Consider the following 72,089-nt stretch of genomic DNA (forward strand, 5'->3'; position numbering starts at 1 on the left):
ACTAGCATAAATCACAGTGGCAACACTGCTCCGAACCAGCCTCTATAACATAGCACCTCACTTTATATACTCTACACTGGTTACGTCCAGACTATTTAATTAATTTAAGGGGAGACCTTGAGTAGAGGCAACACGAAAGCTTAACCAATTGAGACTCCGTTTTTGTCCATAGCCTGGCCAGAACGTGATTCCCAAAAATGTCGACATTATAACAATAGATGTAAATATTGGCGTTGAAGTCGTTCTCTACGAGATTCTGAGAACGAAAGAATGATTTTGTCGTTTTCTATGAGAAATGGAATTCCAAACACTCAAATAAGGTAAATATTAATTATCATTACGTTTGTTGCTATCATTACTAAGGTTTTACATTCAAAAAGCTTCAACATTGCATTTAAGTTTGTTGTCATATAATTTCTATATTGACGTATTGACTGTTACATTTAATTTTTCAATTCCTAAAATTAAGAAGTTAATTTATGAAGTCACAATTTAATATAAAAAAGAAAACGAAAAATCAGTAATAACTTTGAACTTCTTGGTTTCTATATATTTATATACGTATTTACTTATTTATATATTCATCTACTTTTCAACTTATTCATCAATCTATTTAGTTATTTGTTCTTTTATTCATACATTTCTTTATATGTCTATTTATTCACTTACCTATTTATTCATTCTTGTCAAATCTGACCGAAAACCTATACAACTAAATTGCATAAATGAAAACACTATAGCAACGAGTAAACACATGCTACCATCTATCACAATATTACACAAATATGTCGCCGAACTTTTTAATCTGAGGGAACCTGGCAGCCGACAATACTAATGCATAAACAAGGTTCGTAATGCTGGTTGATGTGTGCTCCATGTACATTCTAGACGACTTTTGTCTGATGCATATTTCACGACATAAGCATCCGCTTAATTATACTGTACATGATAATCTAAATGAATTATCACCTTCCTCTCCTCATTTTGAGAGAGAGAGAGAGAGAGAGAGAGATAACTTGATCTGAATATAATCGTCTGTCGTCTGACTAAAATCCTGTGTTCAACTCATTACTAAGATGAATAGAAATCGACAATTCTTTTGTTACAAATTGCATCAAAATAGAAAAAAATGTGCTAACTTCTTTGTTTACTCAAACATTTATTCATTTATCTGCTCAATTTATTAATTTCTCTACATCCTACCTCGGTACTATACGAAAGCGCTCCTCTCACCATTCTTTGTCACTGGAATCAAATGCAGCGCATTGCAATTGAATATCTTAATCATACTGTATTCCAGGAAAGGCGAATATCAAGAATACACATCAAATTCGGTAAATGGTAGACCAATTTCCTTAAAAACTTCTTGATCGTAATTCATTGAAAAATAATGGACTACACTGACGCCGACAAATCATCAACATGGCTTAATAAGCTTAACTTGCATGACTTATTGATGACCTTGCTACATTCGACAAAGGAGTAACCAATTCGATATATACTGGATTTCAGTAAGGCCTTTGATAATGTTCCCCTTTGATTAGGAAACTCGAGTAAGCAGAAATAAAGGATGGCCCGGACCTCAAGCTTCCTCGGGCCGGAAAGAGGCGGTGTCCACGTTATGAGACTATTGGGAGTAATGGTACCCGTAGATCAAGGAGGGCACCCCTCGACCCTCGGCAGCGCCACGGGTAGGGTGTGCATTAAGGAACCTGAAGGTTGCTTCGTAACGGAGTATGTTGAGGTGCAGCACTGCCTCTTCCACGATAAGAGGCAGAATGAGGCTGTGGGCGAAGAATAGCAGTAGATCTGTACTCTAACAGGCAGTGGTGGAGTGGCTATTGTGCCGCAATCCCACAAAACAGCAGTACTCGTGGATGTCTCCCCTTGCATTTAATACTTGCTGCCCACAACGATATCCAATGCGGATCCTGTGGAAGATAGATTCCACCCTTCTACCAAGAGGCAGGTGGATGGCCTCGTACCTAGTGACGAGGTAGTTCCACCGTAGTGGGGCTGAAGTAGGAATAAAGCCATCAATCTGGCCTTCTTGGTGGCGACGCCTTTGATCTGTGTAATCGTGGGCGCCAGGGGTAATGTGGTCTTTCTGAACCTCGTCGCTGCTTTGGTAGCATCTTCCTGGAACAACTTTCCCTGGAACACCAACATGACTATGGATCCATTGAAACCTTGCAGACCTGTCATGGTGGAAGGGATTCAACGAGTGTTGGACTGACGTTGTTAAGTAGACGCCATCCGTTGTTTTTCCCGACCGGATGAGGTCAGTAGCACCTTGTGTCTATGTGGATTACGACTGCCCCCTGCCCAGCGGTTAAGGCGCGATCCAGGGCCTAAGAAATGGCAGCAAGCTCCGTCTGTAGAATGGAACTGCCATCGCTCACTCTCCAAAGCGCGGTCATTCCATCGGCGGTTACAAAAACCGCGTCATATACTCCCGTGAGGCGGTCCACAGAGCCGTCAGTGAAGTACGACGAGTTCGCAAGGGGAGGTGTGTGTGTGTGGGGGGGGGGGGTGCTGTTTTTTTAGGGGGTGGGGAGAAATGTCACTCCCACGGGCTTTGTTTGAGCCAGTGCGGTGGTGTTTATGGAAGACCCACCTTGTAGAGAGGAAGTGGGGTGGTGGACCACCCCTATTGACCACCAGCGCGAGATCATCCACTTCGCAGAGGCGAACATCTCCCCCGAGTTCGAGGAGAACCAGGTTCTCCGCAAGTTAAAGGGAGTAGGACCAAGAACGTCCCCCTACGGGATCACATTCTCCATCCTGTGGTATGAGGAGAGGTGTCCCAAGAAGCGCACTCACGCCATCCTCTCCGTGAGGATGTCTGCAATCTAGGGCAGGAGTCTGTCTTGCCCCCCCCCCCCACCCCCACCCCACCCCGGTAGTCAAAGATGGAATGCCAAAATAATTCACTAACTCGAATGCTTTTTCTAAATACAGAAACACCACAATGGCAGGTTGACTACCAACCAGGCCAAGAACGTTTGCCACACATTTAGTTGCTCCTCTAAAAGAATGGGCGAAAACAAGCTTCCTGCACTCACCCACCCTACCTTGGAATCTGAGTAATGATCTTCCAACACACGTCAACCAAATGTGCAACAAACTTCTCAATACACTGGGCCTTCTCTATGCATACAGTAATCTCTTGTCAGATTCAATTTGGAATAATGTGAAATCGTGGAGTCCCCACATTAATACTCGTACTAACAAGATTACACTGGAAAATGTGGAAAGTCGAGCACCCCGCTTCGTTTGTAACGACTATGGACAGAAATCAAATGTGGAAGATATGATGTCCAATTCTAAACAAGACGTCTTAGAGCTTCCATAGATCCGTTTGGGAATGTTTATCATCTACAAGGAATTTCAAGGAACCATGAAACTTATCACCAATCCAGGACATCAATAGACATACAATACAAGACACTGTCCTTCACATAATAACAACCTTGAGCTTCCATAAACATACTAGGCAACATTCGTTCTGCTCCGGATATAATCTTTCAAACAGGGCGTAGAGAAACTTGAACTTAATAATTTTATCAAACGCTTTAAATTCTAAAAATTTCACTGTCACAACGATTTTTGCGATATATCAACTTAGGTGTTTGCGCAGTGCTACTAGAAAACCAGAACCACAAAGTAAAGTGTTCGAAGAAATTTCGTTTTCTTTCATATGAGAACACTATAGAAAACGTATATCAAGACTATGACTTGAGCACTAACTTTATTTGATTGCAAACCTTATTAACTTTCGCTAAACCATATATTTATTAATCTAATTTTAATAAATTGGAAATATTTGTGGTGTTAAGTCTTAAGGTATTTTAAAATTGCTATTTAAAATAGTTCCGTTATGCTGATTTTTGAAGTTCGGTGTACACACACTTCCGCTAATCCATTACTCATCCACTACTAATGCGGAAACCTGTACACATCCGTTTTCTTTCGAAGTTCATATTTATTCCACTTTGTTTGACTTCTTGGCTATTAAATGTCGTCTACTGTGCTTAAGAATTTTCCTCGTTCTATACACGCTAATCCTGTTTTCCTGACCTAATTGTTTGAAGGTGACCAGAACAAGATCCCTGTGGAGCAATGTAGGCTTAATCCAGTTCATAGCGACAGGCTTAATTGCTATTCCCTGGAGTTCGATTTCACCTGAAAGCATCGTCTAACGTTAACCAGAATAAATATATGAAGTGCAATATCAATACCACGATCATTTTCTTGATTATCCTTTGTAATGGACCACTTCCAACTTTCATTTGTCCTTTTTCTTGGATTCTACAATCCTGCACTACATAAACCCACTTAAATCCGTGTTGCATTTTAGTAATTCTATCCCAACATAGAATTATTTGAATAAGATTATTTTTCAATTTTATTTTTCTGTAAACCTGTTTGTGCTTATTCTGCATTTTCGTAACAGTCAAGACTTGGTCGGAGGTAGCGTGTTAGTCTTTCAGTACGCTTAGGTCTTATACATAAGAGTGTACTTGAATTTATGGAACACTGTTCAACTATTCACACGAAAGACATAAATCCATCTCACAACCGTTACTCTAGATTTGAATTGATCAGACAACGTATCGACAAACAACACCACAAACCTTGTTTCTCCATCTTTAGTCAACATATTCGAATCCAGTTCTCACGTTGGATCATCAAGCATAACCTAGTCTTATTCAACCACACGCGTCACATCCGGATACGACCATATGACAAACACATGAAGACTCGATGTCTTCACTTGCTTTAGTCATCGTTTCCTTTCAAATTTTTTACGTATCCGGGCCAGTTTTGGGGGATTTCATTTCAGATGGCGCTTGACTATTTTACACTAGCAATGCACCGCGGTCAGGGACAAAGGCTCTGGCATCTCCCAGGGGATAGGCCAACGGTCCTGCATCGAACAGTGAAGCCTAAATTCACGTCGGATGATTTCATTCAGCTAAAGAGAAATTACGTTCACAATGTGTGTGTGTGTGTGTATTTACCTCGGATCTGCTGCAGTATCTGTCGAGACAGCCAGACACCACCCTACGGCAGTGAGCTCAGAGCTCATTAATTGCCGATCTCTGGGTAGGTCTGAGACCACTCACACACCACACACCGGGACAGCAAGGTCACAACTCCTTGACTAACGTCCCGTACCTACTCACTGCTAGGTGAACAGGGGTTACACGTGAAAGGAGACAAACCCAACTTATCTCCGCCCGGCCGGGGAATCGAACCCCGGTTCTCTGGCTTGTGAGGCCAGTGCTTTACCAATCCGCCTGTGTGTGTGTGTGTGTGTGTGTGTGTGTGTGTGTTTGATGATTCGGTTTAACGTCAGGAACAGGAGGCTAGAACGGTGCCCCTTACAGAGGACTTTGTAACATAGAATTCAATTAACCATGCCCTTGGTTCAACTCGCTGTTGCCAGGGTTCGAAATGTCGTCACCTCGACCTCCGCCGTAGTAGCGACGCTCTAAAAATGTAAACACAAGACTTGACGTGTGAAGTATATTACCCAGTGTTTCGACCATAGTATTAGGACTGTCCTCAGGGGTTTAGGATTAGCAAGAAGAGGAAGAAAAGTCTATAAGAAAATTAAATGAGAGATTGTTTGAAGATGGGCTACTGTCAATGAGCACGTTTGAAAGAATTTTATATTTATTAATCGCAGTGCAGGAAGCAAGGGAAGGAGGGGAGGCTCAAGTCAATGGGTACTAATTAAGTTGTGGGAAAGAGTCGAGGACATATAGAGAAATGTAGAAAGGTGGATTTCTTTTTATTTTAGTAATACACTGAAATGAAAAGACGCAGTCGGTCTGAAAGTTTGAATAATGATTTTAGTAGAAGTAAAAGCATGTGTGTGTATTTCCTACGAGAAAGGAATTGATTCCACATCTCGCGTGCACCAGTGAATATTACAGTGAATGGTGCAAAAGACGATGATGTGGCGTCTTTGTGCTGTTTCGAATTAGCTAATTGTGTTTGGCGTGGACTCTTTCAGGATGTCTGGGGTGTAGTTTATGTTTGTTTTGGTTGAGTGTATTATGGGTTGCAGTGAACACAATTTACATTTACGTTTCCCATAGATTTATGAACAAATTAATGATACTTGCTACAGAAACAATGCAGCCTGTCAGCTGATCGCTGGCCCCTCTGATGTAAACAGTGACAGCTAACGTGCAATTACCGATGACCTTGTAATACACGTACTCATTGTTCCTGTCCAGCAACAGTATTTGCATAAATTACCAAAAATCTCTTTTGTACTCGGCTGAAACCAAGGCAACATAAATTTTGGTTTTGCTCTGCTTGGCGCGGGAGAAGTGGGTGAAGATGGCGTTTTTGGGATCAGGTGATTTCGGCCCAGCGAAAATAACCTTTTAAGCTTGAAGGCTTGGTGCCCTGTATAATTTCAATTTAGATAATTTGTTTCATAAATTTCATTTCGTTTTCACACAGTATGTGCAAAAAATATTGTTACTTGAAATGATATACAAGTAAATTTTTAAATTCTTTTAATAATATATTTTCTTTCAATAATAAGTAAATAATGATAGCAACATTTGGAGAACTGGCCAAAACGTCCTACCCTGCAGAGTTCTGGCCGAAACGTCAGTGGCCGAAACATCCTACATACGATGATCCCTTCCTGCATGCTCACTAATGATATTGAACTTCTGGGCTGGGTTGTTCAAAATAAAAGTTTGCACTATCTTGGCGTTAAATATATCTTGACATTAAACATCATGGTAACACAGAGCGTTACCATGACATTTAACATCAAGATAAACTAACGCCAGAATTAGTTTTTGAACAACCCAACCCTAGACTCCTTGTTATATGTTATCAATGTTAGGCAACTTTTTGTGCAACAATAACACCATTTACCTTAGTTCACACATGAAAGTTGATAATTTCAATTTAGATAATTAGTTTCATAAATTTCATTTCATTTTCACACAGTATGTGCAAAAAATATTGTTACTTGAAATTCTTAATAATATATTTTCTTTCAATGATAAATAAATAATGATAGCAACATTTGGAGGACTGCTATTATCATTTATTTGTTATTGAAAGAAAATATATTATTAAAAGAATAATATATCACCGGCGATTTCGGCCCAGAAAACCCCTGGGCCGAAATCATCTAGGGCCGAAATCACCATTTCTCTTACTTTACCAAAGCAAAGTAAATCGTCACCAATTCCTTGTTTATTGAAACTGGATAAATTTAAATTTTGCAATGTTTTACTTAGAGGGGGTAAAGGAGCAAGTTGTGTTGCAGAATGGGATTACTGCGCATGCGTACTACGAGCGTGCATTAGCTGCACGTCTGATATGAACATAGGTATCTTTGTTATATGCAATTGAAATATAAATTACATTTATATTTGCAATACGTAATGTTTAATTGCAGTCGATTTAAATCACCCCTGACCGAGTTTTATTTCGAATCTGATTGATCTAATCTCCCTATTCCTGACAATTAAAAACAGTGCTCAGAGGTGTTAGCAGTCTATGCAACGTTTTTACTGATCTTGGGTGCAATATGCTTTCTGACTGTAACACACACGAAGAATAAATCTAAGTGTAATGATCACGTCAAACCCATGAGGCAGAGACTTGAATACATTAATCAATCAATCTCTTATCGGCTGAAAGAAACCTGCACAGCGAAGCTATAGCGATAATCCCATACCACACTCCTGGTCATATGGCCATTTCCCGAAGGTTGAGTGTGGTTTGAATTTTCCGCCAAAATCATCGGAAATTTAAAATTCCCGGCTCTGTGCAGGCATGCGCATTGTCGACCCCACCTCCCCCTCCCTATTCCCTCCCTTCTTACCCGGCTAGCTCGAGCCGGACGTCGCGTCACTTAGCATCGCGGAACCAGACGAGTCGGTCACTCCACAACCCACCTTCTTTTCATGCCGGTAAGTCTGGTTCCTGCTCGTGCTCGTGTGTTCTCGTAGGGAGCCCTACCTGTTCTCCTGCAGTTTTTCCCCTTCGGTGTTGTGTCCAGACACCTTTGGGACACCCCTTCTATGATTATCATTATTCTATTTTCAGACCAAACGCTTGTGTGTGGAATCCGGCTGCACAGCCAGGATCTCGTCAGACGGCCACCACGACCTCTGCTCCCGCCATGCCCCTTGTTTCTCACAAGCTGGCTTTAACCCCCTAGCCTGCGTTGTGTGCAAAGCGCGGGTTGAGGAGATTCGTGCTGCTCCTCCCAAAACCCGTTCCAAGCTAGCCGCCCTCGAACTTCTTCGGGAGGCATGGCGCAGAGCTCGGAAATTGAAATCCGCTGACGACCCCCCCCCCCCTGGTGTGGGCGGATCCGGCGTTAGGCGTGGAATTGGGCCTCGTTCGCCCTCGCCATCCGTCTCCCTATGTCTCCGAGACTTCCGTTGGTGGACAACCTGGGCCTCTCGGAGTACAAGGGGACGAGTCTGATGTTACGGAGTATGGTGTCCCCGAGCGTCCTCAGGCCTCTCGGCAGCCCCTTACATCCGACCATCAAGGGTCCTTAAAACCCTTACGGCTTGCTTTGTCAAGCACCCCCACGAACTCGTCTTCCTCCCTAGTTCACTCACGTGAACCCGGCAGGAAATCTCGCTCGAAAAAGAGGTCTGCCTCACCGAGGTCCAGGACGCTCAGCTTGTCCCCACCCTCCACAGCCTCTCCCCCCAACTCACCCTCCCTTCCTCGCTCTCCTTTTCCTCGCCGTAAATCCCACAAGGGCAGGGAGCCGGGGGACGAAACGAGGGGAGAGGGAACTCTGGCTGCCCAAGTGGCTGCCCTCCTTCCGTCCCTGATAGGCCCCGTCCTTGAATCGGCCCTATCACATTATCCGGCCTTTCAGACCGCGCAAATCATAACGCACCCCTCTCCAGAGCAACCTCCTATTGAACCTACGGCTCTAGCCCCCCCTCCCACTCTCCCTCCTGGTCCTTCCCTCCGCCCCTCCGTGCCGGCGACAGGTATAGGACTAGAAGGCCCCTCTCAGGAGGAACCCCCCAATCAGACGTCCGTCGGGTTGGACGGGGTGGAGGACCACTACAGTTCTTCTTTACCTTATCCTCCTACCATGACGGACTCTTGAGTTCACCCCTTCTCATGGTGTGACCTTCCCCGGTCCTGGGAGTACTCGTTTGGAGAAGATCACAAGCTAGTGGCCTGGTCTCCCGACTACTCGCTACTGGAGGGCTGGAGGAGGAGAGATGACGTTATCCTAAAGTGGGCCAACGACGCGGAGGGGGCTAAGGTTCTATATAAGATTCGACCCCTCTCCGCCCCGGCCTCCACGCCCTCCAGGATTTCCACCTCTAACACTCTGGACGCATTAGGTGCTCTCCTGGAGAACCCTCGTTTAAACCCTGATGGGCATATGTTTGTCGACAGGTCGGGGGACTCACCGGCGGTAGCACTCTCCCCAAACGCCTGGTTCCCGCAGGAGAAAGGGGAGAAAGCCTTAGACATCCCTGCTCTCGAGCGGGCCCAAGACCAACCCAAGACGGTTCCTCCTCGACGGCATATCCCTTCATCATTCCCCGTCGTCCTGCCACCACCCTTCGCGCCGGAGGGCCTGCGCGATTGCTTGTGGCACTCGGGCAGGGACCCCGCCCTCCCCCAGCAACTTAGTGAACCGGAGGCTAAGTTGCTGACGACGGAGGCCTCGACCAGACAAGACCTTGCCTCTACCATCTCGACCGTCACGGCAATGGCGATGATGAGGAACTGGCTGACGACGCTCGCCACGAGCTTTGAGGACTTCCCGCGGGAAGAATTGAGGTGAGTGGGATATTTCAATCTATAGAGGGTCCAGACCTGTCCTGGCGAGAGACGCTCGGGTAGCGTCTTCACCCAGGACGGAGCCTCTTGACTAGCGCCCGAGGACGAGGTCGTTCGGAAACGACCTCGGCTTCGCATATGTTATACGTTCTACAATTGAGCGATGTGACTTTATTACACCCTCCGGGGATCGGGATCCTTCTCGCCCTACTAATTTGATTCGCGTGTTTTCTGTATGCAGAGACACCCTGGCGGCACTCTCTACCGTGGCAGAGGGTACAGCCAACATGGCGTCATCAGCCCTACCCCCAGCAGCGAGGGCCTTCACCGCAGCTCGTCAGTCTGCAGCGCGGTCGGCCCCGGAGATAGCTCGCCGGGGCGTGGTGAGAGCAGCTCCCCTTTCCCGTGGTCTGTTCGACCAGGAAGCGACAGACCGCGTCTTCGCTACGGTCCCGACCGTCATCCAGATCCAACAACCCTCCCAACCGGAGATTCCAGGACTTCCTTCGGAGACACGCGATAGTGACCATCTCCGCTAGCACAGTTCTGGACTTCCTGTCTTGGCTAGCTGACACCACCAACAGGGCACCGGAAGGCCGACCCGGGCCATGCCCCCCACGCCCACAACATCAGAGGCCTCGCGGCATCGCTGGCGTTTCTCCGCACCCACTCTGTGGAACGGGTGCAGGACCTCGGGGGCTGGGCATCAGCAACTTCCTTCAGGACACGGTATCTCTACCACTCGATCACCCCTGTCCCATGTGTCGCCATGGGAACGGCTCCACCCCTCTTCGCAAAAGAAGGGGGGGCAAAGGGCGACCGAGGGGTAGGGGAAGGCCCAGGAACCGCTGAGCAAGATACAATATTCTACATAGAATTTATGCACTATGTGAATTGTACAATATTATTTTTATAAAAAATAAATAAATAAATGAATATATATATATATTGATATTGATATCGATATAAGTAAAAAAAAAAAAAAAACAGGTCGAAATGGACATGACTTCTCCTATTCAACTTAAGCTAATCTATAGTCATGATGGTCAAGAACTTTACCATGTTGAAATTAATTTCAACGCTCACTGTGACTCAGGTCGAAATGACCATGACTTTTCCTATTCAACTTGAGCTAATCTACAGTCATGATGGTCGAGAATTTTACCATGTTGAAATTAATTTCGACGCTCACCGTGACTCAGGTGGAAATGGACATGACTTTTCCTATTCAACTTGAGCTAATCTACAGTCATGATGGTCGAGAATTTTACCATGTTAAAATTGATTTCGACGCTCACTGTGACTTAGGTCGAAATGACCATGACTTTTCCTATTCAACTTAAGCTAATCTGTAGTCATGATGGTCAAGAATTTTACCATGTTAAACTAATTCAACGCCCACTGTGACTCAGGTCGACATGAACATGACTTTTCCTATTCAACTTAATTTAATCTACAGTCATGATGGTCGAGAATTTTACCATGTTAAAATTAATTTCGACGCTCACTGTGACTTAGGTCGAAATGACCATGACTTTTCCTATTCAACTTAAGCTAATCTGTAGTCATGATGGTCAAGAATTTTACCATGTTAAACTAATTCAACGCCCACTGTGACTCAGGTCGACATGAACATGACTTTTCCTATTCAACTTAATTTAATCTACAGTCATGATGGTCGAGAATTTTACCATGTTAAAATTAATTTCGACGCTCACTGTGACTTAGGTCGAAATGACCATGACTTTTCCTATTCAACTTAAGCTAATCTGTAGTCATGGTCAAGAATTTTACCATGTTAAACTAATTCAACGCCCACTGTGACTCAGGTCGACATGAACATGACTTTTTCTATTCAACTTAATTTAATCTACAGTCATGATGGTCGAGAATTTTACCATGTTAAAATTAATTTCGACGCTCACTGTGACTTAGGTCGAAATGACCATGACTTTTCCCATTCAACTTAAGCTAATCTGTAGTCATGGTCAAGAATGTTACCATGTTAAACTAATTCAACGCCCACTGTGACTCAGGTCAACATGAACATGACTTTTCCTATTCAACTTAATTTAATCTACAGTCATGATGGTCGAGAATTTTACCATGTTAAAATTAATTTCGACGCTCACTGTGACTTAGGTCGAAATGAACATGACTTTTCCTATTCAACTTAATTTAATCTACAGTCATGATGGTCCAGAATTTTACCATGTCAAAATTTATTTCAACGCTCACTGTGACTCAGTGATGTCACGGTATGATGACGTCATTGTGATAAATTGACGTCACCATGTAGTCCTATGACGTCAATTTGTGTCCCTGTGACGTCACGAGACGATCCTATGGCGCCATGATCAATCCGGTGACGTCACAGTACAATCACATGATGTCACTAGGTATTAAACATATAGAAGTCCGCTTGTGGGTGACGAGACGTCACAAATTGCCATAGCACACTATTGGATGAAGACGCTCGCCACGGGCTTCGAGAACTTCCCGCGGGAAGACTTGGGGTGAGTTGGATACATACCGAGGGTCCAGGCCCGTCTTCGTGGGAGACGCTCAGGGAACGTCTTCACCCAGGACGAAGCCTCTTGACTAACGCCCACGGACGAGGTCGCTCGGAAACGAACTTGGCCTCGCATACTCCCTTTCGGTTTCTCGCTTACCCCGAGGATCTTCACGAAACTAGTGAGAGTGGTAGGCGTACGTTGGACGGAAGCAAGCGTCTCCACACTCATGTTCCTAGACGGCTAGTGGATGCATTTGCCCACCGGGGAGGGTGCATCGGCCGACATCTCAATGGCTCTTGAGTGTGTTGGCGGACGTGGAGTTCGGGGTGGACTGGGACGGGTCTGCCCTTGCTCCCACACAGACTTTATTGGCTCGGGATTGAGTGGGACACAGTCAGCGTCCTTCGGGTGCTCCCCTGCGCCAAAAGAGCGTGCTTCTCTCACACGTCCTCCCTCCTTCGGTGGCGGGGGGGGGGCCTCAACTTCGCGACCCCGGCCCTTCCACTGAGCCGCTTGGGGCGCCGACGGCTGGTACGGGAGGTCGACAGGAGCATACTGCTTCTCCCGCGTGACCTGCCCGGGCCGATACCCTCAGCACTCCACAGGTTGTTGCGTCCCTGGCTTCGGTCGGGGGCCCTACGCCGGTCGCTGGAGTTTCTCCGCACCCACTCTGTGGAGCGGGTGCGGGACCTAGGGACTGGACATCGACGACTCCCTTGGGGACACGGTGTCTCTACCACTCAGTCGCCCCTGTCCCATGTGTCGCCATGGAAACGGCTCCACCCCTCTCATCTCAAAAAAGTGGAGGGGGCAAAGGGCGACCGAGGAGTGGGGAGGGGCCAGGAACCGTTGAACAGGATACAAATTTCGTATAATTTACGCATTGTGTGAACAGTGCAATGTTGTGCATGTCACATTCTTCGGCGTGGGTACTTGACGTTTCTGTCTCCCCTCTACTGAGTGATAAAATGAATAAGTCTCCCATAGGAAAGACACACGTAATAACGGTTTGATTCAGGCTTCACCTCTCCTCCCACCTGTCCTCGTCTCATGCATAGCTTCGCTGTGCAGGTTTCTTTCAGCCGATAATATTTCTTTGTCGCGGCTCGTGCCGCTTAAATTCTTCTTATCGGCTTAAGAAACCTGCACAGATTTAGGGTCCCTCCCTCCTCCCACAGGCGAAGCCTTCATTTCTCATTGAAGTGACGCGACGTCCGGCTCGAGCTAGCCGGGTAAGAAGGGAGGGAATAGGGAGGGGGAGGTGGGGTCGACAATGCGCATGCCTGCACAGAGCCGGGAATTTTAAATTTCCGATGATTTTGGCGGAAAATTCAAACCACACTCAACCTTCGGGAAATGGCCATATGACCAGGAGTGTGGTATGGGATTATCGCTATAGCTTCGCTGTGCAGGTTTCTTAAGCCGATAAGAAGAATTTAAGCGGCACGAGCCGCGACAAAGAAATATTGTACCCACGATTAGGCAACCGACTTTGGCCACCAGACGGGCCTATGGCTATGGCTCACTTCGGGAAGAAATATTGGGTCAAAATATTGTTGTCTATTGGTTATCAGTGTGGGACGTAGTAGAATGAGGAGCTTTGTCTAAGGTTGCCAAATGTTCCTTATATACGGGGCAGGACCCATATTTGATGGTTTTGTCCACACCAAATGTACCATTTTTAGTTCATCTTCAAGTTTCGTAATATAGATATATTTGTACTACCTTCTCACGGTTCTGTTATAACTTTACAAGTAATTATACTTACTTTTGTAGATTCTCATGATGAAGATAACCTATGCGTTACGAGTACACTAATAGCACTAAAGCGTACACAAAACTGACGTGCTTTGGTGTTTACAACTTGCCTAGTCGCTATGATTGGTTGAAAATATTTGCGTTCACATTTTTTCTCTATTTGTCCATAATACATTTCTTAATCTATCTTTATTATTTTTCAATATTTTTAAAATTATTTTAGTTTTGTTTTCCTCATAACCCATTCAAAACTTTGATTTCTGTTTTTAACTCCTGTCTCTACTTTATTATCACATATTGGTCTGTGGTTGTATTCTTTCTTCCCCCTACCAAAGGGGGCAGAGACGAAAATGGTAATACATACTCAAAGTGGTACAGGACTGTATTAAGAGGTGGGGGACAGCATAACAGGAACAGTCACAATACAATAAGGTAGCATAATTTCTCTGTGAAACTATTTTCTTTTAAGAGACAAAGGGATGTGTGGCTCTGCTCTGTAGGGGTAGCCCATATATTACTTAAAGTATCAGCTGCATGCTACTGCATAAATTATGCTACACACTAACATGCAGCCAATACAAGCAAGCAGTGGACGAGATGCGGGGATAACCTGTCATCCATGAGGAGCCGAGATAAGAGGGAGGGAAGTAGGTGGAGTATGTGGGGGATGTAATGGATGGGAGTGGAGTTATGCCTTTGTTTTTTTGTCACCTCCCTTGTAAGGTGGGGAAAGCCTTTGGTATATGTGTGTGTATATATATATATATATATATATATATATATATATACATATATATATATATATATAATATATATATATATATATATATATATATATGGGTAAGTGGAGAATGCATATATGTAGGGAGGGGCAAGGTAGTAGTTACGTGTGAATATTTTGGTGCAACCCAATGGGATTTCTCCCCATCTCATTTTCTGCATGAACAGAGAAGGGGGTTGCTGATTAAGTGAAGTGGCCTTGCTGTGGATGTGCTGTGTCTTGCTGCATAGACTCAAACCCAGGGCAGTGGGTAGGATACAGGGATGACCCATAATCCATGAGGAGCTAAGATTAGAGGTAGGAAAGGGTGGATGGGAGTGAAATGGGTAGAAGTGGGTATATCCTTTTTGACTTGGTTACCTCTCTTGTAAGGGAGAAAAGCCCTTAGTGTATATATATATAAATATATATATATACACATGAGGTCTGTCCAGAAAGTATCCAGCCATTGTGAATATTTGCAGAACTGGTCGTATGATCCTAACAGAACTTGGTGGACACTGACAGAAGACCCTATTATATATATGTGAATGGCTATACTCCTATGTAACACTTTACTTACCCTCCAGATATAGTTGAATGAAGATGTGTACTCTTTGACCATCACATTGACAATAACTGAGCGAGTAGCAAGTCCTGTTTATTTTCAGTATTGAATTCCTTCTGTTCACGGGTCAGGAGACGCATGACGAATTTTGCTGCCACATGATGGTCAAACAGTACACATCTTTACTAAACTATGTCTGGCAGGTAAATGAGGTGTCACATGGAAGTATGGCTGCTCAGGCATATGCAATAGGGTCTTCTGTCAGTGTTCACCAAGTTCTGTTAGGATTGCAAGGCCAGTTCTGCAAATATTCATAATGGCTGGATACTTTCCAGAAAGGCCTTGTATATGCATGAGGGGATGGAGAGAGGGTTTGCCAATTAAATAGAACAGCCTTGCTGTGGATGTGCCATGTCTTGCTACATTGCTTCTGACCCAGGGCAGTGGGTGAGGTGCAGGGATGAACCATCATCCAGGAAAAGTCAAGATAAGGAGGGAGTATGTGGAGTGGAGTATGTGGGGATGGAATGGATTTTATACCTTTGTTTTTTGACTACCTCCCTTGTAAGGGGGGAACAAGCTGTTGGTACATGTACGTGTACACCTCACTACCTCATATATACTTGTACTTTAACTTCCAAGAGGTGCTCAGATAAGAGGGAGGGTGGAGGAGTGTGGAGTGTATTCAGGGATGGAATGGGTGGAAATTATTTTATGCCTTTCCCTTTTTGGCTACCTCCCTTGTAAGGGGGAAAAAGCCTTGGTATATGTATGTATGTACTTTAACTTCTTGTAACTATTCTGCTGAAGAGGACTACAGATAGTAGTCAAAATATAGTTTTTCTGTACTTCCGATGGTGGGTTTATAGTGAACATATATACACAAATTGTTTTTTTCCCTTATAAGGGAGGTAGTCAAGTCAAAGACACACACCCACTCCCATCCACAGCCCTTGTTTCCCTCTTACCTCTAATTTTCTAATCTGGCATCCGTATACATGTCTTCTAAGATTAATTCTGTAGCCAGACCTATTCTATGTTGATTCTATTTTAATGCCCAGTGGTGTCCTGAATGAGAATGCAAACATGTCAGTGTGGTTCTTGCTTCTTTTCAGAGAAATTTTTCTTAGGGGCTGATGTCTGGGGTTGTGGAAGTATTGAATTTGATCTCTTTTGAGGAGCTAGTTTAATGATCTGATCTAGTGGAAATGAATCTTCAGTTATAAAAGAATGCTCCATAACTCTGGTCAGTATAGTAGATGTCACTAAAGTCTCCAAAATGTTGACCACATCAAACTTGTGCAGTCAATACCCAAAACAGGGTAAGTTGATGAAAGAGCACATTCCTCTTCTAAGCAAGTGGATGTGATCTTATATCAGTATTGGACTTCATGTTAGGAGGATTAATGGGCTCATAAAAATCTCATTTACAATATATTTATATCTGTACAAAGATTGGTCTCGGCATAACAGTTGCACACACCTGAATCCCATGAATTATTTCCATGTTTAGATTATACAGATAATGGCACTTAGGGCTACTGATTCTTAACACTCAGTACTGCATCAGGTTATGCTTAGGAAGCACTTAGTGAAGTGGGAAGACTGGGTGAAATAGCACGAGTCATGACATCAAAACACAAAATACAAAGTTATCAAATTCCCTTTGCTTTCAGGGTGATATAATTCTTCAGGAACAGAGAAGTCTTCCTACTCCTATAAAAAATGGTGATAGATAGTTTCACCTTTATTTAGAGGTCATATTTCTACATATCTGATCTTTGTACTTGAAGTATAGATGGAATGTGTAAAAGATTTCATGGATGGTCCCTTCCTGTTTTGTACATTGTGATGTGGCTGTTTATATCAACTATGGATCATGTTACAGAGTTCAATTTGAACCTCAATACAGGAGTACTCATTGCTAATTTGTGTTTCCACTTTACCAAATCTATACATTCAAATATAACTAACATTAGTCACAAATAAATGAATTTTATACTCATTCAATTAATTTGGCTGCCATTTTACTATTAGGTTGGCAAAGGTCTGTGAAGGTTGTTCTATTTATATACAAAGGCCTCAATCCCCCTTATAAAGGGGATGGCCAAGTCAGAGCAATCACCCTCATTAAATATCCCACTAATACTATCCCTCCCATCTTAGCACCTTGAGGATGAAGGACTGCCTAACCCCCCACCACATTGTGTGGAAAATGCAGTGTGGTGAAGATCAGGTCTCCATTTTCTTCTCACAGAACCCGACTTTCATATAACTCCCCCAATGTTATACTTTCCACAATAACCTTGCAGAAACCTCTAATTTCCCTCCAAACACTAGCAACTTCAGCTGACTTGCAACAACTCTCTGCAATACTTATAAACCTATAAAATATGCAGAGGTTTGTTGCAAGATTTAATTAGAGTTGCAAGTTTCTGCAGGAAAATCAAGGATGGCTGGCAAAGGTCTTTAAGAGTTGTCCTATCTATATAGAACAGCCTAAGTCATTCTTAAAGAGAAATGGTTGAGTTAAAACATACATCCATTCACCTAAAACCTCACTCACACTACCTCTTCCATGTCAACATCCTGAGGATAAAGTGTCCTCTAACCCCCACCACACTGTGTGGGACAAACACAGAGCAGTAAGACCTCTGTTCTCTTCTTACAATCCTTGACTTTCAAACAACTCCCATGTTAGAAGGCTCCCATAACCCTCCCATAGACCCAAATTTTCCCTGCAGAAGCTTGAAGTTCCAGCCAACTCTCACAAACCCCTGTAAATCTTACATGAGATTTACAAAGGGTTGATACAGCCTGTAAAACTCAAGAGTGACTCTTTGTAAGAGTCAACCAGAGTTGCAAACCTCTACATGGAAATGAAGGGCTCTGTAGGAAGTTGAGGAGCTTTCTGATATTGTAGGTATTATGTGAAAGTTGGGTGTTGTAAGACAGGAGATTTCTATTCTCTGTAGGCTTGAATAAGAACAGCTGTAAGGAGGAGGCTGAAGTTTTGGTAAGATGGGCTCAACATGGAACCAGTATTGCACAAATTCTCATTGCAGAAGCACGTGTACACCTGAAACAAAGGACTGGTGTTAAAAAACGTATTTGCACAGAAGAAACTACTTCGGCATTAGTTTTCATGCAAAATCCTGTTAAAAGTAATGTAAGGAGACTACCCTTGAGTCTCTTTTTCCTGTGTGATTTTTTTCCCCTGATATTAACCTACTATATTCCTAATATGTATGGAATATAGCCTTTTTTTTTTTATCTCCACTAGTATCATATCAATCTTCGCTTTAATTACTTTCTAATGGCATATCATATTTTCATTTACCTTCAGATGCCATTTTTAACCACTACATCCAAATGACATGATCACAAAGTTTTGTTTCTGTGATGAGGAAGCAATTGTATGCAGCTTTAGAATTTATTTCAGATTAAGAGGAGTCCCAACTATGGAGCTCACATTCAGGCAGAAGTCTGTTATTTAGTTGAATAAAATTCCCACTCTTTAGCAGAAAAAAATTAACAATGTCACTATATTGGAGCTATTCCACTACCTTCTGCCAGGGGAGGGGGGATTCTTGCTTTAAACTTTCAATTATTTTATTCCGCTATTTCTACTAATAAATTTCCATTTAGGTTTTTCCATATTTCATGACTGTTATCACTAAACACAAAGCATGCCAAAACTCTTGCTACCTCATTATTTCATACAATGAATATAGCCATAAAAACACATTTTAACTTATTCACTATTACTTGCACAGAAGATCATTGCCCCGAAATAAGAAGAAGAAGAATAATAATAATAATAAGAAGAAGAATCAATACTGCCAATGCATCCCATATTGACTCCACTCATAAACTAGATCACCTTAGTCTATACAATATATTCTTCTTGAACTCATTCTGTCAAAGGAGTAAGATATTCAACTGATATGTCTGAGGCCTTTTGGTACTTTTTTAGTTTTAGCAAGGTTTTAGGCAAATAGCAACCTAACTATAAAATATAATACATTTCAAGACTATATATCAACTCCACAAGTAAATGCCATCATTACAACAATGTTATTTATTAAATAAAATGCCCTACCTGTCCTGACAGTTGGTGTCCTGAACAGTCATGCTAGTGTGATAATTGTCTGGTGTGTGAGGGTTTTCTCTGTGGGACTTACACTTGGGAGTTGTTGTCGTAGTAGTGAGTTTGATGGTCTTTCTTGAAGGGCTTGATTACCTATGTAGGTGTGAATATGTTTTTGCACGGATGTTTTGTGTGGTTTAGGTAGTAGGTTGTGGTAGATGTTTGAGCAATATGATGCTGGTGTATTTTTTTTTTTTTTTTTTTTTTTTATTCAGTTGGCAATACTTGTGAGATGTAGTACAAAGGATGTGTGTTGTTAAGGGTTTTGGAATAGAACTGTGTTCCTGCCATTTTCACATGATGTTCTATTGGAAGGATTTTGGTTTATGAGAGCAGGTGACCTATAGGGGTGGTTTTGATCCATTCTGTTATTTTTACTGCTCCATTCTGTAATGTTAGCAAGTTGTTTATGTTCAACTTGCTCATTGTTGGAAAACATGCTGTGGTGACATATTGTAGGGTGGTTCTTTTGAACTGTTTATAGATGGATAGTAAAGTATTGTTTATGTTCAACTTGTTCATTGTTGGAAAACATGCCGTGGTGACATATCATAGGGTGGTTCTTTTGAACTGTTTATAGATGGATAGTAGAGTATCTTTTTGTCTGTGCTAGTAGTGGTTTTCAATAAGTTTGTTTTCTTGTTTACCCTTACTGACAGGTCCTTTATATGTGGGCTGAATGTTGTATGGATATCACATCTGGGTTCCTTTCCAAAGGAAAGGTTTGGCCATTTAGCTTAACTGTAGGATAGTTTTTTATTCATGTTATTCATGGTTATCTGGGGTGAGCAGTGTTACTAAGGTAAAGCTTCCATTCTGGTATTTGAGCCAATGTTCTAGTTTGTTCAAATATGCTTGACTGATTTTTGCTGTGTTTTTTTTATTTACTGTGCCTAGTTATTATTGGCAAGTTATCTGCATATGAGAGAGCATTAGTGTTCAGTTCTGGCTTCTGTTAATAACTCATCTAATTCCCATTTCCATCATTTGCACTTTACTCTCTTTCCTTTCTCCAAACCATAATTTTCTCCATCCTCCCACCATCTCTTACTTGTTTAGCTCCAAGTGCTGCTTCACTACAGTGAACCGAGTTGTGCTGGGGTGGTTGTCGAAGGCACTCACGTATTGTGATCACAGCATCATCTGCAAAAGGTGTGATGTTAAATGATATAGCCCATTTTTTAACCATACATGAATTTTAGGCTAGGTATGATAACTGAACAGTAAGAGACAAGACTACCAATGTTGCTCCTTTAATTAATATGTATTGTGATCACAGCATCATCAACAAAAGGTGTGATGTTAAATGATATAGCCCATTTTTGAACCACACATGAATTTTAAGCTAGGTATGATAACTGAACAGTAAGAGACAAGACTACCAATGTTGCTCCTTTAATTAATGCTACAGCTATGTAAATATAATTAGATAATTACTGTACATAGTATTAAGGAGAAACAAATGTCAGCAACTTTAGTGATAAGCTGGTGTTGTAATATGAAAATGTGGTGTGACTAACATTCTTGACAGAATGATAAGGAGAGGACTGGTCACTTCATTAGCAAGTACTCAAAGAGGAAGGACTCACACATAATGCATACCTCCTCCATTGGGGTCCTCCTCAGTGGTTTTCTTGCACCATCCTGACTTACAGGGTTTTGTTTTATCATCCATCACCGTTTTATTAAATGGGTCGTGGCAGTCACCTGACTTGACTTGTGAAAAGCAGTCGTAACACCTGAAACCTGTGGTAAAAATGGAGCTATTTAGACAGAATGCGATTGTATTTTGTTGCTGACTATTAGCATTTCAAATCCTGGGGACAATATTATGCCAAACAGGTGGTAAGGGAGATACCAAGGAAAGTAGCAGAAAGGAGGGATTAGTATCTAGTCATGATAGAATTCTGTATGATTCTGTTCAGTAGACATGTCATTAAAGGGATCCTATGAAGAATCGTCTCCCGACTTCGACCGGGTGACAATTCTTCATGTGGGCTATCCTAGGATGACAATTCTTCATGTGGGCCATCCTGGGATTACGATTCTTCGGTTGTATAAATGACAATAATCATAATCCTCATTCAATCTAACCTAACTTAATTTTTATTCCACTGTTGATATTCAGCATACTGGGGTGACAATTCTTCAGGTGGGATCTCACGGGGTGACGATTAATCATTCTTCATGTGGGCGTTCTGGGGAGACAATTATTAATGTGACCCCAATCGAATTTTTTCTGAAATTATTTATCAAAAATTTTATGTGGTCAAACCATACAGTATACAGGCTGAGAATGGCACCTTTGGATTCCAGGAACTGGTTTGGAATTGAACTCTGGACATCCTGACTATATCACCCTTCCCCCGTGGCAATCTCCTGGCTCAACACCCAAATCTTTCACCTCACAAGGAGAAGGCAGACTGCACGATTATGACCCATGGTCCTTGGGCCCATAAGGTCCATTACCCCACTTCCAGAGAGATCATCATACTTCACTGACTGGTCTGTGAACCACCATTCCCTCTCCTCCGCACCTGACATGAGGGTATGGCGCGGTTTTTGTAACCGTCAATAAAGTGACCGCGCTATGGAGAGTGACAGCAGCTCCACTCTGTAGACAGAGCTTGTCACCTCCAAGGCCCTGAGTCATAACTTATCTGCTTAGCAGGGGACAGTTTACTTAACGACATCAATCCAGCACTCACTAAACCTCTTGCACCGTCATGACAGGTCAGCAAGGTTTCACTAGATCCCCAGTCATATTGGGGTTACAGGGAACGCTATTGCAGATATTACCAAGGCAGCAACGAGATTCACCAGGATCACACTGCCCCTGACGCCCATAATCACACAGATCAAGGATGTCACCGACAAGAAGACTAGATTGGTGTATTTACTGCTACTTCGACCTCAGCACGGCGATACTACGTCACTACGTACGAGCCCATCCACCACCTGGTAGATGGGTGGAATCTGTCTTCCACGGGATCCGCCCTGGATATCGTGTCCACTGCCTCCTGAGTTTATGTGTGAACTGATACAAACCGTCGCTAGATTGAGGTCTGCGCGGGTATCAGTAATAAAAAAAATATATATATATATATATATATTTATCGGCTGAGAAGAAACCTGCACAGCGAAGCTATAGCGGTAATCCCCTACCACACTCCTGGCCAAATGGCCACTTCCGGAAGGGAGTGTGTGGTTGGACATTCCGCATAAATCATCGGAAATTTAAAATTCCCGGCTCTGTGCAGGTGGCGCAAGCGTCTACAACCCCACCTCCCCCTCCCTATCCCCTCCCTTCTTACTCGGCTGCACGGATTGAGCCGTCACTTAGCATCGCGGAACCAGACGAGTCGGTCACTCAACAACCCACCTTCTTTTCATGCAGGTAAGTCTGGTTCCTGCTCGTGCTCGTGTTCTCGTAGGGAGCTCTACCTGTTCTCCTGCAGTTTTTCCCCTTCGGTGTTGTGTCCAGACACCTTTGGGACACCCCGTCTATGATTACCATTATTCTATTTTCAGACCAAACGCTTGTGTGTGGAATCCGGCTGCACAGCCAGGATCTCGTCAGACGGCCACCACGGCCTCTGCTCCCGCCATACCCCTTGTTTCTCACAAGCTGGCGTTGTGTGCAAAGCGCGGGTTGAGGAGAGTCGTGCTGCTCCTCCCAAAACCCGTTCCAAGCTAGCTGCCCTCGAACTCCTTCGGGAGGCATGGCGCAGAGCTCGGAAATTGAAATCCGCTGACGACCCCCCCCCCCTAGTGTGGGCGGATCCGGCGTTAGGCGTGGAATTGGGCCTCGTTCGCCCTCGCCATCCGTCTCCCTATGTCTCCGAGACTTCCGTTGGTGCACAACCTGGGCCTCTCGGAGTACAAGGGGACGAGTCTGATGTTGCGGAGTATGGTGTCCCCGAGCGTCCTCAGGCCTCTCGGCAGCCCCATACATCCGACCATCAAGGGTCCTTAAAACCCTTACGGCTTGCTTTGTCAAGCACCCCCACGACCTCTGCTCCCGCCATACCCCTTGTTTCTCACAAGCTGGCGTTGTGTGCAAAGCGCGGGTTGAGGAGAGTCGTGCTGCTCCTCCCAAAACCCGTTCCAAGCTAGCTGCCCTCGAACTCCTTCGGGAGGCATGGCGCAGAGCTCGGAAATTGAAATCCGCTGACGACCCCCCCCCCCTAGTGTGGGCGGATCCGGCGTTAGGCGTGGAATTGGGCCTAGTTCGCCCTCGCCATCCGTCTCCCTATGTCTCCGAGACTTCCGTTGGTGCACAACCTGGGCCTCTCGGAGTACAAGGGGACGAGTCTGATGTTGCGGAGTATGGTGTCCCCGAGCGTCCTCAGGCCTCTCGGCAGCCCCATACATCCGACCATCAAGGGTCCTTAAAACCCTTACGGCTTGCTTTGTCAAGCACCCCCACGAACTCGTCTTCCTCCCTAGTTCACTCGCGTGAACCCGGCAGGAAATCTCGCTCGAAAAAGAGGTCTGCCTCACCGAGGTCCAGGACGCTCAGCTTGTCCCCACCCTCCACAGCCTCTCCCCCCAACTCACCCTCCCTTCCTCGCTCTCCTTTTCCTCGCCGTAAATCCCACAAGGGCAGGGAGCCGGAGGACGAAACGAGGGGAGAGGGAACTCTGGCTGCCCAAGTGGCTGCCCTCCTTCCGTCCCTGATAGGCCCCGTCCTTGAATCGGCCCTATCACATTATCCGGCCTTTCAGGCCGCGCAAATCATAACGCACCCCTCTCCAGAGCAACCTCCTATTGAACCTACGGCTCTAGCCCCCCCTCCCACTCTCCCTCCTGGTCCTTCCCTCCGCCCCTCCGTGCCGGCGACAGGTGTAGGACTAGAAGGCCCCTCTCAGGAGGAACCCCCCAATCAGACGTCCGTCGGGTTGGACGGGGTGGAGGACCACTACAGTTCTTCTTTACCTTATCCTCCTACCATGACGGACTCTTTTGAGTTCCGCCCCTTCTCATGGTGTGACCTTCCCCGGTCCTGGGAGTACTCGTTTGGAGAAGGCCACAAGCTAGTGGCCTGGTCTCCCGACTACTCGCTACCGGAGGGCTGGAGGAGGAGAGATGACGTTATCCTAAAGTGGGCCAACGACGAGGAGGGGGCTAAGGTTCTATATAAGTTGCTGACGACGGAGGCCTCGACCAGACAAGACCTTGCCTCTACCATCTCGACCGTCACGGCAATCGCGATGATGAGGAACTGGCTGACGACGCTCGCCACGAGCTTTGAGGACTTCCCGCGGGAAGAATTGAGGTGAGTGGGATATTTCAATCTATACAGAGGGTCCAGACCTGTCCTGGCGAGAGACGCTCAGGTAGCGTCTTCACCCAGGACGGAGCCTCTTGACTAGCGCCCGAGGACGAGGTCGTTCGGAAACGACCTCGGCCTCGCATATGTTATACGTTCTACAATTGAGCGATGTGACTTTTATTACACCCTCCGGGGATCGGGATCCTTCTCGCCCTACTAATTTGATTCGCGTGTTTTCTGTATGCAGACACACCCTGGCGGCACTCTCTACCGTGGCAGAGGGTACAGCCAACATGGCGTCATCAGCCCTACCCCCAGCAGCGAGGGCCTTCACCGCGGCTCGTTTGGCAGCTCGTCAGTCTGCAACGCGGTCGGCCCCGGAGATAGCTCGCCGGGGCGTGGTGAGAGCAGCTCCCCTTTCCCGTGGTCTGTTCGACCAGGAAGCGACAGACCGCGTCTTCGCTACGGTCCCGACCGTCATCCAGATCCAACAACCCTCCCAACCTTCGGAGACAATGGAGGGGGAACACTTCCTTCAACGTGCCGTCTTTCTGCTCGCCCTGGCTACGGGTTATAGGGCGTCACAGCTGGCGGCGATCACCCGCCACCAGTCCTTCTCCAACCTGGAGGAGGACTGCTCTGCCCTAACTCTCGCTCCATCACCTACATTCCTAGCCAAGAATGAGCAGGCGGACGACATGATTGGCCCTATCAGAATACCATCCTTCCTGGAGGAAGGAAACCCACACCCGCTGTGCCCGGTCCGTGCGTTTAAAGACTACGTGGAACGCACGGAAGGGGTGTCCGAGGATCATCTCTTCTACAATTCGAAATCTCGGAACCCCCTAACCCCGAGGTCCCTGGCGCGTCTACTTTGCCGCATTATAGAGAAGGCCGACCCGGGCCATGCCCCCCACGCCCACAACATCAGAGGCCTCGCGGCATCGCTGGCATTTCTCCGCACCCACTCTGTGGAACGGGTGCAGGACCTCGGGGGCTGGGCATCAGCAACTTCCTTCAAGACACGGTATCTCTACCACTCGATCACCCCTGTCCCATGTGTCGCCATGGGAACGGCTCCACCCCTCTCTTCGCAAAAGAAGGGGGGCAAAGGGCGACCGAGGGGTAGGGTAATGACCATCAACCGCTGAGCAAGATACAATATTCTACATAGAATTTATGCACTATGTAAATTGTACAATATTATTTTTATAAAAAATAAACAAATGAATATATATATATATATATTGATATTGATATCGATATAAGTACTTGATGCTTTTTGTCTCCCCTCTACTGAATGATAAGATGAATAGTCTCCCATACGAGACACACGTAATAACGGCTTGAGCCCTGTCCTCGACTACAATTTGGGCTTCACCTTCTCCTCCCACCTATCCTCGTCTCATGCTTAGCTTCGCTGTGCAGGTTTCTTCTCAGCCGATAATACTTCTTTGTCGCGGCTAGTGCCGCTTGATATTTATATATCGCCTTAAGAAACCTGCACAGATTTAGGGTCCCTCCCTCCTCCCACAGGCGAAGCCTTCATTTCTCATTGAAGTGACGGCTCAATCCGTGCAGCCGAGTAAGAAGGGAGGGGATAGGGAGGGGGAGGTGGGGTTGTAGACGCTTGCGCCACCTGCACAGAGCCGGGAATTTTAAATTTCCGATGATTTATGCGGAATGTCCAACCACACACTCCCTTCCGGAAGTGGCCATTTGGCCAGGAGTGTGGTAGGGGATTACCGCTATAGCTTCGCTGTGCAGGTTTCTTAAGCCGATAAAAACAATTTAAGCGGCACTAGCCGCGACAAAGAAGTAATATATATATACATATATATATATATGTACATATATATATATATATATATATAAATATATATAATATAAATAAATAATAATCGAGCGATGTGTCTACATAACTACGAGTCTCATTAGGGATTTTTTCAGCAACGGACTTTGATAAGTTGGACCTGTACTGATGTACGGAATTTTTTGTTACCTAAACGTCACGGAACTGTTCTCCAATTAATAAAATATATTCACCACATAACGGTATATACTGCCCTAGATTCCTAATATACAAACAACAGGGTACTTATAGGGTATCGGACATGAATCAGTTTCACCGTTTTTTATATTTATGTTTTTACGAGATCTGGTTTTCTAATGAAGTTTAAAAAAATTGTCGGAAACAAACAAGAGCGTGTTTCTACATCAATAAAAAATATACAAAACTCGAAGTTTATTTTCAAGTTATAATTTCCATTCTCCCCACCCCTAAAGAAACATATTATTCATATGGAATAAAAAAAATGCCGGTAACAGATAATTAATTCATCACTCGATTTGAATTTCAAAAACGACACCACGAACGTGCCTATGTTCCCACTACCCACTCTGATCCCTCGAGACGGCCGAGACGTCAATGAACCTTCCCTTGTAAGGCGATGAATAAAATACATTAATTAAAAATATAATAACGCTCTTATTATTTATTTGATGATTTATCACTGCAATGAAGATTGTTATCTATATCAGGATATCTTTGAATAGAACAAAATTAAGAGGCGACCCTGATCATATCGTCCGAAAAACTGTACTTACCAAGAACTGTTTATATTTCAAAATATAACAGGATATGAATTTCATATGATGGAAGGCTCAGATTAACTACTTAAGAAGAAAAAAAAATCTGAAATTAGTACTAAACACAGTTTAGGCTCTGAAAACTGTTAAACAACGAAATTGGTCACGTCAGAACAAGGATTCAAAATCTTTCTTTGTTTCCCATTCTTGTAACATGTAAGTCTATTTCATGATTTTATCTGGAAACAAGTGCGCCAGAATTCATCTTTTGTCATATGAAACAACGTGAAGCATATTAGTAAGAAATTACACTTCTGAGCTATTTTACTCGCATAAATCAGTATGTAGTATAATGAAACGCAGATTTTCTCGCAAATTATTGTTAGCAAATGCTCCACTGTAAACCATCAACAGACAATGGATTACCTAACCGAGAAAACGACATAATATAAAAACACCCTTTGTGTCCAGCTTTTGAAGATTATGAAAAGGTATTTGACTCGGGTCAGCTTTCTACGTTTAAACCTTGACATGAGAGGCACACTTTCCGCAGCCTCCACAAGCACAGCCCACCCGCTTCACAACATGACAGAACACCCACACACGCCAAGAAACATCAAAACAACATCCAAATACCTCTACCACACACAAGTACTATCTTTTCTTCCTCCACAACCACCAGACACCTGCCAACAGAAACACATTCATAATCATATCGCTCACTGCTCCATCAACAGACAAAACATTGCTGCATTCCAGTCTTTCCAGACCCCCACCCCCCCTGATATCCATCCCGCTGGATCCTCCACCTGCCCAGGCTATGATGTGGCCACCACCCAGCCTTTAAAGTTACGAGGCAGCTGGATGACCGCATCGCAGATAACTGTCCAGGGGCCGTATACACAAAACTTTTTTGTTAGCCTTAACAATCTCTGCTAGCTAACAGAAAACCACTAAAAGTTATACACCAATGCTTAACTAACAACTGTTAGCTAGCAAACAGTTGTTTGTCAAGTACCGCTAAACAGCGCTGAAGTTAGCAGCTTATGAACATGTAAATGGACGTATTATCAAAAATTGCACACATAAAACAGTGTTATTAATGCAGTTGTTCAGAATTTATTAATAAAGTATCATGATAGCACATAGATATCGTATGTATGGGTTTTTAGAAGTACTTATTAACCAACGACAGATATTTTTGGACGAAGGCGCATTGTACAGGCGGCCGTGCCAGTGCCACAGACAAATCTTCCGACAGAAGACTCAACAATAATTTCAGAGGACATAGACATGGCAGAAGAAACACAGAAAAAGAAAAGGAAGCCAAACTGGTCACAAGAGGAAACACTCCTCTTGATCAACGTGATTATGGAGAAAAAATAATAACAAATGGGCGATTCAAGCCAAGTTTAAACCACAAGGATAAGAGGGAGGCATGGCAAAGCACGTTGATGCTATGGTATTGTTTTCTGTTTACATATAAATGTTCATCGACACTTGGAGCCCCAATTCTAATGTTTGTGCCATCTATGGTACCCTCAACACCGGGAAACCTACAGTTTTCCATGAACTCTGCTTGTTTTACTTGCACTTCTTGGCGAGTCAATAGGAATTTTACAAACTGAGTTACAATATCTGGTTCTGATAGTGCATCAATTGTTTGAGTAATGACACGGCTGATTGATGCTTGCGAGGTCCCAAATTCGTCACTGCTGCATTTTACCTGTGGCTAAATATCATAGGGTAATTGCCACCTTCGTCTCAGGACTCAGTGGTTGATTCCGTTCTGTTCGGGATTGAAGTTTGTCCCTCACTAAATCAGCCATTTTTATTATACCAGCACGGTTCATTCTGAAGCGTTTGATGAGTTCGTCGTCATTGTACTCGTTAAATATGTCCCGTCGCTGTCGATAAACTCGCAGTCATCTTTTTAGTTGTTGTTGCTCCGCCATCTTCTCTACTAACAGGAACTTGTTAAGAGCTTAATAGTCCTCCTCAGCACTTTTATCTTAACAGTACTTTTAAGGCCCTAACAAGTTTTCTGTATCACTGTTAGTGCTTAACAGCTAAATGTTAGCCTTAACAGGAATTTGTTACCCTTAACAGCTATTTGTTAGTGCTAACAAGTTTTGTGTATACGGCCCCAGGATAATATTTCACCCTACAGTATACAACACACATTGGTAGATTGCATTGTACACAATACGCACGCCAACAACACAACTTACTTAACAGGTGGCGGCTCACTATGCTAGCATGCTACTTGCTGTTGCTACTTCGTTTGAGTGACTTCGGTTACAATGTTCTAGACTTCTGTAAGAACATCTCAACAATATGTCTAACATTCGTATTCTAGGTTTAACTTTTCTTACTTCGTCATTCAGTTTCTCGGAAGATGACGCAAAAGTAATTTGACATTTTGGAAATTTGAGAAACAAAAAAAATCGTAACCGAAGTCGTTTCCACTCAAACGAAGTAACAAAAGCAAGTAGCATGCTAGCGAGAAATGTCTAGTGTACCGCTAACTAATGGAATTTGTGGGGAAAACCCCGTTCCGGCTATGGCGTCCCTCGGAACGGAACTGCTCGACCTGGCGGTCTAGAGCAGCGTTTCTCAACCAGGGTTCCCCGGAACTCAAAGGTTCCGCAAAAGGTTCCTAAGGGTTCCGCGAGAACAAGTGAGACAAGCTAATGCACTTTTGATTTTTAATTTAATTTTATATATGTAATATAATTAAACACGCACGACATATTCTTGGTTATTGTAATAATGTAATATAGACATCATCCTATCTAACCTACTATTACGATGAAAATAAAATGAGAAAGATATGGTATATGTTTTTTTTTTGTTTTTTTTTTAGCAGGGGTTCCTTGAGCCATGCAATTTATTTTAAAGGTTACGCAAGGGTCTAGAGAGGCGACATGTACACAAAATGCAAACACAATAAAGTGCATTTATGTGAAATGACTGCTATATATACTATAATTATGTTGTATGATTTAAACTATGTGCTAGAATTGGACTATATAGATACAAAAAGCATTTACGCAAAATAATTGCTATATATGCTCTAAATATGATGTATTCTATATACTATATGCTATAATTGGACTATATAGATATACAGGAGAAAAATAAAGAAAAAATGTACAGCAATTTTACCCAAACCATTTAAAGCTTACTCGAAGGAATTTTCAAATCTGAGTTAAGAGGAAAACGGCTTATACTATGGCGAATATCTTTAATGTTCAACTCTAGTTCATAGAAAAACAATTATAATTGATGATGAGTATCTGAAACTCAACATTATATATTCTGTGTCAAACGATAAGACTGACGAACATTTAATAAAAAGGCGTATCATAATTAGTTAGAACATGTTTGGCAAATAAAGAAACTTCTCGAGACGCTACCTGTATGAGTGAAACGCACTTGTAACTGTGAAGCTGGAAAACTGACAAAAACAAAGTTAATGAGGGTACAACTGAAAACAATGTTGCATAACACTGAAAAAACAGTATAACAAGTTGTGTATGAGACTGGAAATATATTGGGGAGGAACGAAATTGGAGAACAGTAGATAAACTATGACGAGTCCAACACGTGATCCAAAAGACCAAGATGAATCACACACGCACACATACACACACATGTGAACATGTACACATATAAGCACACGACGGTATCTCCCTGTAAAGTACAAGTATATAAATACACACACACACATACATATGTGAACGTGTACACATATAAGCACACACGACGATATCTTCCCTTCCCGTAAAATACAAGTATAGAAATACACACACACACACACACGTGAACGTGTACACATATAAGCACACACGACGATATCTTTTGATTTCAAAAGTCCATCACTCATTAACAAGCTATATAAATCGTTAGTTCGTCCACATTTGGAATATGCTGTTTCCGTATGGTCACCGATTCTCATTAAAGACATTGACAGACTGGAAAAAAGTACAACGGCGAGCCACAAAACTGATTCCGAATATCAAAAATACATCATACGAAAATCGACTAAAACACATGAATCTGTTTTCCCTAAAAAAGCGTAGACTAAGAGGTGACTTGATACAGGTCTTTAAAGATTTTAAAGGGAATTGACAACATCAAAAGTGACAAAATTTTCACATTGAATGAGAATCAGACAAGAAACAATGGTCTCAAACTGTCCGGAAATAGATTCAATTTGGAAGTAGGTAGAAACAACTTTGCCAACCGTGTAGTTAATGAATGGAATAAACTTCCTGCACAGGTAGTGCAATGTAGTTCAGTTCGAAGCTTTAAGAATCATTTAGATAAACACCTAAGTAAGGTACTGTAATGATTATAATTTACCGTATATTATTTGTTTTTGTTTTGTTATCATTTGTCTGTCTGATTTTCATTTATTATTAGTTATATGTCAATTTATTATTATTTACTATTTACCTGTTTATTATTTAACTATCCCTATGCATTTATTTATGTATTTTATTTGTTATTTACATTATTATATTTTTTATTTATTTCATTATTAATATGATTTTTTTTCGCATCCGACCTAGATATGGATCAAAAGGTCTCCTGTCGTCATGCTCCGCCTTTGTAATCCTTTGTAATCTCCCCTTCCCGTAAAATACAAGTATATAAATACACACATACACACGTGAACGTGTACACATATAAGCACACACGACGATATTTCCCCTTCCCGTAAAACACAAGTATATAAATACACACACACACACACACTGATAATAGCAATGAGCTAGAGAGATAACGGGGGGAAATATAATTCCAGTCTTCCTTGGCGTTTCAGTTTTCTTCAGTGTTTCACAAAGAGAAAACGGAGCAGCCAGATGACCTCAGAAGCTGGGCAGAACGGCTCAAACGGTTAGACCTGGTGTATGACCTTGATTGGAAGAGCGTATAAGTTTATACACGTAAAATGTAAACATAGCTGAAATGTCGCTTATTATTTCATTCTATTTTTTCTTGTTTATTTATGTATTCTGTTATTATTATCATTATTTTTTAGCGCGTGTGGGGATACCAATGAAGGCATTTGCGAGGACTGATACGATATTTTGACGCTGAAAAAAGGATTAAATGAAACTCACGATATCTATATTGACCTTTCCAGCGTTTCAAGATCCTTCGATGACCTGTGGGCGGCCTTTAAAGGTCAAAGTGTAATAAAGGATTTTTTTTTCTAAACCACCCACTCCCTTTTAGATTCTTTTTAAACTATCCCAGATGATTCCACCATCGTAATAGTCATATTTTGACTAAAATACGTGTTTATGAGAGCGGATTTTCTAAGATTTCCAAAGAACCTCGAAACGTGCAGCCATTCGTTATGCATCGGCGGAACGTCATAGTAGTCATTGTATCTAGAACTGATTAATGCCTACATATTCGCGGTTTCTATTGAAAAAGTCTCAAGAATTAACTGAATTTAAAGAAGTGGAGATAGACAGTGGAGTTCCTTCATCATCCTCCCAGCCATATACAGTATGTCTGAACCCATAATACGTCGCCAAACGTCAAATGATGATCGGGGAATGGCAGAACAAGCCGTAGTTGACCTTCTTGACGTTGATGATGAAAATGGGAAGTCCGACCATAGTAGTGAAGAAAATGGGGAGGAACAGAATCAGGAAGAAGAAAACCAGGGATACAGGACAGAAAGAATAGGAATTACTGACTGGTATGCCTAGGGATAGGCTAGGCCTATGACGAAACTAGATCATCATTTTGTTTTTAGTGTTAACTTAATAAACTGGTGTTGTGGCTATAGGCTTAAGCATACATATATTAACTCACCCCACTGGCCGGGCAAGAGGGGTAGGGGGACCTGGGGGTGTGGGGTGGACATAGGCCTAGTGCCAGTCATGATAATCTTAGTTTCAGGTCACGTAGGTATAGGTCAACAACATAGGCCATAACTTGAAAGTGTTGGGGCAGTTATATTTAGCTCCATACCTAGGCATGTCATTTGTGTAAGCTGTCATGCACGTCTTGTGAATCTGCACAGATTATGAATATTCGTTAACATGTGCAGCACCAATAATGAATTCATAATTTGGCACACAGATAACAAATACATTAGACATGTACACATTACCACCCTAACCTAACCTTCTTACTAATATTCATAAAGTGTGCATGTCAACTGGATTCATTATCTGTGCGTCCAATTATGAATTCATTATTGGTGCTACACGTTTTACGGATATTCATAATCTGTGCAGATTCACAAAATGTGCGATACATAGGCTACCTAGGCCTATAATCTGCTGGTGGGGGTTCTCGTGTCTGCAACGAACTCTAAGTTACTCTTCAGAATCATGACCTCCATGAGAGATAACAAAAATGTTTGGGCAGACGTTTATTCCGGCAATAACTGAGAAATTACACTTTTTATGTAGCCCTCTTATATAAATACATAACTTGCATGAATATATGTAGCTGAAAATGGCATACAGGTTTGAATAAGGGAATTTTAAACTAAATTTAGAGACATATAAAAGGATGAGACATTTATTATGCCATAAATAGATCAAATTAGACTATTGAATGATGTAACCAGAATAAAGCCGTGACAAAAAAATCCCGTCTCTGCAATGTCTTGTTGAACATCCTGCAGTCATAGAAGGGGGGGGGGCGACTTTTGTACTTCATAAGACAACCTTCTGCATTATTTTTTTATTTATATATGTCAGGATACTATTATTACAAGGGGGGGGGGTCCCAAAACATCAGAAATAGGATGGGGCAGATCGACAGTTGTTGGAAACTTAGCCTTAACGATGTGGAAATCCAAATAATTGACAGTGTTGGTTTCGTTGGTACATTCCTTAACAGTTTTTACACTCTGCAGCTACATAAGAGATCACAATTCATTAAAATTTCACAGCAATCCAATAGGTCCCATTGGTTAACGATGGCGTCTTAATAACGATGTTTGACTAGGCTACTCAAACGTCACATTTCCGAACACTCCGGAAACAATTTCTGAAGGGAAGACGATTTTTTCAGTTGAAAAATATCGTTTTTGTTGCCTAAATTCAGGTTTAATAGCAAAAATATTTCGTGGGAATGGTCGGCAATGTTTTATTATTATTATTTAATCTACTTTGCTTGAAGTTTTGAAAAAAGTGTCTCCCGGTGTGCACTCTGACCTTAACTGTAGGGTCACTGGACTATTTTTCCTCCTTCATCTTACCTCTATTTGAATAACTAGAATATGACTTCATTTACAGACATCTAGAGTTCTCCAAGAACATTTCAACAGTATGTCTAACATTTGTGTAGGTTTGCAATATCTTAGCTATCATTTAGTTTTTCTCATATATGACGGAAAGATAATTTGATATATGGAGATTTGAAAAATAAAAAATTGTAACCTAAGTCGTTTTCACTAAAACGAACTCTCAAATATCGGCTCTAGTGATCCCCATGCAAGCAGGGTCTGAACCATATATAATCGATTGCATTGTAAGTTATTCCTACCATGCAACCCTAGCTACACTCAACAAGTATACCAATTGAATATTTCAGTAAACTTTTACATAATTTTTTTTTTAGAAATAATGACAATTGACAATTTTGGAATTTTCGAGCTTGCCTTCGGCACAAATATTACAAAAAATTACCAGCCACTTGCAAGGGTTCGTACAATGTGTTCTGACATTGTCCGTATGGATGAAAATGCGATATAAAATTATATGTACAAATATACTGCACGTATGTGATATACATTTAACATTTATAACGAAATGCAAATAAAATTCGTAAAATATCAGTTAAACTGAATTCACTATCCATAAAATTAGTTTTCATAATGGTTATCAGGTATTAAATATTTTATTTTATTTTGTTTTATAACATAACAAATCATATCTCTACATAAATTATATAACACTTATTTACTTTGAAACTTTCTAAAATACCACACTGCTATAATACAGCCTAATAGTACTGTGTGAATAACATTTATTTGGCAACATCACCTATGATCGTGAGTTCAGACACAAATGATCTCGTCTGTTAATTTTATATGGTAAGACAGAAAGTAGACCCGAGTGGGGAAGTACCGAGATGCAATGTTTTCCGTGGTTTAATTAAGCAGGATATTGTGAGAGGGGCAAATCGGTGATTTTCCTTTCTAATGCCTAACACTTCGTTTTGCAACGACCAAGAAAATTATCTCCAAACACATAACATTCATGTGAAAACATTAATTGAAGACCACATGAAATTTAATTAGGGTTACTATTATCTATAGGCTTCCATATCTCCTATTCAAAGGAGCACGGTTTAACAATATACACAAACTAAAGCTAAAAGACTAATTAAATTTATTTACGGTTTGACAAAATAACTTTGTATTAACAGCTCTCCACTGGTTGCCAATGAAAGTAAAAATGATTTACATAAATTTGCATATCAAAATACAACTTGACTCAACAGGCTTGCTAACTCATATGAAAAAATAACAGGGATCATAATAAAAGCAAATTGATTTCACGATTAACAAAAAATAGAAACAAGGGAAACTTGTCACCCGGCACCTGACTGACCTGTTCCACACAAGTGACATTTATCGAAGTTTTTCATACCACTAAGCTTACTTCAACAGCACTTCTTGTCACTTAATGGGTTACAGTTTATCTCAACCATGAATTGGCTAGGTATTTTTTTTTTTGCCTGAATTAAATCGCTAAGCGCAAGCCAGAGAAAATATGACATCATAGACATGGTCGATCCTTCCCGCCAACGGTCCAATCTAGTCTCCCTCTTAATGGGAGGGTGTGTGTTCCTTCAGCTAATTACAATCACCTGGCGGCATCCAGATATATAAATATGAACCAACCACTCGCTCTCTTTATATACAAGACACGTCATGGAAACAACCACTTACTGCTGGCTTAGTTCGGCTTGGTCCTTTTTCCATCAACTCACCTTTAACATGTGACACGAGGAAACATAAAACACAAATTGCACCATAAATCAAAATAATTCGAGACATTCCGATAGGTTAATCCGACTAGACAACAGAGGTCCCGCTTTCCACGGTGTCCTATTTTGTACTGCCGTCGACGTGGTTTCTCTCATCCTTTTTCGTTGCCGCCAAGCAAGTGCACTTGGAAGCTGGTGGGAGTTGAAATTCTCTCATAGCTCGCCGAGCATGTGAATGTTGTTGCCAGACGCACGAACATTGTGCATTCCACCAATAGGATCGATCGCTTGTATTTTTGTCTATCTTGAGCGGAAGCCATGCTGAAAGAGGGTAGTGGGTTGCAATCTCTTTTAGATTATATACATGGGTTCACTACTCATTATATGCAAGGGATGAGTCGCAGTACTTAAACCAGTTTATTTCAGTCAGAGTAGATGTGGACTCCAAGTTGGAAGGATTAAAAAAGTAAAAATGAAACCCCTTAATAGGATTGGGTACACCATTAAATGCAAAAAAAAATTGAGCTAAGTACAAAATTCAGTCATTCATATACTTTCTCCCATTTAACATGTTCACTCTCACTACCACCACACCTATCTATCTCATCACTATTCAACTCCCAGAATATCCGCTTTATGACGAAATTCAATGAAAGAGCGAAGATGTAACTCCTTACACGCCGGACAACGGTTTTTATAATATTCTACCTGTTGCCATGCTGCTATACTCTCATATGCGGTAACAACCCCAAGTCCCCAAGATCGAAGAAATTAATTGGTGATCTTTTGGACGACAGGTACATGGACTAGATGGGTGATACCACTGATTTTTTTCATACAATACCGATTATTTTCTGCTCTTCGAAGTACCGAGTACCGATACCGTTTACTTTCGAGTCCAGTATCGATTATTTCGAGTACTTAACAGAAGAATAATTGCCTAAACACAACCGACCTGCTTCTCTCATCTTCGGATTAATTTCCTGCTATCCTCCGTCCACTGATGAAGGCTTGACAACAGTCGTGGTCCACTGCTTTACTCCACCTTCGCTCTCCAAGATCGAATGTAGACCGTTGAATGTCGTCTTATTCATCTCATTGTCAGTTTATCACTTGACTGCGTATTGGCTGTACTTGCACTCATGGCCGAAGGCATACACACACACACACACACACACACACACACACACACACACACATATATATATATATATATATATATATATATATATATATATATATATATATATATATATATATATATACTGTCAAGATGAAGTGACAGGTTTAATGAAATTACAACAGCCTTAAGTAGTCTACTTCTCCTCTTCTCTCTTTAGTTTACTCTGTATGTCAGTCTGATTAACACAAACGACATTTTGGTTTCAGAAGAAAATAAATTAGAGGAAACCAGGGCTGGAGGGAATCCAAAAGAAAATATCTCTTGAGAATCTGCTGAATGGTTTTCACCTTGAAGGAAGGAAATAATCTTAAAAGGGACCTTGATAGAAGTATTGCAACATAGAGGTCTGCTCGTAGCTTTGAGTAATCTCCTAAGTTTCCCTTTTATTCAGTCTCTCCTAGTAATTCATTCACAGAGCTGACTGACAACAAGGCCACTATGTTACTGCTAGATAAACAACGAAGAACATGTGATACAATAGGTGTGTACTGAAATACACTCATATTCTGAGTTCGAAACACCGTGTTTCCACACGAATAAAATCAGTTTCCTTGCATTACTGGCCAGTTTCCTTAGATTCCCTTGGATTTATCTTTCAGTTCCCTTAAAATATCACCGTTTCTTTAACAAATAATTGCTATCTGTAATACAATTTTTACAATATCATATAAATAAACATTGTAGCTTATTTCCAGAGATAAATACAGTGCTGAAATAATCATCTACATAATTAGATATACAGACTACAGAAGACTTGGGGTCAGTCCTTACTAAGCGACGCCCCTGGGCAAGGTTCTCAGTGACGACACCCCCCCCCCCACCCCCACCCCCACCTGTCATCACCGCTACCCATCTCCACCATCCCTTATTGCCTATGGCCCCAATTTGTGTAACGCAATTATAGGATACAGGTACACATAATAAAATATGCATTTGTTGTGTGTGCCGTGTAATTAAATGAAAATGAAAAGATATATACTTTTTCATAAATGATAGAAAAAAAATAATTCCTCGGACTGCAATGCATTTGTGATGTGGGAAAATATTTCACTTTTGTAGATTCTAACGTAGAAATCGTCGATTAAAGTAAAATATTCAGGGCTTCTTTGGCCTCTATTTTATTGTCATTATTTTGTCAGCATTGTGGGCAGTAAGTCCAGGCTTGAATTGCGCCCCCCCTCCCCCCGGCATATGCCCCCCGCCCAGCACCCCTTCCAATGTGAGGGGAAGGGGTCCATTTGTGTTAGCCTGACTGCACACTATGCCAGCTACCTCAAAAATCAAATATGATCTAGTTCTGGCAAAATATGCATGAGAAATATAAGAATATTGTATCATTAATCTGCTATGACTAGTGGTGAACTAGAAATAAAATGCCGATACTGTAAAATAAAATTGAAACCTGATTTGACAAGATATTATAAAAAATTCAAAAAATACTGTATTACTAATCTATTGCGTAATAAACAAGAATAAGTACAATTTTTGAAGAAGAAATAATCACTTTCTGAAACGAAATTTTAGTTACATTAAAAATGTAGTATATAACCAATATATGTTTGTTGTTATTTTGCAACCCCATTGTATAGGTATTTTGTAAAGTATGCAGTCTGGTGCAAAAGGAACTCAAGTATATTGTAAATATAATTATGTGCATGATAAAATCAGTGCACTATTATAATATACAATAGCTACTGTACATGTTATTCAAAAAATATTATAAAGTGCTTCTAAGTGATAAAATAGGAACTTGCTTTGACAAAATGTGCCTCAATAATATAAGAATTGTATTAGTAATTTGCTGTGACCAATGATGGACCAGAAATAAAAATGCTATTACATGGAATATGTCAAACAAAATAGGAAACTGTACAAAATATACCTAGAAATATAAGAATGCTATACTCTCTAATCTGCTGTGATCAGTGATTGGCTAGAAATAAAAAGTACTGGTACACGGGAAAAATATGAACATGTTCTGACAACATATGCCTTACAAATACATGAATACCGTATTGCTAATCTGCTGTGACAAGTGGGGACATTATTGGATCTGTAGCGTGTGGTCTACCGTCATATGTTGCCTACCCAGGTGCAGCCTAAAGGGGAATTTAGACGGCCAAACGGTTTGACAAACCCGGTTTGTCAAACAAGTGTTTGGAGTGGTTTGACCGTGTGAATATGGTATTTGGTTGTCAAACACGTTCGACAAACGTGTTTGACGACCAAATACCCCATTCACACGGTCAAACATCACTTCAAACACTTGTCTGACAAACTGGGTTTGTCAAACTGTTTGACCGTGGAAATGGCCCTTAAGGTCTACCGCGTGACCCACGTCGTTCCTCAGGAACGCTCCCCGCACCTGTCCATCAAACATGTGACCTGTCCAAATACATAAAAAAACGTGACCTAACCTAACCTAACCTATTTGTGTCATTCTTAGACGATGTACGAAGTGTGTATCGCTAGAATAAATGGATGGAAATATATTATAACATGTTTATTTTTATCTTTCTTCCTTTAATATGAATGTAATTATCTAAGTCATTCCTAGGATATGTACAAATTATGTGTTTATCACTAAAATAAATGTACGGAAATGGTAGACCTCACGCTATAATACTTACGGGAGGTAGGTCTCACGCTATAGTGTGGTAGACCTCACGCTATATTAGCACCCTTTATTGTACACCATTCCATCCTCCACTCCCTCCGACGACCAATCCCACCGACCACAGTCTACTGACCTCAAGGGAGGCTACTCACATCCTAGGGGGCGCCTGGACCTCAATATGCTCTCCATGTGCATGGCTCATCACGCTCACTGGATGGTGGACCGGCAGCTCACTAGTGACCATTTTGCACTCGTCACGACTTTAGCCGTGGACTTCCTCTCCCACCTCGATGCTGGAATACAGAGAAGGCCAGTTGGACCCTTTTCCAGGAGGAACTAGATCGCTGGTACCGGTCCTACGTCCCCCCACAGGACATAGACAATCTACATCGAGACTTCGTCGCCGCCGTCCAGGCCGCTGTGGAACGAGCTGTCCCCAAAACGAAGCCAGGCTTACATCGGCATGCTGACCGGTGGTATTACAACGACATCGTACGGGAACAAAATCACCGAGTCAACGTATTCCGTAGATTTCTGCGGCGTCACTCGTACCTCAAGGCACGAGCCCTTCTGCGCTCTGTCATCAGACTTGCGCGGGCGGTCACTCAGAGGGTCCAGGGAGTTAAGAGGCTGGAATGATGTGCCATTTTCTCTGCCCAAACCACTGCTGGTGCCCTCTGGGAGTAAGATGCGGTTGGCAACAGGTGTAATAGTATAACCGAAACACAAACTTATTCCACATAGTGCCCACCTACCTTTGGACCGCCCTGTATATATAAAAGTTATTAATGGGTATGGGTCTACTTGAGACATACACACACTGAAAAACACATCACAAGATAAACACACATACGGAATATTCCAGTTAAAGATAAATAGAACAAAATAAAGTAAGAATAATTAGAAGAATATATATGAAAAGAACAATATGTTATAAAATCACAGGAGATTAAGTTCACACCACAGTCATCATTACAGTCAGGGAAAACACAGTTGAGGAGATTGCAAGAGACCATAAGGCCTACATTAGGCACTTCCATGCACGTTACCGCCTCATTCCCATCCATGATGTTATCTATTCTTCTTTTAAAACAACCAATAGTTTCCGCGCTCACTAAAGGGAAACCAGTTCTTGCCTATTTCCTTGTTAAACCTAAATTTGTCCAATTTGCATCCATTACTACGAGTCCTTCCTGCTGTCTTAATATGATGACCTTGCCCGGTGCAATATAGTCCCCCAAGTACGGAATACCTGGTTATGGCCGACAGAATACGAAATACTCACAGAAGACAGATTACAACGCAAACGTGATATAATTGCTCTAATTTACAATATAGATTTCTCGGATCAATAGTAGAATTTCCGCCCACATGTGCTTGGGATGGAGATAGTAACATTGAGTGTTGATGGAGTGGACATTTTACAGTTGATTATAGCTCGTGATACATAACCTAACCTGACCTAACATTCTATGGTTAATTATAGTTATAACGTCGTCTCAAGACACCCTGATTAAGTGTACCAAAGTCATCGGGCACAATGAGGACCCAAAAAGGTTAAAATTTTTAGAGGCTTTCCATATTAGAGATAAAGTACATACAATAAATATACAATCCAATATGACCTCCAGTATTCCCCTCTATAACGATGCGATCTTGAGACGACGTTATATCGAGGTCCCCTCCTCCCACCCACCCACCCCCACTGGGACCACCAGGCAGACCAGTCAGGTATGATTCGAGTATAAGTAGCCCGTCTTTCACCTTCACGCAGCACCTGTGGCACGGAAATCTCCCAGCACTGCCTCCTCACGTGCCCCGTGATGGAACCCCACTTCTGGCCACTCCGCACAACCCTCGGCAACCACACCACGACTCCCGACCGCCTCAGGGCAGACGACTCACCCAATGCTGACCTCCTTGCCCTCGCGGTCATACTTGCCTACTCCTCCCCAGTTGGAGGACTGGTATAAGCACTCACCCACACCCACTCACGCATCTGCGTCCATACACGTGAGTGTTACACGCAAATTGCACTCCCCGATAACAACACGCATTCTCATCAAGCCACTCTATAACTAAAAGCCAGTCCCTAAATCGGCTAGCTCGTAATGATACGTATACGTAATGATACGCAATATACATAATATACATATGTGCAATATACATAATATACATATGTGCAATATACACAATATTAGCAATATACATAATATATGCAATATACGCATAATACATAATATGCGCAATATACATAATATATGCAATATACGCAATATACATAATATATGCAACATACATAATATACGCAATATACATAATATACGCAATATACATAATATACGCACTATATATAATATACGCAATATACATACTATACGCAATATACATAATATACGCAATATACTCAATATACGCAATATACATAATATATGAAATATACATAATATATGCAATATACATAATATACGCAATATACATATACGCAATATACATAATATACATAATACACATAAGCAAAATATACGCAATATACATAATATACGCATTATACATATACACAATGTACATAATATACGCAACATACATAATATACGCAGTATATAATATACGCAATATAAATAATATATGTATTATACATAATGTAAGCAATATATACAATATACGTAATATACATTATATACGCAATATACATATAATACGCAATTTACATGGTATACGCAATATACATGATATGCGCAATAGACATAATGCAGGCAATATATATTATACGCAATATACATAATATACGCATTATACATAATATACGCAATATACATAATATATGCAATATACATTATATACGCAATATACATAATATATGCAATATACATAATGTACGCAATATACATAATATACGCAATATACGATATACGCAATATACATAATATATTCAATATACATAATATACGCAATATACGTAATATACGCAATATACATAATATAAGCAATATACGCAATATACATAATATACGCAATATACTCAATATACATAATATACGCAACATACAAACGAAATATACATAATATACGCAATATATATAATGTACATAATATACGCAAAACACATAATATACGCAATATATATAATATACACTATAATACATAATATACGCAATATACATAATATACGCTATATACATAACATACGCATTATACATAATATACGCAATTTATATAATATACGCAATATACATAATATACGCAATATATATAATATACGCAATATATATAATATACGCATTATACATAATATACGTGATATACTTAATACACGCAATATACATAATATACGGAATATACATAATATACGGAATATACATAATATACGCAATATATATCATATATGCAATATACACAATATACGCAATATACATAATACACACAATATACGCAATATCCATAATGTATTTTAATATACATAATATATGCAATATAGGCCTACATAATATAAGCAATATACATAATATATGGAATATACATAATATACGTAATATACATAATATATGCAATATACATATGTGCAATATACATAATATACGCAATATGGATAATATACGTGCAATATACAAAATATACGCAATATACATAATATACATATGCACAATATACATAATACACATAATATACATAATATACTTATGCACAATATACATAATACACATAATATATATAATACACATAATAGACATAATATACTCAATATACATAATGTACGCAGTATACATAATATACGCATTATACATAATATACGCAATATACATAATATACGCAATATACATAGTATACGCAATATACATAATATACGCACTTTACATGATATACACAATATATATAATATACACAATATACATAATATACGCAATATGCACATTATACGTAATATACATAATATACGCAATATACGTATTATACATATATGCAATATCTATAATATATGAATATACGCAATATACATCACATATACAATTTACATAATATATGCAATATACATAATATATGCAATATACCATTATACATATATGTAATATACATAATATACGCAAAATACATAATACACGCAATGTACATAATATACATAATACACATAATAGACAAAATATACACAATATACATAATATACATAATATACGCAAAATACATAATACACGCAATGTACATAATATACATAATACACATAATAGACAAAATATACGCAATATACATAATATATATAATATACGCATCATACATAACATACGCAATGTACATAATATACGCAATATACATAATATACGGAGTATACATAATTTATGCAATATACATAATATACGTATTATACATAATATAAGCAATATATACAATATACGTAATATACATAATATACGCAATATACATAAAATACACAATTTACATGGTATACGCAATATACATGATATACGCAATAGATATAATATAGGCAATATATATTATACGCGATATACATAATATACGCATTACACATAATATACACAATATACATGATATATGCAATATACATTATATACGTAATATACATAATATATGCAATATAAGCAATATACATAATATATGCAATATATATAATGTATGCTATATACATAATATACACACTATACATGATATACGCAATATACATAATATACTCAATATACATAATATACGCAATATACGTAATATACGCAATATACATAATATACACAATATACAATATATAGCCTATGCAATATACATAATATATGCAATATACTTAATATACATAATATACGCAACATACAAACGAAATATACATAGTATACGCAATATATATAATGTACATAATATACGCAATACACATAATATACATGATATACGCAATATACATAATATACACAATATACATAATACATAATATACGCAATATACATACTATACGCAATATACATAATATACGCAATTTATATAATACACGCAATATACATAATATACGCAATATATATAATATACGCAATATATATAATATACGCAATATATATAATATACGCATTAAACATAATATGCGCAATACACATAATATAAGCAATATACATAATATACGGAATATACATAATATACGGAGTATACATAACATACGCAATATATATCATATATGCAATATACATAATATACGCAATATATATAATATACTCAATATACCTAATATACTCAATATAGATAATATACGCAATATGGATAATATACGTGCAATATACATAACGCAATAGGCTATACATAATATACGCAATATACATAATACACATAATATACATAATACACATAATAGACAAAATATATGCAATATACATAATATACATAATATATGCATTATACATAATATACGTAATGTACACGCAATATACATAATATACGTAATGTACACGCAATATACATAATATATGCAGTGTACATAATATACGCAATATACATAATATATGTATTATACATAAAATAAGCAATATATAATAAACGCAATATACATAATATACGCAATATACATAAAATACGCAATTTACATGGTATACGCAATATACATGATATACGCAATAGACATAATATAGGCAATATATATTATACGAAATATACACAATACTCATTATACATAATATACGCAATATACATAATATATGCAATATACATAATATACGCAATATATATAATATATGCAATATACGCAATATACATAATATATGCAATATACGCAATATACATAATATATGCAATATACATAATTAATATATGCAATATACATAATGTACACAATATACATAATATACGCAATATACATGGTATACGCAATATACATATACGCAATATACATAATATACACAATATACATAATGTACGCAATATACGTAATATACGCAATACACATAATGTACGCAATATACTCAATATACATAATGTACGCAATATACATATACGAAATATGCATAACATACGCAATATATATAATGTACATAATATACGCAATATACATAATATACACAATATACATAAATACATAATATACGCAATATACATAATATACACATTATACATAATATACGCAATTTATATAATACACGCAATATACAGAATATACGCAATATATATAATATACGCAATATACATAATATACGCATTATACATAATATACGCAATATACATAATATACGCAATATACATAACATACGGAATATACATAATATAGGGAATATACATAATATACGCAATATATATAATATATGCAATATACATAATATACGCAATATACATAATACACGCAATATCCATAATATATGCAATATACATAATATATGCAATATACATAATATAAGTAATATACATATATGCAATATACATAATATATGCAATATACATAATATGGGCAATATACATAACATGGGCAATATACATAATATAAGCAATATACATAATATATGCAATATACATAATATACTCAATATAGATAATATACGCAATATGCATAACATACGTGCAATATACATAATATACGCAATATACATATTATAGATATGCACAATATACATAATACACATAATATACATAATACACATAAGACATAATATACGCAATATACATAGTGTACGCAATATAAATAATATACACATTATTCATAATATACGCAATATACATAAAATACACAATATACATAATATACAGAATATACATAATATACGCAATATACATAATATACGCAATATACATAATATACGCAATATATATAATATACACAATATACATAATATACGCAATATGCACATTATACGTAATACACATAATATACGCAATATACGCATTATACATAATATATGCAATATATATACAATATATGAATATACGCAATATACATATATGCAATATACATAATATATGCAATATACATAATATAAGCAATATACATAATATATGCAATTTACATAATATACGCAATATACATAATGTACGCAGTGTACATAATATACGCAATATACATAATATACGCAATATACTCGATATACATAATGTACGCAATATACACAATATACATAATATACGCAATATGCATAATACACACAATATACGCAATATACATAATATACGCAATATGCATAATATACACTATATATGATATACATAACATACATAATACACATAGACATAATATACGCAATATACGGAATATACATAATATAAGCAATATACATAATATACGCATTATACATAATATACGCAATATACGTAATATACTCAATATACATTATACACGCAATATATAATATACGCAATATATATAATACACGCAATATACATAATATACGCATTATACATAATATACGCAAAATATACATAATATACGCAATATACATAACCTACACAATATACATAATATACGCAATATACATAATATACCCAATATACGCATTATACATGACATTCGCAATATACATAATATACGCAATATACATAATATACGCAATATACATAATATATGTAATATACATAATATATGCAATATACATAATATATGAAATATACATAATATCCGCAATATACATAATATACGCCATATACATAATATACGCAATATGCATAATATACGGAATGTACATAATATACGCAATATACATAATATACGCAATATACATAATATACGCAATATACACAATATATGCAATATACATAATATATGCAATATATATATATATATGCAATATACATAATATATGTAATATACATAATATATGGAATATATGCAATACATGCAATAGGCATAATATACGCAATATACATAGTATATGCAATATACATAATATACGCAATATACATATGCGCAATATATAATATACGCAATATATATAATATACGCAATATATATATATGGAATATGTATAATATACGCAATATATATCATATACGCAATATATATCACATACGCAATATATACAATATACATAATATACGCAATATATATAACATACGCAATATATATATAACAACGAAGAGACGCATTGCAGCGCCTCATTAACTGACCGCAAAGAACTCAGTCGCCATTTATTCCCGAAGGACCACGGCCTTCCTCTGCCGGGGCCCGCTACGAGGCATACCCTGTCAAGTCTTATGTTTTTTACGTAAATCTTAACGTAATTTCTGAGTTTCAAGTCTGACGGCGTAACTTGAAAATATTAATTTGTTTCTCCGCATGCGATGTGTTTTTTAATGTGTTTGTTTTAAACAATCTGAAATAAATTCCCCTCTTCAAGTGGCACAGTACGAGAACTACATAATGAAAAACATTACTGTTTACAAGATCCTTTGTAAGCGGTAGGTTTTCATTATGTGGTATTCATACTGTAACTGTGTCATATGTTTACATTGTGTTTCCATTCTACTTTCGTTTTGAGACAAATAAATATAGAATGACAAAAAATATGGTTTTCTTATGGTTTAATTACCGTTTTATACCCAAACGTTTAACGCAAAATCTTACGGCATGGCAAATCAGTAGCTTGGCAGGTACGTACGTCGTGCGTCCAAAGCAGTGCTGCCAGTGATCTAAGGCAGTTTCCAGAAATGTGTGATTTTTTTCCACAAAATTCCCAAAAGGAAATCTGGATTTCCACATTCTTTCTCCACAAAAAGAAGGAATTATTATATACACAAATAAGTTCATTGCAACATATAATTTGCTCACAAAAATACTATGTGAGCAAAATTCTCCCACAAACTGGCATCCCTAGTCGGTAATGACGTTATTGGAGAAATCTTAGCTTAGTACCGCCACCAAAAACGCTAGAGTACTTGAACGTGCCGAGGATACGAAAAAGTACTCCGCACCATGAATAAAGTTCTGGGAAGAAGCATCAGGACATTAACTCTACCTTGCAGTCAGATTTCGGCGAGAGATAAAATATCAGGTGGAATTCAGTTTTAATATATACAAAATGCCATATTAGGGGAGTGACAGTCTAGAGAAGAGGGGTAATAATATGTAAACAAGAAAGTTCTCGACACAGGTAGCCCACCATGGCATTGAACTATAACAACGTGGACGCAGGAGAAATATTGATTACATACTACCTATGACCTTTTATGCCTTTACTTGCTTTGAATGTGCTGTGTTTTGCGACACTGTTTTTGACCCAGGGCAGTGGGCAAGATGCAGGGACGACCCGTCATCCAGGAGGAGCCAGGTTAAGAGGGAAGGGGGTGGATGGGAGTGGAGTATGTTGGGAGTTGGGATGGAATGAGTGAGAGTGGATTTTATGCTTTTGCTTTTCGGCTACCTCCCTTGTAAGGGGGAAAAATCCTTTGGTATATGTATGTACCTATGACCTCTTCTGAGATATGCAGCAGTGGTATTAGACCTGTTAAAAAATAAATGAAAAAATAAACAAATAAAGATATTTTCATACATTACTGTCCTTTTCCCCCATGCTTTTTTACCTTAAAAAAAAAAAAAAAAAAAAAAAAAAAAAAAATCACATTAATTTTTATCTAGGATATATGGAAGCATTGCCACAAGGAGGCATATTTTATGGTATAACTTTTTTATCTATTCAAGATAGAGCAACAAATTGTTGTATTCCACAGCATGGAGGAGATATTCCATCTGCTTGGGATCTGTGGTGATAACATTTGCAAAATCACTCATCTTAACTCCACGCTCAGCAATGTCATTCACTACTCTGAGGTTTCTCACATACTCCAAGGCTTTCTTGTAGTCCTCCTTCTTTAGCCATGATTCAGCCCGATCCAGGAGCCAGTCAAGTCCAGTGCTGATGATGTCTTAACAGACGTTGGGATTCTGGACCAATGAGATCTACTAGTGTGGTCTTGGCTGTCAACTTCTGAAACACAGGTTTTCCCTATCTGAACCTGTCTGGCTTCTGAGTGGCATACAGCTGAGCAGCAACATGTCCTGTTTCTGCTTGTCACTCAGCCTGCTGCTGAGGAGCACAAATGGTATAGCCTCCTGTCAAGTACCACTTCTGATTTTCACAAAAAAAAAAAAAAAAAAAGAAAAAAAAAAAAAGAAAAAAAAATCACATGGAACCAGATGAATATTTAAACAATGGCACCTTCCAATGGACTTTTCAGGATTTGACTACGACTGCCCCAGCTCTGTGTATTTTGTCGTGTGATTGACATTGAATGAAAATAATTGTTCCCTTAAGTTTCACTGACTGGAAACCTGCAGCCTCACAGCAGCTGATAGCATTCCTCAGGTCCTGGGAAGAAATTTTGGACTGATCTACATTGTATCAATATAGGACTATTGTCACTGACTTGTATTAGTAGTAGAAGGGGAGCAGTCATCAGTTGTTGATAATCCCCACAAGAAATGTGGAGGAATACAGTTGAAGTTTTTAGAAAGATCTCAAGCACAGTCTGAAGACTGGAATGTCAACTTCTTGGAGATGCACCTCCAAGTAGGAGTCAAGATGCTGGCAGGTTTGATAGAAGGCAGGGAAATGACTCTGATGTCCATCTCACAGAACAAATTTGTGCAGGTACATGTTCTTGGTCCCAGATATTAAACCAAGCCGTTTATCAAAAGTACATATCAAACCCTTCATACAAATCTAAGGAAATTAATGACAATGTTTGGGAAGGTGTGTGAAAGAAGAAAGTTGAAGACAAATGTGGGTAAAAGTAATGAGATGTACAAGGGGAGAGGATGGGAGCAAACTGGAAGCGAGTATTAAGGGAGAGGGACTGGAGGATGTGGATAGCTTTAGATACTTGGGTGCAAATGTGGCAGAAAAGGGAGGAGTGGAGGTAGAATATAGATTGAGAGAAGCAAGTAAATGCCTTGAGGGATTAAAAAGTGTAATGAGAAATAACCATTTGGGAATGAATGCTAAGAGGAGATTGTGCCAACAGCACTGTATGGGGCTGAAACATGGAACATAAGAAAGGAAGAGTTCAAATGCGTTTGAGATGAAATCCCTGAGAAGAGGTAAGGGTTACTAGGCTGGATAGAGTGAGGAACTAGGTGAGGAGGAGAATGGGCATGGAAAGGGAGTTGGGAGATAGGGTTGATGAAAAAGTATTGGGATGACTTGGAAACATGGAAAGAATGAGTGAAGAAAGATAAGTGAAAGAAGTATGGAAGGCAGAGGTGGAAGGGTAGTAAATATGAGGAGGCCACGAAGGACAAGATGGATGGGGTAAAAGGGGCATTGGGAAAGAGGGAAATGTCTGTTGTGGAAGGGAGAAGAGAGGGGTGAGTGGAGAATACTTGTGTATGGATGATGCTGTGATGCATGGGAGTGGGTGGGGGGATGGGAGGGTGAGGAAGTATGTATTTACCTAGTTGTAATATACGGGAGGGGAGCTATGCTCATGGTGACCCGTCTTTGTATCTCTCCGCATCAAGTTTTATCTTAAAATCTTGTATAGTGTTAGCACATACTGTTTTGTTGTCTAATTTGTTCCATGTATTTATTGCTCTGTGTGGGAAACTGTTCCTTTTCAAGTTTTTTCTATAACTATCCTTTTTCAATTTTTTCTCGTGTCCTCTTGTTTTACCATTGTCCCACATTAATAGGTCGTTCCTGTCTAAAACTTCCATTCCTTTCATTATTCTGTAGATAGTTAGCAAATCTCCTCTTTCTCTTCTTTGTTCCAGAGTTGGTAGGTTCAATTTGGATAGTCTTTGCTCATATGTTAGTTCGGCGAGTGTCGGTGCTAGTTTTGTTGTCGCTCTTTGTAATCTTTCTAGTTTCTTAATGTTCTTTTTGGTACTGGGTGTCCAAAGTGATGCTGCGTACTCGAGTTTTGGTCTTATTAGTGTAGTATTTTCCTTATCATTTCTTCGTCCATATAGGTAAATGCCACTTTGATTGCTCTCAATAAGTTGTAGGTTTCTCCGAACATCTTGTTTATATGCTTATCTGGTTTCATGTCCTTTCCAATCATCACTCCAAGATCTTTTTCATAATTTGTTTTATTTATTTTTTTCTTCCCCAATTCTGTAATCTTTTGATATTCTATTTTTACTCTTTCCAAATTCCTTTATGCTGCATTTCTTAATATTGAATTTTACTTCCCACTTTTGAGTCCAATTCCATATTGTGTCCAGATCTTGTTGCAATGAGTTGCAGTCCTCTTCCGTTTTTACCTTCTTAAGTAATTTTGCATCATCTGCAAAAAAATTTATATAGCACTCCACGCCTTCATTCATGTCATTAATGTATACAGCGAACATGATCGGTGCCAGTACTGATCCTTGCGGGACCCCGCTTTTTACTTCTTCCCAGTTGGAGAATTTTTCTCTAATTACAACTCTCATTTTCCTCCCAATCAGAAAGTCTTTCATCCATTCCAATAATTTTCCTCTGATGCCACCTTTTGACTCTATCTTATTTATTAGTTTCCTATGAGGTACCTTATCGAATGCCTTTTGCAGGTCCAGAAAAGCACAGTCTGCCCATCCATCTCTTTCTTCTATTATGTCTACTAATCTTGAGTAAAAGCAAATCAGATTTGTTGTACAGGATCTCCCTTGTCTAAATCCAAATTGATTTGGGTTCAGAATAGATTTTTCTTCCAGGTACTTAACCCATCTGTTTTTGATCACTCTTTCACAAATTTTTGCTATTGTGCTTGTTAGTGAGACCGGTCTGTAGTTACATGGATCTTCCTTATCACCTCCCTTATAAATTGGTACAATGTTTGCTTTTTTCCAGTCCAATGGTACTTTTCCTTCTTTAAGTGATGATTTAATTATATCATATATTTTGTCAGTTAATTCTTCCATGCATTCTTTCAGTATCCAGTTTGCTATTCCGTCTGGGCCATGTGATTTTCTGACATCCAGGGTTTTAATTTGATCTCTGATTTCTTTTTGTGTTACGTTTACTTCTTTCATTGCTGGGGATAATTCTCTCTCTCTAACTTCACTGTTAGGTGAGTTTTCCATTGTGAATACTGATCTGAAGTGGTTGTTCATTATTTCAGCCATTTGTGAATGATATTTTGACACATCCCGGAGGGATACCTCCCTGTCTTCTCTTTCTGCATGAGGGGATGGAAAGTGGGGGGGTCATTGATCAAATGAAACAGCCTTGCTCTGGATGTGCTCTGTCTTGCTGCATTGCTTCTGACCCAGGAGAGTGGGCAAGATGTAGGGATGACCCATCATCCTGGAGGAGCCAAGAAAAGAGGGAGGGATGGGAGTGGAGTACTGTATGTGGATATGAAATAGGTGGGAATGGATTTATGCAATTGACTTTGGCTACCTCCCTTGTAAGGGGGATAAAGCCCTTGGTATATGTATGTACAAATCAAACTCAAAGATTTTATGCATTCTTTTAATCAATACATCTACTCATATATACATGCATATATGACAGTCATCTATGCCTATGAAAGTTTTATGTGTGCTTAAGTATTTACCTAATTGATAAATACAATTATTTGTGTACTTATATATGTTTAGGCATCTCTAGGCCTGACTGCCAATACATGTTACTATTCTATGGATTTGCATTTGACTAGGTCTAATCTATATTCAATGTCCATAAACGAATGCAATATTCACAAGCAAATATAGTTTTGCGAAGATATCAAAAACTTGCAAAGCACACAAAATCACATATGTACATAAACAGAAAACCTACATATATTTATGTATATATGTACACAATGGAATCCATACAACAACATTCTTATTCACGTAAAAATTATGTCCAATGATACGGTGGTAGAGAACTGGTCTCATAATTTGAACACAAGATGTTAATGAATTTGTGACCCATGTAAACCCCTGAAAATCACTACAAGGATGCACAGTAAGAATTCCAATGTCTACTTCACTGCATAACACCACTGTAGCAAAGATGCTGTCTTTTTCCTCTTTTTCTCTGGGAGCAAAGAATATGGTTCTCACAGTTACCTCACAATCAAAAGGGAAACAAGCTGGTATGTGAAAAATACAAATACAGTACTACCTCTCATTAACTGACTAAAAGGGGGGTAAAGGTGTCCGTTGACGTGAATAATCCATTGATTTGGAGTGGTTTTTGGGTGGCATAGTGATTGCACGTACTAAACAACAGCACCAAATACACCAAAAACACAGTGTAAACACCGCAAACACAGCTAATTAATGTCCGTTAATGAGAGGTCTCACTGTACACATGTGTAAACATGGAGAGAGAACAAGGAAGGTATAAAAGAAAATGTAGAAACAGGGTGAGTGGAGAGGAAATGATAATCATGGTGGTGTTGGGATGGAGAAAGATTGAAAAGGAGACAAGCTAGTGAAATGAATTTATGATTCAAAGGTAACAGAATGGAGAAAACAGGAAATAACAAGACAATGACATGAAGTACAGAAAGGATTAGAGAAGACTGGGTGGGAGATAATGAGAGGAAAGGGAATGAAGGTAGGAGATAAACAAGTAAAGAGGAGAGGATTCTAAACAAGGTATACACAAAAAAAATGAAGGGGCAATCAAATAAATTTAATTATTCCTTCAGTGTTCTGTCCATGCTTAGGTTGACAATTAATGAATGATGGGTTTAGCCTATCCAAAAACTGTGACACTAATCTTTTTTTTTTCTTATACCTACATTTCTTCAAAAAGGAATTGCCTACCTACTTATCACTGGTAGGTCAAAGGGGAAAAATTTGCAAGCTTAAACGTAAAAACTATAATGTTACGAGCCTTTTGAGCATCCCAGGAAAGGTGTGAAAGTGAATTACGATACAGTGGATAATATGAGAAAGAGATGATAGGAGAGCAACAGTGTAGTTTATTTAAAGGGATTCACTAATATTAACTCTACTGATAATGATGATGTTAATGTTGAGTAGCCCTTGGAATCAGTGAGTTATGACGCTGGATTTACAAACGAAATTGACCACCCTCTTAGGCTCTTGCCAGTGGTTCTCCACCCCAATTATGCCATGTTCTTGTATGTGTGCTGCCAGTATGAGCAACCAGTAAAGATGTATGTATGACTGAAAGTAAGGCAGCCTGGCAGAGTGGAATTATATTATCTGTTGTGTTACCTGACTTGTTCAGATATGTACCAAATGTCAAGTGGTGATTGTTGCAGTCCACTTTGGCGTACTTATTCTGTTTAGATTTGTGTATTTCAAAATGAGGGCAGTCAAGAGTCCTGTTAAGCATTGGACTAGCTTGGGCTGTCTATGAGAACTGCATGTATGTGTTTAGTCATATTTGTGTAGTTGTTATAATTATCATTCCTTAGACCAGCGTTTCTCAACCAGGGTTCCCCGGAACCTTAGGTCCCTAAGGGTTCTGTGAGAACAAGTGAGATAAGCTAATGCACTTTTGATTTTTTATTTGATTTCATATATGTAATATAATTAAACATGCACGACATATTCTTGGTTATTGTGATAATGTAATATAGACATCATCCTATCTAACCTATCATTACAATGAAAATAAAATGAGAAAGATATGGTATATGTGTTTTTTTTTTGCAGGGATTCCTTGAGACATGCAATTTATTTTGAAGGTTACGCAAGGGTAAAAAGGTTGAGAAATGCTGGCCTAGACTGTTTAGCTGAAAAGTAGTTGGGTGGGATGATGCTATATATTGCGTTGTTGTAGTGTTCTGAGATCTGCTGGATGCATCTGTATATTGGTGTCTTCTCTCATAGAGTGTGACAAGTTCTGTGGGTTTAGCTTCATAGATACCACGCATGCTGTCCATATCAAGGTTTACGTATGAATGCAAAACTTCAGTCTCACTATGTTGGTATTCTGTGGGTGTTGTCTTGTGTTATATCTGCTGAGGTAAGTATTGTGTATTGCAGTGGTTTGTGGTTGAAAGGGGAGTATATGAAAGTCAAGTATGAGAGAAGAAAATGGCTGACTATAATGGAGCGGTGTATACCATCTGGAGCAACTTTGTAGTGAGTGATACTAGTATGACATGATATGAAATTCATATGATGCAGGAATTATGGGCAGTCATTGGCTTAAACAAGGCTGTGTAGGTGTTTCCTATTCTCAATGTACTAGAACAAGAATGGCTGCAAGGAGGAAGATGAAGACTTGGGGAGATGGGCTGGACATGGAAGCTGTATTACATAAATTGCCGTTACAGAAGCACATGAACACCTGGAACAGAAGATCAGTGTTAGTGTAAACATATTTCTTTTTCATCATTGACTTTTGTACACTAAATATATGAAGACAGCCTCTTGCATTTCTTTTCAAGTGTAAAATTCTTCATTATATTAACCAATTCTTTTTCTGATGACAGATACAAAGAAATAAAAAGTCCAAAAGCATATTATTTTTTCCTGTTCATTATAACTGTTATGCAAATATACACATGACTGGAGCCATTTATAAAAAATATAAATTCTGATTCGAACGAATGTTCAGTATTAGCCACTTCAGTATGATGAGGCCTATGTAGGGGCCATGAAGCATGAGTGGGTACACAAGGATGCCGGCATTAGTGTCTTGATTACATATATTTATTCGTAGTTGTACATGAGTTACCCTTGGATTCTGTGAACTGATTTGATCACGTTTTCTTTGTTTATTATTACTCAAGAGTAAAAGAGAACAAGTAATACAACAGTGACTTTCTGTATATTTTATAATGCGAGTAATGTGATGCATCGTATGTATGGCAGACGATGCTGTGCATGAGAATTTGACTCACACTGAAGTGGTTAAAAATGGTTAAAAGTACAATAAGGTATGATTTACTTAATGGGGAGTGAAACAATTACAAAAGTGAAAGAAAAGGGTCTGAATGTCATTATAAGCACATTAACAAGACTTTTGGTGAGAAATCTAAGCATGTTTCACTACATGGTTGGAAAGATGACAAATAAACTAACAAGAACCTGATCTACCCTAGTAGTGATATAGTCCCCTCTATATGTCAAGGGCTTTTTTCCCCTTATAAGGGAGGTAGCCAAGATGTGGGTTGTAATAACTATTGTATGGTGACCACATCTAGATTGTAATAACTGTTATGTACTTGATAACTGATATTCATGCATAGCTATTCAATCCATTATAAAAAGGATCAAATTAGACACCCACAATGCTCATGTGTTATGTGGTACATTTGAATGCTGTTTACTTTTCTGTATATATACCCAACACAATGAGACAGATGTTAATACCCGCACAATGGTGGACAGACGTTAATAAACCCACTGAAGAAGACATGTCTTTTCAAGATCCCAACATATCCAGTGACAATATGGGGTTGACACACACAGGCTCATCTAATATTATTCCCCACATAGGTACAGAATAATTAAGGGTATGATATCCTCATATCCAACAATAACTAAATGTGGTTCCCGCACAACAATAATTACTGCCACCTCAAGTTTCACTGACGGGAAACCCATTGCCCAACAGATCATGGGAAGAACCCAGTTCAGAGTCTGAAACAATTTGAAATTGACACTAAAGCTCTGTTCTCAGCTGTCTCATGCTGAGCTTCATCCATATTAATTTTCAGGAAACTGGGTCTCTGATGCAACAACTGACTGATACATTGAAATTAGAGGATTTTGCCTCATACATTAGTATATAACTATAATAGAATGTATATATTTTTTCTCTGTTATAAACAGTAATTCATGGCAATAATAATACCTGTTACTTCGAGTTTCACTGACTGGAAAGCCATAGCCTTTTACTGGGTAGTAACAGTCCTTGAGCTCTCTTATACATCTCTTTGAGAAGAATTTTTTTACTATTGTCCCTGTTGTAATAATAAGGGACCATTTCGATGTCACCGATTAAGTGAAGCGGCCTTGCTGTGGTAACTGTGTCTTGATACATTGCTTCTGACCCAGGGCAGTGGGCAGAATGTAGGGATGACCCATCATCCACGAGGAGCTAAGAAGAGACGGAGGAAAGGGTGGGAGTAGGTATGTGCCTTTGACTTGGCTACCTCCCTTATAAGGGGGAAAAGCTCCTGGTATATAGATGGAATAAATTCCTATGCCAGTGGATGAAAGCAACAGGAGCAGGGAAGTATACATCAGTTTTCAGCACTCCACATGCTATAGTTCATAGACCTTGGGCCCAACAGGGGAGACAATTCTTGCCATTATCTCTCTTGCAAGACCATCATAAACACCTGTCATTGGTCTCTAATTCATGGAAATTTATGTAACAATGATTTCAGTCTATCGGCACCTTCCATTCCCAAGCAGAGGGACAGCTACTGCCCTCTTCAATAAACTTTCCCCTTCCTTAATTCTTTATAATCTATTTCTCCTAATCATTACTTTCTCCACAGCCTCCCACTCCTTACCTTCCTGGTCCCATATGCTGTGTCACCACACCGCTCAAGATTGTCTGGGGGTGATCGTTGAAGACACTTACGCTCTGTGGCCAAGTCATGATCTGCAAAAGGTGTGATGATGATATGGTTTAACATCACAAACTCCTCCCATCAGAAGGCTAGGATGGTGCCCCTTACAGAGGACTTTGTAGCATGGAATTCCATCCTTTAAACACTAAAGATTGGACATAAATACATTTCATGGCTACTGCCACACAATCTTATTTAGTTCAGGAAATTATCTCTTAAATGCTGGGGACCAGACTTGTAAAGATATGACTATTACTAAATAATTTTATTCAGTTGAAGAAACTCATCTCAGTAAGCAGGTATGGTCATGTGAAAATAAGGTGGAACTAACTTGACAGAAAAAGAAATGGGGATATCAAGTTACCTTAAACACATGCATAAATATGAAAGAATTTATAGACAAAAATAACTAAATTCAACTACTGACCTTTGTGCCCACAGGCCTTAAAATGATAATTCAACAAATAATATAAAATAATACATGAAGTTAAATTTTCCAACAGTATAAGTGCAAATGACAACAATTCTAAAAGCATAAGGCTCTTAAAAATAAATTTTGATATATATATATATATATATATAAAATGCACAAAGCCCTGAAAGTATCTGACCCACATTTCTTTACAAGTGTGTACATACATACCTTCTCCTTTGGGGTCTCCTTCAATGATCTTGGCACACCATCCCGATGCACAGGGTACTGCTTCCACACCATTGACCTTCTGTGATGTTGTTGCATTGTATACAAATTGATCCCGGCAGTCACCAAGTTTACCCCGTGACCGGCAGGAGAAGCAGTTCTGGGCTGTGACAAGAATGGACTTGGTTAGAGATGTCAAGAATGGAGCTGACGATTGGAGAAAGGGGAAGTACAATTTGTAAGCACAGGAAAGGGGAATGGGGAAGTCTCCTGTTCACTAACAAAAAGTGTAACAAAGAAATATTTATACAATTAGAAGGCATCTTTCCAGTAAAATAAGTCTCTCATTTAAGAAAGGTTGCACAGGGGTCAAGCTCTGGGTGGAGATTGTGTTTGAATTTGGGGTCTTGGCATACAGAGGAATGAATTAATAATGGCAAGTGAACTGAGGATGGGAAAACATGTGAAATGGAATCTTTTATTTGATGTTTTAGTGAAAAGTTCTGTAGTGGAGAAAATTTCAAACTCAGACATGGTGTTCACCATGTGAGCAATGGCCACTAAGTTTTAATGCACACTTAAAACCTAACCTTAGTCCTGTATCCAAAATTGCATATATCTGATTTAAATTTAGTGTTCCATACTAGTTTGTGAAGAATTTGTCACTAACATTAATGAGAACTTCATACTGAACTTAGGTTTCTCTGGAAAAGTCAAATTTTGACATTTGGTACTGAAAAGAAAAGAATGAGTGAAGAAAAATTAGTAAAGAGGTGTGGTGGGCTGAGGTGAAGATGGAAAGAACATGAGGGGGCAACCACGGATGAGATTGATTGATGGGGTAAAAGGGGCATTGGGGAAGAGGGGACTTTTTGTTGAGGAAGGAAGGGAGAAGACAGAAGATAGGGATGCCTGGAAAATGGTTGTGTATGGATGATGCTGTGATGCATGGAAGGTGGGGGATGGGGGGTGAGGGAGTACAGTATGTGTGAATGATATTTTGACATAGCCCGAAGGGATTTCTCCCTGTCTTCTTCTTCTTTTTTTTTTTTTTTTTTTTGCATGAGCAGACAGAGAGGGGGGGATTGCCAATTAAATGAAGCAGCCTTGCTGTGGATGTGCTGCATTGCTTCTGACCTGAGGCAGTGAGCGAGATGCAGAGATGACCCCTCTTCCAGGAGGAACCAAGAAAAGAGGGAGGGAGGGTTGATGAATGGGAGTACAGTATGTGGGGATGAAATGGGTTGGAGTGGACTATAGCTACCTCTCTTGTAAGGGGAAAAAAGCTGTTGGTATATTTATGTAGGTACTCAAAATATGTTATCTAAAATAGGATACGTCAAATGCATTGGAGCGTCTTCTAAGCCACAAATTAAGCCAATTTATTTGAGCCCGTTTGTAAGGATGGAACACTGTAAGTCGTATTCTACACAACCTGGGGAACACATGTACTTTGCCTTTTTATTGTTGAAAATAACTGCACACTCTTGGTTCTATATGTATATACTGTCTATATCTATTTCATTCATTCAATTGTATATCTAAATCTTATATATATATGTTGAGACATTGTGACAAGTTGAAAAGGGTGGAAAAAGAGAGTCACAGGTCTCGTTCTAAGTTTATTCCTGACCGGTTTCTTTTGTAGCTTCTTCTGAAGAAGCTACAAGTGAAACCGGTCAGGAATAAACTCGGAACAAGACCCGTGACTCTTTTTCCACCTTTTTCATATATATATATATATATATATATATATATATACATATATTCTTTCAACCTACAGCCCTCTCCTTCTTTCACTCATAATTTTTGCATTATCTTGGTGTGTATATATGTGTTTACCTAATTGTAGTATACAGGGAAGGAGCAACACTCATTGGCTCTTGTCTCCTACTCTCCAATTGACCATACCTAGCCTTAAATTCATGGTCCAACCTGGTTTATATATTATATTTCCAATGATCATATTTACATTTTAATTCATGCATTATTCCACTTTGAGCTATATTACCTAAACTAATCTAAGTATTTATGCATCTATATGGAAAACTGCATTCACAACCTTTAACCCCTTCCATATGATGATGGCTATATAGACGTAATGGGGCATGAGTGGGTATATGAGGTTGCCAGCATTGGCGTCTTGATTATACGTATTTCATAGCTGCAGCTGAGTGACCATCATATTCTGTGAACTGACCTGACCATATTTTCTGTGGTTATTAATATTCAGAGTGAAAAAGAATGAGTAATGCAGCTGCAACTTTATATTCTATAATGCGAGTATTGCAATGCATCATCATACATCAGGCAGGTGATGCTGCCTACGAGAATTTGACTCGTATTGAAGAGGTTAAACATGTAGGCCTCATATTTCTTAGTTTGTTCTCATGACCTCTTAAAGCCCTCCTGTCACTAACCAAGAGATTTCTTTCACAAATATAGTTTATCCCTTTAGCAACATAATCATTATACAGTACTTAATCATATCACCTCTTCTGATCTTTCAAAGTTGGTAGACCCATTGCTTTCAGTCTCTCCTCATATGGTTTATTTGCCAGGTTGGGAACCTGATTATCTGATGCCCTTTGTCCCAAATCTCCTCTTTTGCTTTTGTAATGTATTCCCTTCCCAAGGAATAATCTAAAAGTGGTCTTTTGCAGCTATTGCTCATTTTCAGCACTTTGCATTATTTGGTATTAAAATACATTTCCCATACTTGGTACCTTGTGAAAATAGTGTATAGATCTTTTTGCAATAGCCTACAATCCTATTTTTTTCATTTTCTCATGACTTTTGCATGATCTGCAAACATGTTGGCATACCCTGTTGTACCTTCCATCATGTCATTAACTATCTATCTATATACCAATTTTTTCCCTTACAAGGGAGGTAGCCAAGTCACAAAGCACATACCCACTCCCACCCATTCCACTCTTTCCTCCCTTCTTTGCTCAACAGACATTCCTCTCTTACTCAAAAGCCCTTTTCACCCCATTTGACATCCATGTCATTTACATAGAGAAAAAAAATTACTGGTGCTAGCAATGAACTCTGTGGAATTCTGATGATCTATCCTGACATCTTATACTTTACTCCAATACGTTCCAATTTCCACGAGCCAATTGTGAGGTACTTTTTAAAAGTCTTCTCTAGGTCAAGCATGTTTCTAAGATAAATGCTTTAAGTCAGACTGTACATAACTCGGGGACAAGAGTGTGTGCGTGTGATTCACCATGTTTTTGGATCATGTGTTGGACTTGTGATTGGCAGCTATTACCCTCCCTGATGAGAGCTCAGAGCTCATATATGACTGATCTATTGGTAATGCTGAGACCTTACACAACCCCTCCAACTCCCCACAGTTTTGTGTGTGTGCATATATGTGGCCATGATTTATGGATTCATCTTGGGCATTATTAGCTTTCAAACAGGCGCGGATCCAGGAATGTTATGGGGGGGGGGGAACCGATAAGCGATGACCGATACTTGAAACACTCCGATATTTCAACCCCAAGAATAATGCTGTTGGCTTGGAGACTGATCCAGAAACCTGTCTGTTTTGCTTGTAATTGTATGTAAAATCATATATAATTCACAAATATAATTCAAATCATAAATTCGCACTAAAAAGTGTTTATCCAAGGAGAATCAAACTCGAAATGAGTGTACCATACTTGGGGCATTGCCCCCCCCCCTCCTGTATCTGTGCCTGCTTTCAAGCTGCTCCAGGAATCCATGCATTGGTATGGGAAACTATTATTTCATTACATCCTTTATATTAATTGCTCCCATGACCTCGTGATTCTCTTTCATTCCAAATCATGAGCCATTCTCTTAAAGTCTTATATATTCCCTTTAATGTCCTGAACACTGTTATTAAGTCACTTCTTATTCTTCCTTCTTCCATTGATGGTAGGCCCGATATTTTCAGTATCTCTTCATATGTTTTATCTGCAAGTCCAGGAACTAATATGGTTGTTGTTCTTTGTATTTTCTCAATCTCATATATATCCTTCACCTTTTGCAAACCACATCACTGATGCATATGCCAATGTGGTGCAGATCATGTATTCTATGATTTATTTTTTCAACTTGTCCCTGTAGTAGAAAGACATTTTTACATTTATCAATAGTGTATGTTTCATCCAAAATTTTGTTGATAAGTTTGTCATGTGATGATTTATCTGTGATGAACATTTCTCAGATCTTTCTTTTCCAATTGGGTAATTTACTGATCGCCTTTTGGAACTCTTACCCATTTCAGAATATTGCATTTTTGTCATTTAAGTATAGTGTACTTCCTTGGCTTCCATATCTATTTCATAAATCCCAACAATCTTCACTATTTCAGCCTTACTGGTGCTTCTTCATTATCTTTTCCATCTACTGTCAATTCAAAGTTTCTCTGAACCTCAATTTACCACTGGAAAACCTGAAGAAGAGTTTAGGTTTGTCTTTGCATTTGCCAATAAAATCCCTTTCAAAGTTCTTCTCTTCCTCTCTACAGATTTTCATGTAATAATTTCTAGCCTTTCTGCATTTTCCCATTGTTTTCATGTTTTTAGTTCCACATTTTCTCAGTTTCATTATCATTTATCCTTCCCATATTGCTTAAAGTCCTAAAACCATGGAATTTACTTTCCCACAATTGTATTTACCTAGTCAGTGAGATTCATGCCTCAGTTCTATATCTCATTCCATATCTGGAATTAAGTTGCTACATGGACTTTCTTTCCTCTGGGGCACATTTAATAATTTTTTTTTAAGTAATGTCAGGTTCCTTGGTTAGCAGGTCATCTTGCTGGAAAGTCTTCTCCTCTTACTCCTGTTCCTTATTTTACCCATTGAGTCATTGTGTTTTCCATTACCATCTTTAATAGAATATTACCTCAGGAACTGTCAATACCACCTGCCTAATATTCCTCCCAATTCATCTACTTGATAATCAAGTCACCTATCATTTGGTCGTCATCATTCCACGCCCTCGTTCAGGGCGGTGTATTCTATAATGATGTATTTCTATTCACCTTTGATTTCGATTATCAGACGTATTGCCTCAGTCTTTCCTTTGCTCAATACAGTTTCATCATTATTATAATTCATATTAGTATTATATTATTATTACTATTAACATTATTACAGTATTATTATTACTATTAACATTATTACAGTATTATTATTATTACTATTAACATTATCATTACTTTGTTATTTGCAACACCTAACACCACACCGCTTCACACCTTGTCTTTCGACTGTATCTAGCGCTTCCCAGTTGTAGGTTTACTTTTTCTAATACTTTATTCTCGATGAAGAGGCCGATAGAAAAAATAAGCACAGAATACCGGGTTTATTTGTTAATATATAATCATTAACTACTACCCTGGTTAACAGTAATTCATACACATTTACATCTGCAACTTTTAATCTTGCCCTACTTCCTGTGCGGTACCGCTCTCTTATTCCAGTTCTTGAATTTATGGTTTAAAACCCTGGGTCGTCCACAGCATCATAAGGTTCTTAAGTCAGCCGAAGTAAATTCTAAATTTAAGTTCTTTGCGAATGAGCACGGTTGAAGTACCCGCACTGGAGAATGCAGGTATTAGGGAGGGAGCCAAGGACACGGGGGTCAACAAATACCACTCCCTCTCTCTTCCAGGCCTCAGAGAAATCACCGTTAGGTTAGCGGTATGTTCAAGGCCATAAGAACAAAAATAACTCGTCTCAAGTAATACATGATGTGCTCCTACAGATGTGCACTGGCAACTTAAATATATATGATATATATATTATATATAAAAAAAAGGGTTACGCAATTTAAGATGTCACGGAAATTTGTCGGACTTGAATTAATAAAACCATGATCGGAGGAAAGTTTAATCTTGGGAAACTAATTCGCAGGATCAAGATATCAAGACTTTCAGGAACGACTTGAATGCAACTTTACCACCTATTCCGACAAAATTATCAGCATGCATTCTATTTAGGTGAATACACACGATGACAATTACAGCTGTCCATGACTATACGTACAACTTCCGTTATTAAATTACGAATAATTAGTACAGTTTATTTATATCATTTCACAGTGCGTTTTACGTGACTCTTTACACCATCACTGCCTTCCACGAGTTTTGTACTTGTTCTGGTTGCCGTAGGTGATTTTATTCACCCGAGGGAAACTATTGCATAGCGAAAGGGTTTACTGAAGTCATGCACTTGTTTTGACTCGCCAGTTGTTATTATCATCCATCTGAGAGATAAATGCACAGTGGGATATTATTTGCAATAATACCCAAGTTGTACTTGGTTCAAGAGCCAGACGGAAGGAGTAAAATGTCGACATCAGAAATGCTAGGAAAAAACAATCGTGACCTACATTAAGTTGCCTTTCTTGTCAATTTCCCGTCGTGTACTCACCTTTAACACATGTTACAAGAAGTAGAAGACAGGCGACACTTATCGCAACCCGAGTAGATATCCTTTGAAACATTTTGAGGAGCCAAATTGATCAAATTCAACGTCCACACTCTCACTTGCACGATGGCCACATCTCTACTGCTTGACGGAATTGGTTGGAAATGTTCCGCGGATCAAGGGCGTTCGGTGTTGTCGGTGAGAGTTGAGATCGCCTCAAAGACGCTGCACGTCTTACTGTTGCTGCCAAACGCACGATGAATATCAATCGTATAAATTACATGCATGTTTGTATTCATATAGTTTATTTCCGGTATAAGCCACTACCAGCCAAGGACATGCTAGGATCGGAATCTTCAAGCTACATGCTGTAGTCGGGATCACTACTTACTACAGCACAGTAATTTTCAGTGAAACCGAGCACTTTTATCGGACCCTAAATTGAGAGTATTTGTAATTATTCGAGACATTTGCAGTCTTTTATACATCTTTTTTTAACTGAAAAAATATTTTACAAAAGTGATAATTAATCTTTCTTCCCTGATTCATATCTCGCTTCCTTCGGCTCGATCCCCTTTGCTACTTCTTCCACCTTTTTCACTCAATTTTTTTTTTTAATTATCTCTTTTGTATCATCACTTCTGTATCACAGTATCCCACCTATATATTCAATATCCATCTCTACTTCCCTCATATAATAAATATTTCGAAGGAAATCGGTAATTGTTTTAAATACCATCTTCCATCTTCTCATTAAATCTTCTCTTTGTTTTTACCAATTCCTTTGCCTCGGATGCCTCCTTGTCGTTTTACTTGAACCTTCACCCCGTGCCATCCTTCTGCCGTCGTTTTGTTCTTCCTTTCCCTTCCCCAGTCAGTGGAAATTGGGGACTATGGGAAAATCTAATAACTAACAATATAAAGAATAACGTTTCTGAACAAAAATTATATCCGATAAAAGGGTGTGTGCGTGATTCACCATAGTCTTGGATCACGTGTTGGACTCGTGATCGACAACTACTACCCTCCCGAATGAGATCTCAGCGTTCATTTATCAGCGATCTATGGGTAATGCTGTGACCTTACACGCACACACACACACACAATTTCCCGCCCACGAGAGTTGAAGTAACGGTTCGCAGCGCAGCGATGCTGAAATTATTTCAGCCCTGGGCGAGATTCGAGCTCGGCCACTGCAGCAGCGGTCGCGAACGCTACCACTGCGTCGTCGAGTCGTGTGTATGCGTGCGTGTGTTGCCTTGCCTGTGTGTGTGCCTCTGTATGTGTATGTGCGTGTGTGCGATTCAAAGCAATCTTGGGCGATGAGAGCTCTCCTTGCCCACGAAAGATGTGCTGGCTTGCAGTGCAATCTCGGGTTAATGAGTTATAGTCAGAGCAAGGAGAATTGGCCGATAAGGCGGGGCTAGGAGATTTCCCGGTGTTGCCACATGTGGGCATCCATGGCGAGAACGTGCATGTGGATGCAATGTTTTCTGAATGCAGTATGAGGGGGGCGGGGCCAGAGATTAGATGTAGCGGCATCGTCGCTCTCTCATGCATATATGCCATATCTAGACTTAAAGAAACGAAACCTTTGTATAGAAAACATTGCTTTGATTTTTACCTCAGTGGTGGTGTGTGACAAAAAATTATAATATAATCATATGAGGCAACATTATAAAACTATAAAATAGAATTATAAAATAAAATGAAATTATAGAATAATTATATGTGGCACCACAGGGGAACTCCCAGTGCTCCGCCCTAACGGCCAGATCTCAGTGCAACGGGTATAGCAAGTGTCCGTTTTTTGTGTGTATGGGTGCGTGGGCGCGTGCGCATGTGTGTGGGTGTACGCCCGCGTGCGTGTTTATATATATACTGTATATATATATATATATATATATATATATATATATATATATATATAGGTGTGTGTGTGTGTGTGTGTGTGTGTGTGTGTGTGTGTGTGTGTGTGTGTGTATGTGTGTAAGCGTGTGTGTGGTCTAAAACAATGTAGCCACTGTCCCAATTGGTCTTCAACAGTTTCTTTCATGCGGATCCGCTCATATAATTTCCCAGCATGGGAAAACAAGGATATACCCCGATAGTTAGTACAGCTGCACGTAGTCCTTTTTATATATATAGTGAACAAACAACTCTCTGTCAGTCAGTCCTTGAGAGCTATTTCTGAATCCCAGGTGATGTTAAAGATTCGTGTGAGCAACTTGATGCAATCTCTCCCCCGTCGCCTTATACAGTGGATCTCACAGGGTATTTGCTCGTTTCTTGGCACTTTTCGACCCTTCATGTTTTTCAACACAGTTTTTACCCCTTCTGGTGTTATACTCATATATATTTTACACATAAATTTCTTCATTTCCTCTCCCTCTACATTTCCCTGGTGTTCAACATTTCTTTCCATCTGTGATCTCTCTTCTCTCTACTATGCGGTTATTTCCTTCTGCATCCAACACTGAAAATGATGCCTCACTATTTGCTTTCCTATAATTTTTGCTAGTGGGATGCCTGATATTGCATTTCAGCAGCAAGCTTTGAAATTCGTGGCCGAAAGTTTGTTAGAGCCAGTCTCATGTCATCTCCAACATCCAATCTGTTCCTATTCTTTGTTTTTATATTGACAAGAATGGAAAATCCTGCCGCACACAAGTAGGTAGAAGCAAATAGAACAAGGACACGTAAAGCTATCATGCTGACTTTGAAGTATGACTGATACATAGTGCACCAGAACTGAGTCACTGGTTTCACCTTGAAGAGATCATGAGCTGAAGAGTCGTTCCTTAGATCCAGAAATTCATCTTGGATTTCAACTGGGATGCTGGATAGATCAAGCTCAGTAGAAAATGGGTTCCGTACCAGGGCCTCTTGTTCCTGTGATAGCTCAGGGAAGTGTAACACTCGACTTCCTTTTCTAGAGACTGAAGATGTTCGGTAATCTCATCCTTGAGGAACTGATCCAGTTGGATCTGAGACTCATCCATCACTCCACAAAGTTTTTCAAACATAGTGATGTTTCCAAGATTGGTTTTCTGACGCCAGTTCTGCAGTTTGGAAACAAAGGCCCGAAGACTATCTTGAAAAAGGAGAACATGTGTTTCCCTTCCTTGAAGCTTCAAATTGAGCTTGTTCAGCTGGTCAAAAATGTCGGCTGTGTACATAACCCTTTTATTCCATGCACACACACACACATTAGCTACTTCTAACGAGGCTACGCGACCCCCCTGCCAAGGCTTCTTAACCCCCCTGGGGGTCGCGACCCACCGGTTGGGAACCCTTGTTCTAAATGCTTGGATTTTTCTTCTCGCTGCTTCTTTTGATGCACATGATGCACATGATGCACATGATGCACTCTTCTTTAACCCATACTTTATCTTTAATCCAACATTTTCTTCTACTATTTTGTATTTACAAGGGATTACAAAGGAGGAACATGCCGACAGGAGACCTTTTGGTCCATAACTAGGTCGGATGCGGAAAAATCATAATAATGATAAATAACTAAAAAACAAATAAACAAAATTATGATAATATAAATAATGATGAAATAAATAAATGCATATAGTTTCATATAGTTCCACTCAGCCTCATTATCCCTTTGTTCTGTGGTTTCTATTGGTGTATTTTCTGCTAACCTTTCTTTTATTTTATTTACAACTCTTTTTTTTAATTCCAGCTTAAATATTTTTGTTTCCTTTTAACATTCTTTTTAGGTTTAACAAATTGTAATTTTGCAATGACCAATCTATGATCTTGTTTTTTGTCAAAAACAATTCTATAAAAAAAAAAATCTGAATAATTTTGTTGCGCATTCCATCGGCACCACGTCCATTTGTGACTTTCTCTATGTTTATAGGTGTTTACAATGATAATAACAACAATAATAAAATAAACAAATAAAACAAAATAATATACAAGTGATTAATTCTCCCTCCCTAATAATTTTGATTTCCAACACTAAAATTTTCCAATGCAGAATCCGCTCCTTCTCGTTCAAGAGCCACATGCCTATTTATATCTCCCTTGCAGATGAAGTTTTCACCATATCTAAGTCTCCACCACTTCCTGCATCTGCTAGTAAATTTTTAATTTTCTGCAACAATTCTACCTTGGATATACTTGAATCAAGCTAGGCTAATGTGTACCCAGTTTTAACGAGTTTCCTATAATTCTTTAATTTCTATGTATTATGTCATCCATTCTATGCGAAACCAAGGGGGGCATGATAAATGCTGGCCGGTGTTGGAACCACTAAATACTAAACAATAATCCTCATATAGTCTCCTCTATCCCTATCTCCCCATTCTTGTCTCACACAGACCTAAAATATCTACCATCCTCACCTCTGTCATTTTTATTACTTCCTCCTCCTTATCACGTATAGTTGAAACACTTGTTGTGCCAAGCTTCACCCTTGAAGATGTTTCCCGTTGCGTCTGTCCGTTTTTATTCTCACTTCCAGTCGTCAATACAAGGGTCGGTCCATTCCGAGGCTCGGTTTGCGTACCTTGAACATTTTTTTTATTCACCAGTAGCCTGCTAGCCCTATCCTGGTATGTCGGAACTACTAATTCGTATCTTTCAGCAGTTTATAACCTTCATTTCCGGTTATAGAACCTCCCTCACGAGTTTCCAGGCAAACATATTGGTTGGGTTAGGCCGTTACACCTCGACAAAGGTAACTTGTCCTGCCATGGAAATTATAAGATAGTCTGATGGCAAATAATTTAAAAGTGTGAGCCAATGGGGAAGTCACGAAAATATCCATTATTTTTACAGGAAAATAACGCAACAGGGGTACAGTAGCCACCAGGAAAATTTGGAAGAAATATGACTGACGCGATCTCAAACGCGAAAAAACAACAATGTAGCGAAACAACAGATTGCATATCACAAAAACAATTTCATCTATCGCCAAATCACCTTATTAGGCAAATTCTTCTTCTGTCTTCTAAAAAGTTACTACATGAACCTGCGCACATCGTATTATCTATCATATTCGGATCACAAATGTGAAAAATAGTTGAGCGTAATGTAGCGAAACAACCGAACACTTACGAACTGGCCATGTAGCGAAACGCCCTGAAGCATCTGAGTATTCTTGGAGTACGCACCGCAACGCGCTTCGAATGTTAATATTGTAAACTTCAGTGGACGATCCCATCGCCATGCAGCGCAGTGCATATAGATACAATTTCGACATATATATATTTTTTGTGTGAATAATATTGTTTATTGATACATACATAGGTAAATAATACAGAAACAATATTTCAAATGGTAACGCTGAAAAGGAGGAAATTTGAAATAATATTTTCTTTAGTGACAGTGGGTCTTAGACGATGACAGGCTTTATTCAGTAAGAAATCTCAAATCCTTAAGTGGTACTGCCATCTTATACCAGATCTGAAGACTTCCACTTGATTATCTTCGAATGGAGAGGAAAAGAAAGGTATTTTTTATCAGGTGTAAAAAACAAATGCCTTATATTATATAACTTGAATGCTCTTAACATCTACAACATGTTGACGTACTTAATGATTATTTGTTTCGGTTGATTTTAAGTAATTTCGTGCTGTTTGAGAAACCTGACTCTTGCTTGAAGGGAATTTCGACTGGTTGAGACCCCTTTCAGACTGAAGTCCATCTCTACAGCTGCAAGGAATCATCAGCGCATAGACAAAGGAAAAAAAAAATAATAATAGTAATAATAATAATAATAATAATAATAATAATAATAATAATAATAATAATAATAATAATAATAATAATAATAATAATAATAATAATAATAATAATAATAATAATAATAATAATAATAATAATAATAATAATAATAATAATAATAATAATAATAATAATAATATAAATAAGTGAATGAAATAATAAACAAATAGATAAAGTTACCGAGTTGAAAAGGACATTTGCCAATAACGACGGAAACTTGTTTCTTCTTCGATCAGATGTTTATCTACCAGATGCTGTTGGCTTTGTCGTTGGGATGTAAAACGATCCGAAGCGAGTTGTCTCTGTGCAGCAGCGAAAACTTCGAAAGAGCCAGGTAATACAACGCAAATCTAGATGTGCATTTTTACTTGACAATCATTATCAGATGCAAACACCCTCATGGTTACTTGTTTCAATTAAAGATCCATGTAAAGGATTATTCTTTTTTAATAATCTAACATTAGATTATGAAATAATGCAGAACTGTCTAGTTTCTGCAACCGGGACTTATTGATAATGGGTGATTTCAATTTTACTGACTTTGATTGGATGACCCTTGAACATGACCATACAGGTAGTCGTTTAATAGATTTTCTCGGTGACAATTAGCCTACTTAGTTCAGCATGTAAAAGAGCCCATAAGACATGAAAACTTACTCGATCTATTGATCACTACCCGTGAAAGCATG

At 39.3% G+C, this 72,089-nt stretch overlaps 4 protein-coding genes across 4 annotated transcripts; 2 read left to right on the top strand and 2 right to left on the bottom strand.

Annotated features, from left to right (window-relative positions):
* Positions 1-7,918: 7,918 nt before the first annotated feature.
* Positions 7,919-8,757, top strand: LOC143037668 (uncharacterized). Its single transcript, XM_076206196.1, has 2 exons — positions 7,919-7,961; positions 8,098-8,757. Exons 1-2 carry the CDS (start codon positions 7,956-7,958, stop codon positions 8,482-8,484), a joined length of 393 nt encoding a protein of 130 aa, XP_076062311.1. The 5' UTR covers positions 7,919-7,955; the 3' UTR covers positions 8,485-8,757.
* An 8,095-nt stretch (positions 8,758-16,852) lies between these two features.
* LOC143037914 (UPAR/Ly6 domain-containing protein rtv-like) lies at positions 16,853-36,739 on the bottom strand. Its single transcript, XM_076206577.1, has 4 exons — positions 36,418-36,739; positions 21,177-21,320; positions 20,626-20,717; positions 16,853-18,503 (listed from the first exon to the last, which is right to left on the bottom strand). Exons 1-4 carry the CDS (start codon positions 36,482-36,484, stop codon positions 18,387-18,389), a joined length of 420 nt encoding a protein of 139 aa, XP_076062692.1. The 5' UTR covers positions 36,485-36,739; the 3' UTR covers positions 16,853-18,386.
* On the top strand, positions 22,015-26,000 carry LOC143038145 (uncharacterized). The gene is made up of 4 exons (XM_076207164.1): positions 22,015-22,138; positions 22,352-22,513; positions 23,766-24,852; positions 25,097-26,000. Exons 1-4 carry the CDS (start codon positions 22,015-22,017, stop codon positions 25,998-26,000), a joined length of 2,277 nt encoding a protein of 758 aa, XP_076063279.1.
* A 19,121-nt stretch (positions 36,740-55,860) lies between the features above and the next one.
* On the bottom strand, positions 55,861-65,855 carry LOC143037915 (UPAR/Ly6 domain-containing protein rtv-like). The gene is made up of 4 exons (XM_076206579.1): positions 65,659-65,855; positions 59,239-59,400; positions 58,536-58,627; positions 55,861-56,356 (listed from the first exon to the last, which is right to left on the bottom strand). The coding sequence occupies exons 1-4, from the start codon at positions 65,729-65,731 to the stop codon at positions 56,246-56,248; spliced, it is 438 nt and encodes a 145-aa protein (XP_076062694.1). The 5' UTR covers positions 65,732-65,855; the 3' UTR covers positions 55,861-56,245.
* Positions 65,856-72,089: the final 6,234 nt, after the last annotated feature.

Source organism: Oratosquilla oratoria, chromosome 23 (genome assembly GCF_046742065.1).
Source record: "Oratosquilla oratoria isolate Oo_2021 chromosome 23, ASM4674206v1, whole genome shotgun sequence".
Lineage (NCBI taxonomy): Eukaryota > Metazoa > Arthropoda > Malacostraca > Stomatopoda > Squillidae > Oratosquilla > Oratosquilla oratoria.

Excerpts from the sequence above, each read along its gene's own strand:
- LOC143038145 (XM_076207164.1), top strand. The coding sequence starts at position 22,015 with ATGGTCCTTGGGCCCATAAGGTCCATTACCCCACTTCCAGAGAGATCA. Across the intron at positions 22,139-22,351 it reads GAGGGTATGGCGCGGTTTTT|GGAACGCTATTGCAGATATT; the intron begins GTAACCGTCAAT and ends TTGGGGTTACAG. Across the intron at positions 24,853-25,096 it reads TTCCCGCGGGAAGAATTGAG|ACACACCCTGGCGGCACTCT; the intron begins GTGAGTGGGATA and ends TTCTGTATGCAG.
- LOC143037914 (XM_076206577.1), bottom strand. The coding sequence starts at position 36,484 with ATGTCTCGAATTATTTTGATTTATGGTGCAATTTGTGTTTTATGTTTC. Across the intron at positions 21,321-36,417 it reads CCTCGTGTCACATGTTAAAG|GTTTCAGGTGTTACGACTGC; the intron begins GTGAGTTGATGG and ends TTTTTACCACAG. Across the intron at positions 20,718-21,176 it reads GGAGGACCCCAATGGAGGAG|ATGATGCTGTGATCACAATA; the intron begins GTATGCATTATG and ends CACCTTTTGCAG.
- LOC143037915 (XM_076206579.1), bottom strand. The coding sequence starts at position 65,731 with ATGTTTCAAAGGATATCTACTCGGGTTGCGATAAGTGTCGCCTGTCTT. Across the intron at positions 58,628-59,238 it reads AGGAGACCCCAAAGGAGAAG|ATCATGACTTGGCCACAGAG; the intron begins GTATGTATGTAC and ends CACCTTTTGCAG. Across the intron at positions 56,357-58,535 it reads CAGCATATGGGACCAGGAAG|GTGTTCATGTGCTTCTGTAA; the intron begins GTAAGGAGTGGG and ends CTTCTGTTCCAG.